This window comes from Phyllobates terribilis, unplaced genomic scaffold (assembly GCF_046119375.1).
Source record: "Phyllobates terribilis strain yellow unplaced genomic scaffold, ASM4611937v1 Scaffold_1__5_contigs__length_1240528914, whole genome shotgun sequence".
NCBI classification, from domain to species: Eukaryota; Metazoa; Chordata; class Amphibia; order Anura; family Dendrobatidae; genus Phyllobates; species Phyllobates terribilis.
This window is the reverse complement of record NW_027362761.1, coordinates 865358160-865425009: the sequence shown is the minus strand read 5'-3', so window position 1 is coordinate 865425009 and position 66850 is coordinate 865358160. Positions and strand designations below refer to the sequence as shown.

Sequence of the window (66850 nt, the reverse complement as noted above, 5' to 3'; positions counted from 1 at the left end):
TACAGTTTGCTCGGGCCATGGAACCCGGTGGCACCCAAGCTCCCTCGCTCTCGGACCTGTGTCATGAACTGTCCCGTCAAAGGTCCCAACAGGAGTCCATCCTGGGTCACCTGCGGAATGTCAATACTCGCCTGGACACTCTGACTGCTCCACCAGCAACCTCCGCCAGTGCCATGTCTCGCAATCCGGCAGCTCCGCTGCCCACTAATACCATGGTATCGTACCCCGGACCCCGGCTTTCTGCACCTCCTCGCTTCGGAGGCGACTCCGCCCAGGCTCGGGGCTTCATAAATCATTGCACCCTGCACTTTGAACTATTGTCCCACCAGTTTAACTCCGACCGGGCCAAAATTGCATTTATCATGTCCCATCTCACCGGAGAGGCCCTGGCCTGGCTAAATCCTCTATGGGAGAGAGGAGACCCCCTGGTGTCCAACTTGCCTGCTTTTCTCACGGCCTTCCGGAAAGTCTTCGACGAACCCGGACGGAAGACCTCATCCGCATCATCACTGCTACGCCTCCGACAGGGAAGTCTCACCGTGGGCCAATATGCCATACGGTTCCGTACCCTTGCCTCGGAGCTGGCCTGGGATAACGACGCTCTGGTATCCGTCTTCTGGGAGGGTCTGTCCGGCCGTATTAAAGATGAACTTGCCGGTCGGGACATTCCTACCACTCTCGATGACCTAATAACTCTTGCCACCCGGATTGACCTACGGTTCCAGGAGCGTGCCAAAGAGGTCACCCGTGAGAGGAGGTTACCACGTCTAGCTCCTACTTTTCAGAAACCCGTCACTCCCTCCGTCTCTACCCAGGTACACTCTCCTGAGTCTATGCAGGTCGACCAGACCAAGATGCTCAAAACCCGTCAGGACTTACGCCGTGCCGAGGGGAGCTGCTTCTACTGTGGCAGTAAGGAGCACCGGATCCGTGCCTGCCCGGAGAGGTCGTGAAACGCCTGTGTCTAGGTTCGCTCAGAGAGGTCGACCTAGACAAGAATAAATCCTCTCCATCTCTGCTGTTGGCAGTCTCAATCGTCTGCGGGGAGAACCGTTATTTTGAACTAGCCCAACTTGACTCTGGAGCAGCCGGGAATCTTATCTCACAGTCCCTGGTAGAGAAATACCGCATCCCCACCAAACCTCTGGCTGTACCCTTGCCTGTTGCTGCCGTGGATGGGGGTCTCTTACCACGCCCCATCCAACTCATCACCGAATCCATTACTCTGCAGGTGGGAATGCTGCATTCTGAGAGTATCTCCTTTCATGTTCTGCCTGGACTCTCTCACGCCCTCCTGCTAGGCCTACCTTGGCTCCAGAGACATGCACCCGTGCTTGACTGGCAGACCGGAGAAGTCCTTCGCTGGGGACAGGACTGCCATAAGACCTGTCTGGTTCCCGTCCATCCCGTCCGTCCTTCTCCTACCCCAGCTAATCTACCTGGACTTCCGATTCCTTATTGGTCTTATGCTGATGTCTTTAATAAAAAGGAGGCAGAGACACTACCCCCTCATAGACCATACGACTGCCCTATCGACCTGTTACCTGGTACTACTCCTCCCCGTGGGCGTATTTATCCATTATCCGCTGCTGAAACCCGGTCGATGTCCGAATATATTGAGGAGAATCTGGCCAGAGGATTCATCCGGAAATCTACCTCCCCGGCGGGAGCAGGCTTCTTTTTCGTCAAAAAGAAGGACGGCTCTCTCCGTCCCTGTATAGACTATAGAGGCCTTAACCAGATCACGGTGAAGAATAAGTACCCCCTTCCGCTCATTCCGGAGTTATTTGATCGTCTGAGGGGGGCTAGAATCTTCACCAAACTGGACCTCCGTGGGGCGTACAACCTGGTTCGTATCCGTCAGGGGGATGAATGGAAGACGGCATTTAACACCCGGGACGGCCACTATGAATATCTGGTAATGCCCTTTGGCCTCTGTAACGCTCCTGCCGTCTTTCAAGAGTTGGTCAATGACATCTTCCGGGACCTTCTCTACTCCTGCGTAGTGGTGTACCTGGACGACATCTTGGTCTTCTCTCCGGATCTCCAGACTCACCGGAGGGACGTTCGCCAGGTCCTGCTCAGGCTCAGGCAGAATCACCTCTTCGCTAAATACGAGAAGTGCCTCTTTGAGCAGACCTCGCTTCCGTTTTTAGGCTACATTATTTCTCAGACCGGCCTACGAATGGATCCAGAGAAACTGTCTGCCATCGAGAAATGGCCTCGACCGGAGGGGTTGAAGGCCATTCAGCGATTCCTGGGCTTCGCCAACTACTACCGTCTCTTCATACCACACTTCTCTTCCCGGACCGCCCCAATTTCCGCGCTCACCCGTAAAGGTACTAATCCCAAAGAGTGGCCACCCGAAGCAGAGGAGGCCTTTCTTTCCCTAAAACAGGCCTTCTCTTCCGCCCCGGTGCTGCATCGCCCAGATGGCAACAAGCAGTTCTTCCTGGAAGTTGACGCCTCCTCCTCTGGAGCCAGAGCGGTACTTACTCAAAAATCATCTTCCGGGAGAATGGTAACTTGTGGTTTCTTCTCTAAACTCTTCTCCTCCTCAAAGCGCAATTATTCCATAGGAGACCGAGAGTTATTGGCCATCAAACTGGCATTGGAGGAGTGGCATTACCTGCTCGAGGGGGCTCTTCACCCGGTAATAATTTACACTGACCACAAGAACTTGGCTTACCTCCAGCATGCCCAGAGACTTAACCCGCGCCAAGCTCGGTGGTCCTTGTTTTTTGCTCGTTTTGATTTTATTCTTCATTTTCGCCCGGCTGACAAAAACATCAAGGCAGACGCCTTGTCCCGATCCTTTCTGGTGTCCGATCTCGAGGAAGAACCTAAACATATCATCAATCCCGCCAGAGTAATGCAGGTGGCTCCCGTGAGTCTAAATCGTCTCCCTCCCGGTAAGACGTTTGTTTCAGTACCTGATCGGGAGAAGATCCTACACTGGGGCCATTCGTCTAAACTAGCTGGCCACGCCGGTCAGAAAAAGACCCTCCAGCTTATTGCCCGGCACTACTGGTGGCCTACCCTGCACAAGGACGTAATAGACTTTGTTTCTACCTGTATGTCCTGCGCCCGCAACAAAGTCCCGAGACACCTGCCAGCCGGTCGCCTCCTTCCGCTTCCTGTGCCTGCTGCCCCCTGGCAGCATATTGCTATGGACTTCATAACTGATCTCCCCGTCTCTGCCGGTTGTACGGTCATTTGGGTGGTCGCTGACCGCTTTTCCAAGATGGCTCACTTTATTCCCTTGCCAGGCCTCCCGTCTGCACCCGAGCTGGCTAAAGACTTTATCCGCCACATCTTCCATCTTCATGGCCTGCCCCTCCACATCGTGTCGGATCGTGGGGTACAGTTCACCTCACGTTTCTGGAGAGCCACTTGTAAACTGCTAGACGTCACCCTGGACTTCTCTTCCGCTTACCACCCACAGTCCAATGGTCAAGTAGAGCGGATCAATCAGAACCTGACCAGTTACCTCCGGCACTTCGTTAATGCCCATCATTCAGACTGGGTGGATCTCCTACCATGGGCCGAGTTCTCTTATAATAATCACCAGAGCGAATCCTCCTCCAAATCCCCGTTTTTTGTTGTCTTCGGTCAGCATCCTCGGATTCCTTTTCCTGTCTCCACCTCTGTGGACAACCCGGCTGCGGAATCTCTCGTTAGCAAATTTTCCTCCATTTGGGAGAGTACCCGATCCGCACTCCTTCAGTCGTCCGAACGGATGAAAAGACACGCTGACAAAAAACGCCTGGATCCTCCACAATTTCGTCCTGGAGATAAAGTCTGTCTCTCATCTAAATATATCCGACTCAAGATACCTTCTTACAAGTTAGGGCCTCGGTTCATCGGTCCTCTGGAGGTCATCAGTCAGATCAACCCGGTGGCCTATAAATTGAAACTCCCGGCCAACTTACGGATCCCTAACTCCTTCCATGTATCTCTCCTCAAACCTGTGGTACTTAACTCTTTTTCCAAGTCTACAGGTACGCCTCCTGCTCCGGTTTCTGCTGAGGACGAGTTTGAGGTAGAGAACATTCTTGCCACCAAAAGGGTAAGAGGAAAGACCTTTTTTCTAGTAGATTGGAAGGGGTTTGGTCCTGAGGAGAGAACGTGGGAGCCCCGGGAGAACATCCATGCCCCTCTCATCCTAGCTAAATTTCTGTCTGGCCTAAAAAAGGGGGGGCCTAAAGGGGGGGTACTGTAGCACCGGCGTCCCTGCCCTCTGCTAGGCAGGGACGCTGTTCCCCTCACCTCTCTGCTCCGTGCCCGGCGTCCTCCTCCCGCTCTGCTGGCAGCGCGCGCTCCTTCCCGGCCACTGTGCTTAGGGCGCGCGCGCGCGCTCTCCCTCCCTCTTAAAGGGGCCACGCGCGCCGTCCTAAGGAGTCCCCGGCCAATGGCCGGAGGACTTCACCATATATAAGGCACCTCCTCCAAAATGGAGGTGCCCGAGCAATGTTGTTGCACTGTTCACTACTCTGCTTCAGCCCTCAGGTCCCGTTGCCAGTTACCTGCCAGTTACCTGCCAGATTCCTGCCTGATTACTTGCTACCTGCCTGCTAGTCTGAGGTCCGACGGTCTGCCTTACTACTCCTGTCAGTCTGTCTAAGGACCAGCCTGCCCGCTCACCTGGAAGCGCACATCAGCTACCTGCCTGCTTGCCTGAGGTCCGACGGTCTGCCTTCCAACTCCTGTCAGTCTGTCTATGGACCAGCTTGCCCGCTCACCTGGGAGCGCACATCTGCTACCTGCCTGCTAGCCTACCTGGAGGCTCCGCCGTCACGTGCTGTGACCATCTGCCTGTCCAGTGACTTCTGCCCGCTCACCTGGGAGCGCTCATCTGCTACCTGTCCGCTAGCCTACCCGGAGGCTCTGCCGTCACGTGCTGTGACCACCCGCCTGTCCAGAGACTTCTGCCCGCTCACCTGGGAGCGCTCATCTGCCGCCTGTCTGTTGGTCTTCCTGGAGGCTCCGCCGTCACATGCTGTGACCACCCGTTCATCCAGAGACTCTCGCCTGCTCACCTGGGAGCTCACGTCTATCATCAGCCGCCACAGGTCGTACCAACCCTTTACCTAGAGACTGCCCCGGTCACTTGCCGTGACCATCTGCCCGTTCATTCAGAGACTGCCCCGGTCACTTGCCGTGACCACCAGCCCGTTCATCCAGAGACTGCCTCGGTCACTTGCCGTGACCTCCAGCCCGTTCACTCAGAGACTGTCCCGGTCACTTGCCGTGACCACCAGCCCGTTCATCCAGAGACTGCCTCGGTCACTTGCCGTGACCTCCAGCCCGTTCACTCAGAGACTGTCCCGGTCACCTGCTGAGACTTCCAGCCCGTCTTCCCTGGTCGCCACCCGCTCCCTTACAAGGACCGCCCCCTTGTATAGTAGCTCAGAGGTTCCGCCTCCCAGACCCGTTACACACAGGAATTCTCGGCCCCCTTGCCTGTGATCACAATGAAAGATCCCCTGACAGAATTACCATTTAGTAGCTAATCTCCAGGGAGAACAAAAGAATCAATCAGATTCTTCTCTTAATCATCTGACGGGAGAGAGTTGGGAGGCCCCCCATACAGTGGCACTTCAGCTTTGAGGCGAGGTGAGCATCTCACCTCAGATGGAGGCCTGAGCTGTCTCCCAGAGGTGGCATTTTGCTGCCCCCTCAGGAATGGAACTCGGTTGGTTTTCTAAGCCGGATGTCACATTGACAGCCAGCTCAGAGAACAGGGACACGCTGTTTCCTGCTGACTAAAATACACACAAACCTCAATTGTACACGAGTGGCACTACAGAAGGGCAGATATTTTTATCCACTGTGACACTGTTAGTTTTAAGGGCACCGTATCAGGATGTGCTGCAAAGGACTGGAGAAGAGGAAGTTCTTCAGAGAAGGGCTGTGAATGTGAAAAGTCATCATGGTGTCTGGACAAGATGGAGCAGAAAAGAAAGAGAAGGACTCCAGTCAGAGAAGATGTACCTGGATGTAAATATTTATTTGTCATAGTAACTATGTCTCATCAGTCCTGTATGATCCGTAGTCTGATAATGACTGATAGATAACAACTCCCCGTATCTCTTTACCATTGTTGGAGACATACTGGGAGTTGTAGGTTCATGAGATACAAACGTATATTTTGGGTGCAGATCTGACATTGCAATTAATTGCTGTATTAAATGGGTTACTCCCTTTCAGAAAATTCTGTTACCCAAGTGCAGATTTTATAATATATATACAGTACAGACCAAAAGTTTGGACACACCTCATTTAAAGATTTCTCTGTATTTTTATGACTTTGAAAATTGTACATTCACACTGAAGGCATCAAAACTATGAATTAACACATGTGGAATTATATACTTAACAAAAAAGTGTGAAACAACTGAAAATATGTTTTATATTCTAGGTTCTTCAAAGTAGCCACCTTTTGCTTTGATGACTGCTTTGCACACTCTTGGCATTCTCTTGATGAGCTTCAAGAGGTAGTCACCGGAAATAGTTTTCACTTCACAGGTGTGCCCTGTCAGGTTTAATAAGTGGGATTTCTTGCCTTATAAATGGGCTTGGGACCATCAGTTGTGTTGTGCAGAAGTCTGGTGGATACACAGCTGATAGTCCTACTGAATAGACTGTTAGAATTTGTATTATGGCAAGAAAAAAGCAGCTAAGTAAAGAAAAACGAGTGGCCATCATTACTTTAAGAAATGAAGGTCAGTCAGTCCAAAAATTGGGCAAACTTTGAATGTGTCCCCAAGTGCAGTTGCAAAAACCATCAAGCGCTACAAAGAAACTGGCTCACATGAGGACCGCCCAAGGAAAGAAAGACCAAGAGTCACCACTGCTTCTGAGGATAAGTTTATCCGAGTCACCAGCCTCAGAAATCGCAGGTTAACAGCAGCTCAGATTAGAGACCAGGTCAATGCCACACAGAGTTCTAGCAGCAGACACATCTCTACAACAACTGTTAAGAGGAGACTTTGTGCAGCAGGCCTTCATTGTAAAATAGCTGCTAGGAAACCACTGCTAAGGACAGGCAACAAGCAGAAGAGACTTGTTTGGGCTAAAGAACACAAGGAATGGACATTAGACCAGTGGAAATCTGTGCTTTGATCTGATGAGTCCAAATTTGAGATCTTTGGTTCCAACCACCGTGTCTTTGTGCGACGCAGAAAAGGTGAAAGGATGGACTCTACATGCCCGGTTCCCACCGTGAAGCATGGAGGAGGAGGTGTGATGGTATGGGGGTGCTTTGCTGGTGACACTGTTGGGGATTTATTTAAAATTGAAGGCATACTGAACCAGCATGGCTACCACAGCATTTTGCAGCGGCATGCTATTCCATCCGGTTTGCGTTTAGTTGGACCATCATTTATTTTTCAAAAGGACAATGACCCCAAACACACCTCCAGGCTGTGTAAGGGCTATTTCACCAAGAAGGAGAGTGATGGCGTGCTACGCCAGGTGACCTGGCCTCATGGAGTCGGTTTCTAACCGTTTGTGCAGACGCATGCTCATTTGGGGCCTTCTGGAGGTCATTTTGCAGGGCTCTGGCAGTGCTCCTCCTGTTCCTCCTTGCACAAAGGTGGAGGTAGCGGTCCTGCTGCTGGGTTATTGCCCTCACAGCAAACCTTCTTGCCCCAACTCTCATTGATGTGCCATCCTGGATGAGCGGCACTATTGAGCTACTTCTGTGGGTTGTAGAGTCCATCTCATGCTACCACGAGTGTGAAAGCACAACCAACATTCAAAAGTGACCAAAACGTCGTCCAGAAAGCATTGGTACTGAGATGTGGTCTGTGGTCCCCACCTGCAGAACCACTCCTTTATTGAGTGTGTCTTGATAATTGCCAATAATTTCCATCTATTGTCTATTCCATTTGCACAACAGCATGTGAAATTGATTGCCAATCAGTGTTGCTTCCTAAGTGGACAGTTTGATTTACTTGGAGTTATATTCTGTTGTTTAAGTGTTCATTTATTTTTTTGAGCAGTGTATATATTATCTCTCTATCTCTATATAGTTTACACACCATCCCCAGGTCCAGTCTGAGTCTCCGGCAGCGGTGTCTGCAATTGGCTGCAGCGATGACGTCACGTCAACAGTGTGGCAGCCAATCTCTGAGCTCTGTAGCTCTGAATGGAGCATTCTGTCTATTCTGGCAGAGCTGCTGCACTGTCGAAATGACATCAGCATTGCAGCCAATTCCAGACACCGGTGCAGTAGCTGAAACTCATCAGTGGACCTAGGGACAATGAGTACAGCATGGTTTGTTTTTTAATACAGTAGTGTTCAAAATAATAGCAGTCCAATATGACTAACCAGATTAATCACAGTTTTTGGTATAAATTATATTACCACATGTCAAACAATTTACCAGTTGGCGCAGTAGATTCTAAGAAAACCAACAGACTCAGCATTCATGATCTGCATGTTTTGGAGTCTGTGTATTTGAATAATTAATTGAAAGGGGGTGTGTTCAAAATAATAGCAGTGTGGAGTTCAGTTAGTGAGGTCAATCATTGTGTGAAGAAACAGGTGTGAATCAGGGGACCCTTATTTGAAAGGTGAAGCCAGCACATGTTGTACATGCATTTCTCCTTGAAAGCCTGAGAAATATGGGCCATTCGAGACATTGTTCAGAAGAACAGTGTACTGTGATTAAAAAGTTGATTGGAGAGAGTAAAACTTATGAAGAAGTGCAGACAATGATAGGCAGTTCAGCTAAAATGATCTCCAATGCTTTAAAATGGAAAGCAAATCAGAGAGACGTGGAAGAAACTGGAATACTATTATTTGAATGGATCAAAGCATAGCCAGAATGGCAAAGGCTCAGCCAATGATCAGCTCCAGGAAGATCAAAGACAGTCTCAAGTTACCTGTTAGTACTGTGACAGTTAGAAGACGCCAGTCTGAAGCTAATCTCACAAAGTCCTATTGTTAAAAAAACACATGTACTGAAGCGGATACAATTTGCAAAAGAACACATCAACTGGCCTAAAGAGAAATGGAGAAACATTTTGTGGACTGATGAAAGTAAAATTCGTCAGACGACCCCCAAATTCTTTATTCAAGCCACAGTACACTCTGAAGACAGTGAAGCATGGTGGTGCAAGCATCAAGATATGGGCATGTTTCTCTTACTATGGCGCCGGACCTATTTACCGCATATCAGGGATCATGGATCAGTTTGCATATATTAAAATGCTTGAAGAGGTCATGTTACCTTACGCTGAAGAGGATATGCCCTTGAAATGGATGTTTCAAAAAGACAACGACCCTAAACACACCAGTAAACGAGCTAAATCTTGGTTCCAGTCCAACAAAACTGAGGTTCTGGAGTAGCCAGCCCAATTCCCAGACCTTAATCCGATAGAAAACTTGTGGGGTGACATCAAAAGTGCCGTTTCTGAGGCAAAGCCAACAAATGCCAAAAAATTGTGGGATGTAGTCAAAGCATCCTGGGCTGGAATAAAAGTTGACAGGTGTCAGAAGTTGGTTGACTCTATGCAACATAGATGTGAAACAGTTCTAAAAAACTGTGGGTATACAACTAAATATTAGGTTAGTGATTCACAGGAATGCTAAATCCTAAAAAAAAAAAAAGAGTACATATTGAGAGTTTGTAAAGACAATTGCAGACACTGCTATTTTTTTAGAACAGCCCAATGTTCATTTTTTGTTATTTTCTGTAAACTAGTTAAAAATTATAGAAATGTCTCCATGTTTTGAATTAGAAAACAGTGTGCAATGTTCCCAATGCATGGAAATAAAAACTAGTATAAAGATTTTGTGCTTAACTCACGTTTTTGAACACACTGCTATTATTTTGAACACTACTGTAACAAACTGCGTGCAGGGATCTGAATTTTTATAGCTTAAAGAGACAACCCCTTTAAAGGGAGGTGCCTCGATTTTTATTTTGTATGAATAATTATTGATTATATAATAAATTATATTTCATACAAAATTAAATGCACTGGTTAAATATTTCTTTATTTATTAATTTAATCATCAGCCACTGAGGGCTGCCATTTGCATTTGCTGGTGTGTTAAGTGTCGTGCTCAGACACTAAACTCCTCAAATACCACGGCCCCTGTACAGTGTCTGACTGCATCTCTTACATTGTGGCTGCCTCCAGCTGTGACCTTGGCACACCCCCAGGGCTGTCTAGATCATAGCTGTGGGAGAAAATTGGCGTCATTTTGTTGTGGCCCGCAGCTGTGCTGCGAGCTCCAGTTTCCCCCTGTCACCACCCCCAGTGCTCAGTGTGAACGAACATTGACAGGAGGTGCCGGGATGCAGAGGTTCGGGATGAGATGAGTATCTGTGGCGGTGAGCAGACAGCCGCTGCTAGTCACCACTTCCCGCTGCGGCTGCATTCAGAGACCTGAAGTGTTATAGTCACACTGCTGTGCTCTGAACACTGACAAAACACTGCTATGTCACAGTAAGTCTCTGAAGGAACCATACACTGACGTAACAAACCATGTATCTAATCTCAGCCTGCGTGATACCCCACAGAGCCATGTATCTCATTCCAGCCTGCGCGATACCCCACAAAACCTCGTATCTCATCCAAGCCTGCGCAATATTCCACAAAGCCGTGTATCTCATCCCAGCCTGTGCAATACCCTACAGAGCCTTGTATCTCATCCCAGCCTGTGAGATATCCCACAGATCCGTGTATCTCATCCCAGCCTGTGCCATACCCTATAGAGCCGTGTATCTCATCCCAGCCTGCGAGATATCCTATAGAGCCGTGTATCTCATCCCAGCCTGTGTCATACCCTACAGAGCTGTGTATCTCATCCCAGCCTGCGAGATATCCCACAGAGCCGTGTATCTCATCCCATCCTGTGTCAAACCTTACAGAGCCTTATATCTCATCCCAGCCAGTGAGATATCCCACAGAGCCGTGTATCTCATCCCAGCCTGTGCCATACCCTACAGAGCCTTGTATCTCATCCCAGCCTGCGAGATATCCCACAAAACCTCGTATCTTATCCAATCCTACGCGATATTCCACAGAGCCGTGTATCTCATCCCAGCCTGTGCAATAGCCTAGAGAGCCTTGTATCTCATCCCAGCCTGCAAGATATCCCACAGAGCCGTGTATCTCATCGCAGCCTGTGCCAATGTGGCACCCTGCTGCGCACAGGTGCCACAGAACCCAAAAGGGTGCATGGACGACATCTCCACAAGAGGCCCTCATTACATACAAACACCTCCACCCTTCCACCTCACACCACCAGAGGGAGCCCCTTAGGGATATATATATGGAGGGTGGAGCCAGGCAGCTCAGTCAGAGCAGATCAGTCAGACTGAGAGAGTCTGAGAGCGTGCTGACGCTGAGAGCAGCGAAGACGCAGCATGCTGGCTGTTGTGCTTAGGCGAGCCAAGGCCTACAGCACGAGTTGAGTTCTGAGGGCCCCGAGTGTGGCCCAAGGCAAGAGGAGAGGGGAGTTGAGGGGGCAGAGGAGCATCATAGGCTCACCCCGTTGTACAAACCGGACACTGGGTCCGTGCCTACAGGGTCCTTTATACCCAGTAGGGATCACCGGCATTCCAGGAGGACTACAAGTTCCTGGCCAACCTGAAGCTAGACCCATTACAGGACCAGGAACCACGAAGGCCCCGACGTCCAGGAAGAGTGGTTACCAGCAGAAGGTCCTACTACCGAGCGACAGGTGAAGGAACAGCACGACACAGAAGCTAGGCCCAGTTGCAGGCTGGCCAGGAGCATACAGAGAGGCAGATGTAGCACCCTGAGGATTCGGCTGCTACAGGGGTATTGCACCTCAACCCAGAGGTGTGATATTCCACTCCCGGGTAAGGATGGAGTGTGGACCTGAGCTCGGTAGGCTGCATGCACTACACACATCCCATTTCCGGGGAACAGACCAACGGTACTCCCACTTAGAAATGTGCAGGTACGACCGAGTCTGTTCCTGGCTGGAGTGGGAGGGGGGTGGAACATCCCAAGTAGTGTAGGGGCAGATAGGGGGAGCAGCCTGGGTAAAGTTAGGAGCTCATTGGGTGCTGGTCACCTGAGCTCACACATAGAGGGAGTATATAAGGTGGGCACCATCTTAGATCAGGGTCAGTCTGTCAGAGCCAGTAAGAAGCAGAGGTCCAGATGAGCCTGCAGAGAGAGAGTGGAGCAGAGAAGGAAAGACCCAGAGAGGGAAGATGAAAGGACTCTGAGAACCCAAATTCAATCCCCGGGTGAAGAGTCGGCAATAGGGTACCGGATCCCAAACTGGTGGGGGCAAAAGCACACCCTAGCCAGAGACCGGAGGCCGTGGGCAGCGTCTGCCACGGCCACCCACCACATCCACCCCGAAGGCAGACCACGTGGAGGGTCAGGGAACCCAAGGCCAAGGGTCTCCCAACAGAAGGCCCGAGGGAGCTGGACCTAGGTGGATCACTAGTGGGGACGGCCAGAGGAAAGGACAGAAGGAGAGCTCAGGGTCACGCTCCGGACTTGCTTGGGGGTTGGCTGAATCCAGGACCTGGTGGACGCAGCACGGCTCGGGTGGTCACTTGAAGCTGGAGTGACCGGAACATCAGCAGTGAGTAAATACCCTAAACTGCACAACCCGACTCTGTCTTCACTTAACATCTACGCTGCACCACCACAACCCCCATCCTCTGCACCTGACCCCCTGAGGCTATACCCCACCCGTTGGGGGTTATACTATCAAAAGCTGCACCAACACCATCAGCCTCAGCGGACCCTGCTGCAGCGGCGGCCGTAGTGACCGCAATACAACGGGTGGCGTAGTCGACATAAAGAACTTTATAACATCTGTAGGACTGCCACACACACTGAGCTTGACACCCTGGGCACGGACCGGGTCACAGCCACTCGGAAGACTACAACCCCCATCTGATCCGGCTCCGGGTATTCCCCTAAAGAATATGGCCCAGGGGGTGCGTCAACTTTGGCGTAGTCGGCAGGATACCGTGCCCGCAACACCCGGGTACTGCGTGCCTGAAGAAAAGAACGAGTTTACCTCAAAAAGAAGTCTCCCGCCAGTTCCGGAGGGTCCCCGCCATCGGACTCCATCACAGATCGATTCCCGCCGGTTGTCCGCCATTAACAGCTTTTTCCCGCCATCTGCAGAGTTTCCCGCCACTGGGAAGCGATTCCCGCCATTTCCAAAGGTTTCCCGCCTTGGAAGAGCGGACGCCATTATGGGCGTGCCAGAGGGTGGTGAGAGGCCGCCTCCCATCGTGGGCCAGGACCGAAAATGGCGCCAAAAGTGGAAACCGCCCCCACCAACAGAGACTGTGATGCTAGAGGTGTCTGTCAGCGTGAAAGAACTGCCCCTGGAGCTGACAATCACCAAGTGGCCCCGGGACCGCCTTCGAAGTGGGAGGACTGAGAAGAAGAGAACAAAGATGGGTGTCGCTTGGAGGAGTCTGGAGAGAGCGCACCCGGAGGCAAGAAGCCTGGAGAAGAGTATCGGAGGAGCTTACCCGGAGATGGCGAGAAAGCAGAGCAGCACCGGCCTGTTGGCCAGGAGCCTGCTAGAAACAGAGGAGGAAGAGCAGAGCAGCACCGGCCCGCTGGCCAGGAGCCTGCTGGAGACAACAGAAGGAGAGCAGAGCAGCACCGACCCGTTGGTCAGGAGCCTGCTAGAAGCAACGACCCCACTAGGCCTAGTGGAGGTCTTGGCACAGCTCCCCCGAGATTGGGAGTGTGCGCAGACTGCGCTGGAGGGCCTCGCACGGAGGATGGCCCGGGTGCAACGAGAGACGTTGGCGGAGTGGAGCCGCGAGATGGCCCAGCAGACAAGAACCCGTCCGCGGAGCACGCCACCCGAGACGAGGAGACAGACCGCCTCTGAGGATGGCGCAGGAGGACTGAAGGCCGGAGACGGCGCCGAGAAGGGAGCCGAACGAGAGGAGGCAGGTAAAGGGGACGTCTCTACCCCAAACCGGGAAACCGCGTACCTGCCCCAGCTCCCCGTCGCAGAGCCCGAAGTACCCCCTGCCGTGCCCGTAACCGCAACGTCACCGCCACAGACTAGGCCTCAACCGGAAGCCGCAGCCGCGACCCCTGTGACGTCACACGCCTCGACCCCGAGCGTGACCAAGCAGGAAGTACCACCAGCCTGGTCGCAAGGTCTAGTACCCCCGGGCGCCGCAATACCAACAGCGCCCCCTACCTCCGCGGAGCCCCCGGCCTGGTCGCAGGGCCAAGTAGCCCAGGGCGCCGCCGTCCTTACGGTGCCCTTCACTTTCCAGGTGCCCCAGGCCTGGCCGCAAGGCTTGGGCAACCCGGGCGCCACTTCCACCGCGCCCATAAGACCAAGAGTGCCGCACCTGGGTGAGGACCTGTTCGCCCAACATACGTGCCCGGATGGGCAGCCCTTCATATGGCCACCGGAGTTTCACCATCCCCGACTCCGGAAAGAGAGACCCCTAGATGAACCCCTGATCCCGGCTCCAAAGCCCGTAAAGAGGATCTCGCCCCCGCTAGAAGAGGCACAATTTGAGTGGGACCCCACCGGAGAAGATCTCATGGGGTTCACTCAGGAGACTCGGGCAGCTGCAGCGGAGCGTGCTGAGTGCTGCCGCCAACAACTCGAGGTCTTCGAGAGGGAGCGGAGAGAGAGGCGGGTCCGGGAACAGCAAGCTCAAATAAGGAGCGCGGAGCAGAAGAGCCGGGCCAGGAGAGACCCCCGTGCAGCGCATAGTCCCCGCACCACCGGGACTGTGATCAAGTTTAACATGCAGCATGGGTGGGGCTTCATCCGAGACCACCGCACCCCAGGCGACGTCTTTGTAACCAGGAGAGACGTTGAATCCCACCTACCGGAGGGACACAGAGGTCGTGACCTTTACATCGGGGACGAGGTCACCTTCACCCGGCACAAGTGTGCCAAAGGACCCTACGCCCTCCATGTGCATCGCCTGACGGAGGAAGAGCTGCGGTGTGAGGAGGAAGAACAAGAGGACCCGGACGGGTCTGAATCTGAAGTTAAAGGAAACCATAAAGAAAGAGCAGGAGGACGTCGTCGTTAAGTACAGCGAAGCAGAAGCTGTATATAGTTGCCCGTCGGGGCACAGTGAACTGTTACTGCTGCTATCATAGTCCCCGTTGGGACCAGCAAGTGTGAACTGTTTACCCGTTTAACCCTTAAATCCCACTGACCGAGGACTGAGAGCGGTCATTCCTCCCTTATACCTGGCCGAGGACTGAGAGCGGCCATATCCCCTGTATATAGTTGCGCGTCCTAAAGCGCCCCCTACCGGTTTTATAGGAAAACCATTTTTTTTTCAAGAAAAGACTGTCGCACTTTACCCGGTCACGCGTTGCACAGTGACCGGAGGAGGAACAGAAGCGAGGAAAAGTCTACAAGAATGTTTTATATGAAAAGTTTTATTGATATATATATATATATAATGTTTTGTATGATGTTTTATATGTTTATGCAAAAATTTGTATGTTTTGTGGTGTTTTGTTCTTACAGCCCGAAGACGTGCTGTGATTTACCAGGGGGGAATGTAGCACCCTGAGGATTCGGCTGCTACAGGGGTATTGCACCTCAACCCAGAGGTGTGATATTCCACTCCCGGGTAAGGATGGAGTGTGGACCTGAGCTCGGTAGGCTGCATGCACTACACACATCCCATTTCCGGGGAACAGACCAACGGTACTCCCACTTAGAAATGTGCAGGTACGACCGAGTCTGTTCCTGGCTGGAGTGGGAGGGGGGTGGAACATCCCAAGTAGTGTAGGGGCAGATAGGGGGAGCAGCCTGGGTAAAGTTAGGAGCTCATTGGGTGCTGGTCACCTGAGCTCACACATAGAGGGAGTATATAAGGTGGGCACCATCTTAGATCAGGGTCAGTCTGTCAGAGCCAGTAAGAAGCAGAGGTCCAGATGAGCCTGCAGAGAGAGAGTGGAGCAGAGAAGGAAAGACCCAGAGAGGGAAGAAGAAAGGACTCTGAGAACCCAAATTCAATCCCCGGGTGAAGAGTCGGCAATAGGGTACCGGATCCCAAACTGGTGGGGGCAAAAGCACACCCTAGCCAGAGACCGGAGGCCGTGGGCAGCGTCTGCCACGGCCACCCACCACATCCACCCCGAAGGCAGACCACGTGGAGGGTCAGGGAACCCAAGGCCAAGGGTCTCCCAACAGAAGGCCCGAGGGAGCTGGACCTAGGTGGATCACTAGTGGGGACGGCCAGAGGAAAGGACAGAAGGAGAGCTCAGGGTCACGCTCCGGACTTGCTTGGGGGTTGGCTGAATCCAGGACCTGGTGGACGCAGCACGGCTCGGGTGGTCACTTGAAGCTGGAGTGACCGGAACATCAGCAGTGAGTAAATACCCTAAACTGCACAACCCGACTCTGTCTTCACTTAACATCTACGCTGCACCACCACAACCCCCATCCTCTGCACCTGACCCCCTGAGGCTATACCCCACCCGTTGGGGGTTATACTATCAAAAGCTGCACCAACACCATCAGCCTCAGCGGACCCTGCTGCAGCGGCGGCCGTAGTGACCGCAATACAACGGGTGGCGTAGTCGACATAAAGAACTTTATAACATCTGTAGGACTGCCACACACACTGAGCTTGACACCCTGGGCACGGACCGGGTCACAGCCACTCGGAAGACTACAACCCCCATCTGATCCGGCTCCGGGTATTCCCCTAAAGAATATGGCCCAGGGGGTGCGTCACAGACACGGACCAAGAAGCCTTATACTCGCTCACTGGGGAGAAGTCCTGAAGTGCACCAATCCTACTGAGTACCCTGGACCGTACCTGACATCCGCACCAGTAAAGGTATTGAAGCGAATCCCCTGTCTCTGTCAATGACTCCTGCTGCGCCATCCCGCCTACACTAGAAGTCCCAGCATCACCACCCACCAAACTCCACACTGCCCCGGGGGCCTGCTTCACCTGTGGGGAGCAGAAACACCTCAGCAGCCATCCCATCACCCCTGGAGGTCTGCAGCAGCGCTGGTAAACCTTACCAGGTACCACAGGTGGCGTCACGAACTATTTACTTTATTTTTATTTTTCTATCCAAGTTATAATCCCCTTTTTGGTTGACCGCCCTGGGCCACAGACCGGGCCAGCCACTGTGACATATCCCCAACCAGCATCCATAGGCCCGGCTGCCGAGTACCCCATTGCCCCGGGGGCGCGTCACCATACCCTACAGAGCAGTGTATCTCATCCCAGCCTGCGAGATATCCCACAGAGCCGTGTATCTCACCCCAGCCTGCGAGATATCCCACAGAGCTGTGTATCTCATCCCATCCTGTGTCATACCCTACAGAGCCGTGTATCTCATCCCAGCCTGCGAGATGTCCCACAGAGCCCTGTATCTCATCCCAGCCTGCGAGATATCCCACAGAGCCGTGTATCTCATCCCAGCCTGCGAGATATCCCACAGAGCCGTGTATCTCATCCCAGCCTGCAAGACATCCCACAGAGCCGTGTATCTCATCCCAGCCTGCGAGACATCCCACAGAGCCGTGTATCTCATCCCAGCCTGCGAGATATCCCACAGAGCCGTGTATCTCATCCCAGCCTGCGAGATATCCCACAGAGCCGTGTATCTCATCCCAGCCTGCGAGATATCCCACAGAGCCGTATATCTCATCCCAGCCTGCGAGATATCCCACAGAGCCGTGTATCTCATCCCAGCCTGCCAGATATCCCACAGAGCCGTGTATCTCATCTCAGCCTGCCAGATATCCCACAGAGCCGTGTATCACGTAGGATTGGATTAGATACACGGCTCTGTGGCAGATTATGCTCAGAAGTAGCAGGAATGTTGTGACATGCTGATTCCACTGCAGTGGGTGCCCATAGTGTTACATGGGACTGAAGCTATCATCTAATACATGATCTGCACTCAGGTATCACTGTGTTAGCTGTGATGTTACATAGGACTGTGGGTGACATCTACATTATCTGTACTTCGTTATTAGGCTAAGTGACCACGATGCAGAAATGCTGCATATTGTTTACGCTTCTCCCTGGCAGGAAAAACGCATGTGGATTTTAAATGCGGTTTTCCCGCCAGGTAGAAGCGTTTGTCAAGCATTTTTGCATGCATTTCTGCATGCGGGTTATCAAGCGCTTTTCCAAGCGATTTTAGCATCACTTGGAAAAGTGCTTGACAACTTGTTCACGCTATATAAATCCATGCATCCGGGGGTGTTAAGGACCTGCAGTGACGTCATTGAGCCATGTGATGGGTCACATGACTCAGTGACGTCATGGCCGGTCCTTCACATCAATGCGAACATTGCAAGACACCGGACGGAGCAGACAAAACACCGGCAAGACATCGGAAGGTGAGTATAAACTTTATTTTTTATTTTAAATTCTTTTTTTTACAGTTTCTATGGTACCCAGGTCTGGATGAGAGTCTTGGGTACCATCCGCACATTGAACCGTGTGATATCCGCATGTGCAAATGCAGTGATGCGGAGGTCACGCGGTCGAATGCAAGTCAATGGCGGCGATTACGCTGCGTGTCCGCAAAATTAATGGACATGCTGCGGATTTTTGAGCGCAGCATAAACGCTGTGGAAAAATCCGCAACATGGGCATTGAAAGTGCGGCTTGTCATTGGGGACCATGGGGGGCGGATTACCAAGCGTTTCCCAAGCGTTTATGCTGCGGAAATTCCGCAGCATAAACGCTTGTAAAACGCTACGTTACTGTGTCATCTGTGAGGTTATACTTTTTTTTTTGGGCAGGGGGTGGCAGGGAGGGGGTTATGTGTTGGGGGCTTGGCCCCCTGATCTTTTCTGACCCTAGCAGCGCATATAGCATATACAATATGTAGCATCGGCGTCTCTGCCCCTTGCTAGGCAGAGACGCCGTCCCTCTCACCTTCCCGCTCCTGGCGCTGCGTCCTCCAGCGCTTCTCCCCCCGCTGCTGCCAGCGCGCGCTCCTTCCCCGGCAATGTGCTTAGTGCGCGCGCGCTCCCCTTCTCTTAAAGGGACCGCGTACGACGTCCTAAGGAGTACCCGGCCAATTGCCGGAGGACCTCCCATATATAAGGCACCTCCTCCAAAATGGAGGTGCCCGAGCAAAGTTGTTGCACAGTGTCTGATCTCTGCTTCAGCCCTCAGGTCCCGCTGCTTGCCTGACTCCTCGTCCTGCCTGCCAGCCTGTTATCTGCCCGTTACCTGCCGAGCCTGCCAGCCTGCTCACCTGGAGCGCTCACCTGTTACCTGCCTGTTACCTGCCCAGTCTGCCAGTCCGCTCACCTGGGAGCATCCGCCTGTTACCTGCCCTGTCTGCCAGTCTGCTCACCTGGGAGCATCCGCCTGTTACCTGCCCTGTCTGCCACTCCGCTCACCTGGGAGCATCCGTCTATTACCTGCAGAGTCCGTCAGCCCGCTCACCTGGGAGCGCTCACCTGTTACCAGCCTGTTTCCTGCCTAGTCGGTCTGCCCGCTCACCTGGGAGCGCCCGCCTGTTTCCTGCCAGCCTGCCTGGAGGCTCTGCCATCACTTGCTGTGCCCACCTGCCTGGTAAAACCAGAGACTACTACCTGCTCTGCCGTCACATACCGTGACCACCTGTCTGCCACCAGAGACTTCTGCCTGCTTGCCGTGTCCATCCGCCATACCGGTCAGTCCCAGCCATCTGACCCGTGGGAGCCACCTGCTCTCTTACAAGGTCGTCCCCAGAGTAGCACCTGGTCCCTCAGTCCGGATCCTCCCTGGTCACGGTGTCGTTAGCCGCCGTACGACCAGGGTCGGTTCGGGTTGATACTTAGTCACGCCCCTCTGGGTCCCTCCTTGCACCTCGGCACAGAGGTTCCACCACCCGGACCCGTAACACAATATATATATATTATACCTATACAAGTTTAGTATCATTGTAATATTGCCGTGTTTCTTTTTTTTTTTTTACTGTACTCAAAAAAATGGCAGAATTTTTTCTTTTCACCAATCTTGGAAATTTTTAAATTTTCAGCACAATATATGGAAACATGGTGTCACTCAAAGTAACAAATATGTGATATGGTGATTATTAGTGTTGAGCATTCCGATAATGAAATATCGGGTATCAGCCGATATTCGCGGTATCGGAATTCCGATACTTAATTCCGATACTTTTAGAATATCGTATACCGGAATCGGAAGTTCCCATAATGCAATGAGCCAGTTTCATTTTATTCAGCCAATGAGGATCCTAAGAAGTGTGGGCACATCCTGTTAGGCATGTAGGCATGTTAACTAATGGCATGGCTGTGATTGGCTGCTGAAATGATGTCATGATGCACTATAAGAGCCGCCGCCGCCATTTTGAGCTCACTCTGCTATGAATTCAGTTAGGGATAGGACGCTGCTGTTCTGAGGGACAGTTTTAGCTACCTATTTGCTCTATTCTGCTTTACCCAAGCTACTTTATAAATCGCTGTGCCTTGCAGTTCTCTGTGCTGTTCACCGCTGTCTGCAAGGTCTGTGTGTGTGAGTGCAGCTCACCCTGTAGTGTGTGCTTCAGCCAAGTCTGGTTGTAGTGCGCTCAGCGTGCGTTACTGCCTCATACATTGTCCTTTTTTGCTAATTGATAATTTTTCCTGATTTCTCCTATTAGTGTGGTGGTTCCATCCGTATTCAGTTAAATTGGTTCCAAACACACTATATAGGAGTAGATAGAGAATTTTTTTTTGTCTTGCAGCGCTAGTGCACAGTGCTCTGCATCTGCACTGTTCACGGCTGTCTGCAAGGTCTGTGTGTGTGAGTGCAGCTCACGCTGTAGTGTGTGCTTCAGCCACGTTTGGTTGTAGTGCGCTCAGCGTGCGTCACTGCCTCATACATTGTCCTTTTTTGCTAATTGATCATTTTTCCTGATTTCTCCTATTAGTGTGGTGGTTCCATCCGTATTCAGCTACATTGGTTCCAAACACACTATATAGGAGTAGATAGAGGAGCCTTTCTGCAGCATTGTGCCCTGCAGCCCCAGCCAGATTATTAGTAGCCTATTTTGTGTAGCCTCATCTATTGCATTGTAGGTTACCTGCCTGCATTGTAATAGCTACAAAAAGTTTGTGATACTATCGGTATTACATCTTTGGGCACATCCAGTGTCTTTTTGTGACAAAAAAAAACGAAATAAAGTTCACCAAACACTCCACTTTACAGTTGTGTAGGCCACATTAGCTCATATTAAAGTTTAGTCCACACTTTATAAAATTAGTGTTTCTTATACCTGTTGGCAGCTGTTCAGGAATAAGCACACTAAGCCCTTAGTACTTTTCTGCCTATCTTTATCAGTCTACCAAGATGAAGAAGGCAGGGAGTAAGGCATGTGGTCGTGGGCGTGGAGTTTCTGCAGGGAGAGGACGTGAGGATTCTGTGCCTGCAGGGAGAGGACGTGGGGATTCTGTGCCTGCTGCGGGCACCAGTGACTCAGCATCCCCTAGTTTTACCAGGGAACAGTCCTTTATGCGCAGCTTTGTAGGAGCTAGCCGTACCCCACTGCTGCGGGAGGACCAAATTGAAGCCGTTGTCGGATGGATGGCAGCTAACGCATCGACTTCAATAAGTTCCAGATCCTCTCAGGTCCTGAGCACTGAAGAGCACCCATCTGTCTCTTCACCACCTGCCAAATTGCCCAGGCAGTCAGAAAGCCCTGGACAGGAGCCATCTCTACTTCTGTTCTCTGAATCTCTTGGCTTGGAAAGAGGGGGCCAGCCAAGCAGAATTCGAGAATTTGAAGAAGAGGTCGCATGCAGTGATGCGCAACCGTTTTGTCTCTCTGAATATGAAGAGGCGGGTGGGCCAGTGCCTATGGTCAGCAGCACACCTCAGTACGCATCTGATGATGAGACTCAGGTGCCACTTTCTGGTGCGAACTGTGCTGTCGAGACTACCCAGGAGAAGCAGTTGTTTGAAGAGGGTGGTGTAGATGATGAGGTCCTTGACTCATCATGGCGTGAGGGACAGGAAGGTGGTAGGAGCAGCTCTGAGGAAGAGATTCCCCGAACGGCCCAAAAAGGAGGGAGAGGGAGGGGGCAGACTTGGTTGCCTGTAGCCTCCACTTCGACACCCATTAGGAGCATGGCTCTTCCAAAATCCAAAGCGGGCGCTCCCAAGACTTGCAGTGCCTGGTCCTTTTTTGACACAGTTGCAGATGACATTTGCTTTGTCAAATGCAAGCTGTGTAATCAGAAGGTGAAAAGAGGGAAAAGTGTCAGCAACCTCAATACCACAAATATGTGGAAACATGTGCGGACCAAGCACATGGTGGAGTTACAAAAACACACTGAAGACCTAGGCCAACCTACAGCGCCACCTACCACCTCTTCAGCTCGTGTTGTAGCCTCTTCCTCCAGCTCACACACAGCTGGATCGGCTTCCTCACAGGATCGCGATGGAAGAACCTCTGGCACTGCTGTACAGAGACACACTGTAATTCCACCCACAGCACCACGTTCCCTGTCATCCTCACACTCCCAGGCCAGTGTACAGCCATCGTTAGCACAGGCATGGCAGAAAAGGCGCCCATACTCGGCAAACCACCCCCGAGCACAGGCTCTGAATGCTGGCATTGCAAAACTACTGGCCCTTGAAATGCTATCATTCAGGCTGGTGGAGACTGACACCTTCCGTAACTTTATGGCATTGGCAGTCCCACAATACAACGTGCCCAGCCGCTTTTATTTCAGCAGGCAAGCCGTCCCTGCCCTTCAACAGCATGTGGAGGGAAAAATTAAACATGCGCTACAAAACGCCATCAGTAGCAAGGTACACCAGACCACCGATGCGTGGACCAGTAAGCATGGACAGGGACGATACCTTTCCCTCATTACCCATTGGGTAAATGTTGTGGAGCCGGGTACAGATCTTGAGAGTGGCGCTGTACGTGTTCTGCCAACTCCAAGGATTGCAGGAATCCAGTCTGTACACATTGACTCCTCCTCATACTCCAGTTCCTCTGAATCAGCGCTGCAGGAGCCGTCACGATCTACCTCGACCCGTGAACGGTTACCTGTTATGATGACCGATATGAGCACAGCCGTGGCCAAACGTCAACAGGCCGTATTAAAATTCATTTCTTTGGGGAATCGAAGCCACACAGCGCAGGAGCTCTGGAATGCCATCAAGCAGCAGAGCGACGTGTGGTTTGTGCCAGCGAATATCCAGCCAGGCATGGTAGTGTGTGACAATGGCCGAAATCTGGTGGCAGCTCTGGGCCTAGGCAACCTCACTCACATCCCATGTCTGACACATGTGCTCAACTTGGTCGTGCAGAGTTTTTTGAGAGACTATCCGGATCTTGATGCACTGCTTCACAAGGTCCGCATAGAGTGCGCTCACTTGCGGCGTTCCAGCAACGCAAGATCACGCATTGCAGCTCTGCAGCGCCGATTACTTCTTCCGGAACATCGCATCATATGTGACCTACCCACCAGGTGGAATTCAACGTTACATATGTTGGAGAGGTTGTGTGAGCAGCAGGCAGCAGTAATGGAGTACCAGCTGCAGCAGGCACAAACAAGTCGCAGTGCGCTCCGTTCACACTTCACCACCACTGAGTGGGCCTCTATGAAGGACATTTGCCACGTTTTGCGTGCCTTCGATTATTCCACGCGGATGGCGAGTGCAGATGATGCACTAGTCAGCATGACTATCCCCCTTATCTGCCTGCTTGAAAAAACACTGCAAGCAGTAAGGGAGGAGGTTTTGGAAGAGGTGGAGGATGAGGAGTCACAAATGCCATCTGCTTCTGTACAGTCTGCGCAATGTGGTTCCTCACAAAGGCCTAGGCAGGGGACACTTTGTGAGGAGGATAAGGAGGAGTCAATGGAGGAGGAAGACATCTGTCCAGAGGAGAGAGGTACACAATGCTCTAGTAGTCAGTATTTAGAGCGAGGGTGGGGTGATGCAGAGCAGGCAGAGATCACGCCTCAAGCAGGGGACAGCGTTTCTTGGCCAGTTGGCAGTCTACAGCACATGGTTGATTTCATGCTGCAGTGCCTGAGAAACGACCGCCGCATCGCCCACATTCTCAACACGGCTGATTATTGGGTGTCCACCCTCCTAGATCCTCGCTACCGGGACAACTTACAAAGCCTCATAACACCGTTTAACCGGGAGCGTAAACTGCAGGAGTACCAAGACTCACTGGTGCATTCCAACCAAGAGCAGTGCTGCTAGTGCTTTACAAAGCAGCTCAGTGCGTCGAGGCAGTGGAGGAAGCTCTGCACAAAGAGGGAGCAGAAGCAGCGCCTCAGCACAAGGCAAGACCAGTATGGCCCAAATGTGGCAAAGTTTTGTGTCCCTGCCGCCACAAATGTCTACACCATCACAGACGGCTCCAGTCAGCAGGAGGCAACGTTTCCGTCAGATGGTGACAGACTACATGTCTTGCCCTCTCAGTGTACTCCCAGACGGCTCTTCCCCCTTCAAGTTTTGGGTCTCTAAGCTGGATACATGGCCAGAGCTTAGCCAGTATGCATTGGAGGTACTAGCTTGCCCTGCTGCTAGTGTATTATCGGAACGCGTCTTTAGTGTCGCAGGTGGTGTACTAACAGACCGTCGCATGCGACTATCCTCCGATAACGTTGACCGGCTTACTTTTCTGAAAATGAACAAGGCCTGGATCTCGCATGAATTTGCCAGTCCTCTTCCAGAATAAATAATTGGTTGGCAACAGTATCCAGGTCTCCTGTAGTGTTCATGTTTCTACCACCTGAACTGTAATCCCTGAGCCCCAACACCGCAAGTTGCTGCTCAGAAGTGCCGTCTGCACAGTCAATGCTTGCTGCCGTGTTATTGGGGTTCAGTCACGTCAGCTGATCCCCATCTGTGTGTCCGGCAAATTCTACTGCTCTGTCCACATCCACTGTACTACAGATTTAAAACTTGCTCCAATTACACCTCTTCCTCCTCTGTTTTTAGTATTTACCCTGGGCTCCAACACCGCTAGTTGCTGTTCAGAAGTGCCGTCTGCACAGTCAACGCTTGCTCCAGTGTTATTGGGGTTCAGTAACGTCAGCTGATCCCCAGCTGTGTGTCCGGCAAATTCTCCTGCTCTGTCCACATCCACTGTACTACAGATTTAAAACTTGCTCCAATTACACCTCTGGCTCCTCTGTTTTTAGTATTTACCCTGGGCTCCAACACCGCTAGTTGCTGCTCAGAAGTGCCGTCTGCACAGTCAACGCTTGCTCCAGCGTTATTGGGGTTCAGTAACATCAGCTGGTCCCCTGCTGTGTGTACGGCAATTTCTCCTGCTCTGTCCACATTCACACTACTACAGATTTTAAAGTTGCTCCAATTACACCTCTGGCTCCTCTGTTTTCAGTATTATCCCTGAGCTCCAACACCGCCATTTGGCGCTCAGAAGTGCCGTCTGCACAGTCAACACTTGCTGCCGTGTTATTGGGGTTCAGTAACGTCAGCTGTTCCCCTGCTGTGTGTACGTCAATTTCTCCTGCTCTGTCTACATTCACACTACTACAGATTTTAAAGTTGCTCCAATTACACCTCTGGCTCCTCTGTTTTCAGTATTATCCCTGAGCTCCAACACCGCCAGTTGGCGCTAGGAAGTGCCGTCTGCACAGTCAACACTTGCTGCCGTGTTATTGGGGTTCAGTAACGTCAGCTGTTCCCCTGCTGTGTGTACGGCAATTTCTCCTGCTCTGTCCACATTCACACTACTACAGATTTTAAAGTTGCTCCAATTACACCTCTGGCTCCTCTGTTTTCAGTATTATCCGTGAGCTCCAACAGCGCCAGTTGGCGCTCAGAAGTGCCGTCTGCACAGTCAACACTTGCTGCCGTGTTATTGGGGTTCAGTAACGTCAGCTGTTCCCCTGCTATGTGTACGGCAATTTCTCCTGCTCTGTCCACATTCACATTACTAGTCTACTACTGATTTTAAAGTTGCTCCAATTAGGCCTCTGGCTCCACTCTGTTTTTAATATTTACCCTGGGTTCCAGCACCGCCAGCTGTTTCCCAGCAGTGTCTTTGGCACGGGTACTCCCTCCTGCCCAGCCTGGTTCCAGCACGCCAGCTGTTTCCGGGTAGTGTCAACGTCACTTTGCCTCTAATGCGTTGTCCTGTCGTGTTGCGGTCGGGTTAGCCGACTCTATGGTGCCTGCTGTTTAGGTGACTCCTATGTGGGCTTCGGGATCTGGCAATGAAGGCTGGTTCCATAGTGCCAATAGGACAAGCACCCCCTGTAGGACTGTGGGTTTCGGTAACTGCGGCCGGCTTGCGGCCTTGCAACATTTTTTTTCATGGGTACCTTCTGGTACCCATCCGAGTTCCAGTACCGTCAGCTGGTTCTCGGCAGTGCCTTTGGCTTAGGTGGCTCCTTCTTGGTATCCAAGTTCCACCAACGTCTGCTGGTCCTTGGTAGTGCTTTCTGGCACAGGTACCTCCTGCTTAGTAACCGGGTTCCAGTACCGTCAGCTGGTCCTCGGTAGTTCCATTGGCTCTTGTACCTTCTGCTACCCATCCGAGTTCCAGTACCGTCAGCTGGTTCTCGGCAGTGTCTTTGGCACGGGTACTCCCCCCTACCCAGCCTGGTTCCAGCACGCCAGCTGTTTCTGGGTAGTGTCAACGTCACTTTGCCTCCAATGCGTTGTCCTGTCGTGTTGCGGTCGGGTTAGCCGACCCTATGGTGCCTGCAGTTTAGGTGACTCCTATGTGGGCTGCGGGATCTGGCAATGAAGGCTGGTTCCATAGTGCCAATAGGACAAGCACCCCTGTAGGACTGTGGGTTTCGGTAACTGCGGCCAGCTCGCAGCCTTGCAACTTTTTTTTTCATGGGTACCTTCTGCTACCCATCCGAGTTCCAGTACCGTCAGCTGGTTCTCGGCAGTGCCTTTGGCTTAGGTGCCTCCTTCTCGGTATCCAACTTCCACTAACGTCTGGTGGTCCTTGGTAGTGCTTTCTGGCACAGGTACCTCCTGCTTAGTAACCGGGTTCCAGTACCGTCAGCTGGTCCTCGGTAGTTCCATTGGCTCTTGTACCTTCTGCTACCCATCCGAGTTCCAGTACCGTCAGCTGGTTCTCAGCAGTGTCTTTGGCATGGGTACTCCCTCCTGCCCAGCCTGCTTCCAGCACGCCAGCTGTTTCTGGGTAGTGTCAACGTCACTTTGCCTCCAATGCGTTGTCCTGTCGTGTTGCGGTCGGGTTAGCCGACTCTATGGTGCCTGCAGTTTAGGTGACTCCTATGTGGGCTGCGGGATCTGGCAATGAAGGCTGGTTCCATAGTGCCAATAGGACAAGCACCCCCTGTAGGACTGTGGATTTCGGTAACTGCTCGCAGCCTTGCAACTTTTTTTTTCATGGGTAACTTCTGCTACCCATCCGAGTTCCAGTACCGTCAGCTGGTCCTCGGTAGTTCCTCAGCCTTCTTGTACCTTCTGCTACATTTCCAAGTTCAAGCTTTTTGAAATTGTTCCTGATAATCACTCTGGATCTCCCTGACGAGGACCCTGAAGACGAGGACCCTGAAGAACACCCCGAAGAAGACGAGGACCCCGAAGACGACGACCCTGAAGACGACGACCCTGAAGACCACCCTGAAGAAGACGAGGACCCCGAAGACGATGACCCTGAAGACGACGACCCTGAAGACCACCCCGAAGAAGACCAAGAAGATGACCCTGAAGAAGATGAGCAAGAGGACAAAGAAGAAGACAACCACCAAGATACAGAAGAACAAGAGACAGAAAACAATGAAGCAGAAGTACAAGAAGCTGCAGAACAAAAAGCGGAAGAACATTAAGCATAAGACTAAAAATCAGAGCAAAAGATATTATCTAAATTATAAGCAGAAGAAGACTAAGCAGTGTATGGGGGTGAGTCCGTTCCTCCTCGTGGTGCCCCTGGAAAAGACCTGCTGCTGCAGGCCAAACTGAACGCGGACAAATCCTGTTGTAAATCTTTTGTGACGGGCAGAACGAAAGGTGTAATGTTCAACCTTTTATAGATAACAACTACAGGAATGCCTGCCACAAATAAGAATATGATGAAGAAGTAGAATATGAAGAATGTAAAAAAAAAGAATAATACGAAGAAGGTGAAGAAGAAGAAGATGAAGAAGGTGAAGAAGAAGTTGATGAAAAAGATGCTGATGCTGAGGATGATGAAGGAGAAAGTGTGGGAGAAGTAAAAAAGAAGGTGAAGAGCATGGAAGTAGTGAAACATAAATATCTGACAAAATATAAAAATACTTAACATAGTCAATATTTCCGTAACTCAGAACGTCTTAAAAAAAATATTAATTCCTGCTATTCCATTTGGGCTAAACCTCTATGCCTTTATTGTCTCCCCCACCTCCCCCAATACATTCTACATTATTCTTAGCTGTTTTCCTTCATGTAGAATTAACCTACAAGGAAAGAAAGGGTTTATTTTCATTCCGATATTTCTGTCCCATTGACTTGCATTGGGTTCCGGTATCGGAATCGGCGATATCCGATATTTTTTGAGTATCGGTCCGATACAATCCGATCCGATATTTCCCGATATTGTAAGGTATCGCTCAACACTAGTGATTATATATATTTTTTATTTATTTGTTTTAAGTTATGACTCCTAGTGGAAAAAAAGGAGGGAAAAAAAACAAATGTGCGAAAATGATCCTGTCCTGATCCTTAAAGGGTTAAATATAAAACTGGCGCCTCATTCCTGCCGTGTAGACTGTTGTTAGCAGACGACATGCACCGTCAATTAGTTTTGGGCTTTTTTGCAGTTACACACATTCAACACTAGATGGCGGCCGACACTGAGCGGATGTAAGCAACGCTCTAGCCGTGCTGATTCAGCTTGGACTGGTTGCTTCGTGTCACGTGACTGCAGGTTAAAGGTCGGCTGCGTGGTGTGGGGTCGTGTACACAGGTCTGTGCTTCTATCTATATCGCTGCTCTATACCGCTGCTCGCCTGCTTTGTCCGGGAGACTCTGACTCATGGAAACCAATAATCACTTAGGAGTAAAAGCATAGTCTGAACTGTTCCTATAAGCAGTCCTAGAGCTGAATCCCAGACTACATGCATCTTCTTAGGTCCTGGGGGGCTGTACATAAGACCCATTATTACTGACCCCTCTAGTCACTTGTCTGCATCATATTTGTAAAAGCACAGAACTGATCTACCGGTAGATGTGCCACGATCTGCCGATAAACAAGCGCTCCCTCCTTTGTGGGCTAATCACTGGGCATGTATATAGTGCTATGATCAGGAACGGTTATCTGTCCATCTAAAAGAGCGTTAAAGGGGGCTGTCCGTAGCCTGGGGGCCTGTCCGTAGCCTGGGGGTCTGTCCGTAGCCCTGGGGGTCTGTCCGTAGCCCGGGGGGGTCTGTCCGTAGCCCGGGGGGGTCTGTCCGTAGCCCGGGGGGGTCTGTCCGTAGTGACTTGCACCATATTTATGATGTATTTTAGACACTTTTAAGACTTTTCTGACCTCAGTGATAGGGGCTTAGCTTAGTATAGTATGCAACACAATGCGCCAAAAAATGCACCAAGATTGGGGCACACATTTCTGGCACAAAGTAAGCCAACTAAAGGGTTGGGTAAACTTAGACTGGACAGATTTATCAGACAGCATGAACCACTGTGATAAATCTGGTGCATTTTAAGCTTGTCTAGTGTAAGCTTGCACTGATGAAGAATTAAGGTCCAGTTACACGGACTGACCAGCAGCACCAACCGCCCGCTGATCGGTAAGGGCAGTCGTATTACTAGCCTGTGTACACGGGCAGACCGCGGTAATCAATGTGCACTAAGCAATCTGTAGTAGATGATTGTTCTCGGCAGCTCGAGTCCTGTCTATACAGAATGATGCTCTGTGGAAACCAAAGATCATTTCAGCTGATGAACAAGCGTTTTGCTCGTTCATCGATTGATCGGCAACCGGTTTACACTGCAAGATTACCATGAAACGAGCATCCCTAGGATCACTTGTTTATGATAATCTTGCAGTGTAAATGCATCTTTAGACTATTTTGATAATTATGTCCCATTGTGTGCAACAAGTACTGCACAGTAATACATGGGCTACAGGATGAACTGTGCTTATTTTTCCACTTGCAATATATAGTAGATGTTGACGTGAATGTTTTATGACTACATTCATTTAGGTGCCTTATAAAAGCTATAGTGAACTGTAGCTGACAGCCTCTGTGGTAGAAGGACGTACAGCAGACTTACAAATAACTCCCTGCACATCGCTGTAAGGATGGAGATGCATCTCAGACTGTACATCTGCCCTAAAAGGGGCTTTTCTCTTTGTACAATGCCTTTAGTGGATGAGTGTCTTGATATTGAGCTGATCCCAGGGTGTCCTGCAGCAGGTTCCCAAGTCATCAGCTATAAACCGCAGAGGAGCCCCCACCAAGTGTTCAGTCCTGCCGCTCCACCGCATGGGATATTAAGCATTGCACGTTTCCCACTGAAGCTGTCAGTAATGCTTTCATGTCCTAGGGCCTCCAGAAGGTGAAATATTTTTTCCAGCTGCTCTTGAGCTGGGGACTCCATATGTAACTGAATATTACTTAATAGGAGACAGCACTTTAAAGAAGCACTCCTCCTCCCATCAAAGTTTTTATTCTCTTAATGTAATGCAATCATCATATTATATAGCACTGTGTACTTACAATTGATCATTTTGCCTTTCTACCCCGCTAATTCTTCTGTTTCCCATTAGGGCTATGACATCACGTGATTAAAGACTGATTAGCTGAATCCTTCTAAGTTCTATGTAGAAACAGGAGGACAATTTTCTCTGCGCAAGTCATGAGTCACTGCAAAAGTCCCTGGCAGGGCGGAGCAGCTTGGTCAGAAGTTAGAGAGGAACCATTTATGCAGGGAAAAGAGACTTCCTGTTTCTCCATAGAGTGTACAAACGAGAAGAATTAGCTGGGTAGAAGGGCAAAATGAGCAATTGTAAGTACACAGTGCTATATAATATGATTGCAATATATTTAGGCTATGTTCCCACACGTTGTGTTTTTCAGCTTATTTTGCTGCAGATTTTTATGTAAATTTTCAGCTCCGTTTTGCAGTATCGGCAAAGTCTATGAGAAACCAGAATTCTCAGCTCTCACATCTTGTTTTTTGTTTTGCTGCGTATTTTGTGCTTGGTTGTGTTTTTGGAGTATGGAGCATGTCGCTTCTTTCAGTGTTTTTTCACCCATAGGAAGTAATGGGTGCTGAAAAAACGCACCAAAAAACGCAGGTAAATTTTTTTTTTTTTCAGCGTTTTTGATGGCAAAATAGAATGGGGTTCTTTTTTTTTTCACAGAACTTTATGTACATGCATAAATAGAGACAGAAGGACAGTGAAAAAATCCGCTGAAAAAATGCAGCAAAACCTGCAGATTTCCTGCCAGAGATCAGTTTTGCTGCAGATTTCTGAGTGAAAAAAACACAACATGTGGGAACACAGCCTTATAGGATAACAACTTTGATGGGGGTGCTTCTTTAAGGATACACTGCAAGTCTTATCTTTCTCACTCTTCAACCACTGAGCCCAGACAGTTATCAAAATGAGTAAAATGTAGAGATTAGCAAATTGATTAAATACAAATTGAAGTTTTGTGAAATGTTTCGGAATTCGTTGAAGTTGACGAATTTTAACAAAAATAGCTGGCACAATTTTACACATTGCTGTAGGTTCCATCAGCCAGACGAGGTCGCATGGCTGGGCGGCTTCACCCATACTGCCTTAAAGCTATCACATCACATGTTATGGCACCGCCAAACCAGAGGGACTATCACAGACTGTATAAAAGCAGAAGCAGAAAATACAGCAGCCGTAGGGATAGGTCGACATAAAACTGGACAAATTTGACAGATGGTGTGTGTTCTAGAATAGCAGTGAAGAAGATTAGTGTATAGTCTGAAAAATAGATCATATGGAGATTCAATTGATAAATGATACTGAGAGAGTGTTTGCTTGTTTCTTTTTTTTTTGCAGAATTAAGGAACCAATATTATTGAAGGAAAAAAAAATGTAAAAATGTAACTCTTGTGACAGCCTCCCAATGTTTGCATGTAACAAACTACCAACTTTTTTGTTTCTACTAAATGTGTTAATTCTAACATAGTAAAAATATCTGATAAAAAGAAAAGTTGAATTAGATGGGCAAATGTGAATAAAAAAAAAACAAACATACCTCGGCATCTGACAATAAGAATATGGGAACCATAGGCAGCATCATCACCACCACCGCTAGCATTCACCGTCCTCACAGTAGTACTACCAATACACAGGTCAAGATTGGTTTCCTTTTTCTCCAACAAGCTTATTAATGGATAGCAAGCAGAAGACATTATGGATTATATGGCGCATCACTCACAGCAGGATGAGATTACCTCTGACAGTGACAAAATCAGTTTGAGTAAGTGTAAGAGTTAATCTATTTGATTGCAGACGTTTAAGTTTTGTCAGTGACCTCTGTCTTTTCTGACCCCTATTTCCCCAAGCCAAATAATACCTGATTCTAAGGAAGATATATCACAAGTTCTTCCAGTTAATGGGTGAACAGTCAGCGTTTGGACTTGAACAATACGAAGGCCAAAGTAGGTAGAGGACGAGTCAAACTTGTAGCTGTGTTTGTGGTGGTGATAGTGGCACAATTAGGAGTCGTAGGGAAAGGAGCTCTGGATGTTTCCCACCTGGAGACCACTTTCAGCTGAGAGGAGGAGAATTAGAAGGCGGAAGAATTTATTATGTGGTGGACAAAATCTGGGAACCATATTGGGTTGACATGAAAGTGATGTCATCAGACGAGGAGGGTGCTGGAGTCGGTAATACAGAACAGAATCTATGTCTGGCCAAAAGGTCACATGTGTCTTCTGCGGTCAGCTCGGGAGTAAGTGGTGCCGCAACTGCTGTTTGTAGATGAGGCTTAACAGTGCCTGAGAGCTCTGGTTATAGTCAGCAAACAATACACTCAGTCACCCCCTTTTGTGCCAACTCAACTCCTACCCGGTCAAGTTGCTGGTGGGCAAGTTACTGCTGTACAACTTAGTGGCATTTACTTTCTTCTTGAGAAAGGATGGTGTGTGCCCATTCCCGCTGGAAGATATCCAGTCTCCATTATTTCTCACATGTGTACTTTGGCCCACACTCTTTTGTACGAGAGCACTTTCTAGACACGGCAATGAGCTTGACCATGCACCACATCGTTAAAACGGTTGTCTGTTCTTAAACTACAAGTCTGCTGTCACTCTTCAGATTCTCTGGTGCTGGCACCTGGAGAGGAAAGGGCGTGACCGCAAGTATGCTATTGGCATATATGCGGTCACGTGCCAACTAGACTGTATTTGGCCTCGCTCAATGTAAGTGTATTGAACGAGGACGGATACAGTCTAGTCAGAATGTTCCTGGAAGTATGCTAATCGCATACTTGCGGTCAAATAACCTCTCAGTGCCGGCATCGGAGAATCCACAGTGTGCAGTGCGCACTCTGAGGATTTCCAAGTCTGCAGTCACTATGTTTAAGAGCAGACAACCCCTCTAACCCATGGAGCAGCAATTATGTACAAAGATAGTAAATGTCTTTCACGGCCCACTGGGTCAATGTTTTAAGTTTCAGTGATGCACCACCACAACCAGTTTGGTTCAAATGCCAACCGGCACTTATCAATTTCATCCTACACCTCTTCCACTCCACATCATCCTCAATATATATGGCCCCATCCCCCAAGAACAACAGGGCAGATCATTGCATCCACTTTCCCTTTTTATTTTTTTTCTTTCTTGTAAGCTTACAGTAAATGCTGCCAAGCTGTTTTTACAGTTTAGGAGCAAGGGGAAAATAGCCATGCAGCGGACGAGTTGCTCCTCTGCAACAAGAAGCAAAACTCGCCCTCGATGGCTCCCCGTCAATTATAATTGCGCATTGTTGTAAGTGACAATGATGGAATTCAACACTGCATATACTGGAGCATATGTATGAACAACGTAAAGCTGTGACTGATTGTATCATGCAGAAGGCAAACTAGAGCATAAATTACTTTGAAATCTGCCATTGGAAGCTGATGAGGGACTCTTGTCACCTACTGAGGCTCTTCAAAGAGACAACTAAGTATGTCAGTAGAGAGAACTGTATAGACAAAAATATCTAAAGAGGCACATCAAAGAACAGCTATGCACAAACCCAAATACATAAAATAATCAGATTTCTTGTACTTTTTATCTAAGGAAAAAGATTACAAACACTTACAAGCTGCTAAACAACACCATTAGTGCAAATAAATAATGCAGTCCTGTATCCACGCTTCTCAAAGATATGGGGTATATTGATGTCCGTCCATGTTCCTGATTATTCGGTAGGGAGTATAGCTTTGACTATGCCATAACACTCATATTTATATTGGAAAAAAACACTCACAAGGATGTAAAAAGGATTATGAAAATACAGCAACTTCTACTTTTTCACTGCTGTCCTGGGGCTGTTGTGGACCCTCGGGGACAATGTTATATGCAGCAGTATGAGGAAGAGCAGCATCAGTTGATTGGGGAGATAGATATACAGTACAGACCAAAAGTTTGGACACACCTCATTTAAAAAAATTTCTGTATTTTCATAACTATGAAAATTGTACATTCACACTGAAGGCATCAGAACTATGAATTAACACATGTGGAATTATATACTTAACAAAAAAGTGTGAAACAACTGAAAATATGTCTTATATTCTAGGTTCTTCAGAGTAGCCACCTTTTGCTTTGATGACTGCTTTGCACACTCTTGGCACTCTCTTGATGAGCTTCAAGAGGTAGTAACCGGAAATGGTTTTCACTTCACAAGTGTGCTCTGTCAGGTTTAATAAGTGGGATTTCTTGCCTTATAAATGGGGTTGGGACCATCAGTTGTGTTGTGCAGAAGTCTGGTGGATACACAGCTGATAGTCCTACTGAATAGACTGTTAGCTGCTTTTTTCTTGCCATAATACAAATTTTAAGTAAAGAAAAACGAGTGGCCATCATTACTTTAAGAAATGAAGGTCAGTCAGTCCGAAAAATTGGGCAAACTTTGAAAGTGTCCCCAAGTGCAGTTGCAAAAACCATCAAGCGCTACAAAGAAACTGGCTCACATGAGGACCGCCCCAGGAAAGGAAGACCAAGAGTCACCTCTGCTTCTAAGGATAAGTTTATCTGAGTCACCAGCCTCAGAAATCGCAGGTTAACAGCAGCTCAGATTAGAGACCAGAGTTCTTGCAGCAGACACATCTCTTCAACAACTGTTAAGAGGAGACTTTGTGCAGCAGGCCTTCATGGTAACATAGCTGCTAGGAAATCACTGCTAAGGACAGGCAACAAGCAGAAAAGACTTGTTTGGGCTAAAGAACACAAGGAATGGACATTAGACCAGTGGAAATCTGTGCTTTGGTCTGATGAGTCCAAATTTGAGATCTTTGGTTTCAACCACCGTGTCTTTGTGCGACCCAGAAAAGGTGAACGGATGGACTCTACATGCCTGGTTCCCACTGTGAAGCATGGAGGAGGAGGTGTGATGGTGTGGGGGTGATTTTCTGGTGACACTGTTGGGGATTTATTCAAAATTGAAGGCATACTGAACCAGCATGGCTACCACAGCATCTTGCAGCGGCATGCTATTCCATCCGGTTTGCGTTTAGTTGGACCATCATTTATTTTTCTACAAGACAATGACCCCCCAAACACACCTCCATGCTGTGTAAGGGCTATTTGACCAAGAAGGAGAGTCAAGGACAGTCACCAGACCTGAACCCAATCGAGATGGTTTGGGGTGAGCTGGACCGCAGAGTGAAGGCAAAAGGGCCTACAAGTGCTAAGCATCTCTGGGAACTCCTTCAAGATTGTTGGAAGACCATTTCCGGTGACTACGTCTTGAAGCTCATCAAGTGAATGCCAAGAGTGTGCAAAGCAGTCATCAAAGCAAAAGATGGCTACTTTGAAGAACCTAGAATATAAGACATATTTTCAGTTGTTTCACATTCTTTTGTTAAGTATATAATTCCACATGTGTTAATTCATAGTTTTGATGCCTTCAGTGTGAATGTACAATTTTCATAGTCATGAAAATACAGAAATTTCTTTAAATGAGAAGGTGTGTCCAAACTTTTGGTCTGTACTGTATATCAGGCAGAAGACGAGGCTCACAGCCAGTGTGAAATTAAAAATGATGACACTGACTATGATGACCAGTTTTCACAGCGGGGTGAAAAGTGATCTCGGGGACCTCAGCCGTGCTGGCGAGCATGGCAAGCTGCATATTCAACTGCATGTGGGATGACAAGTAAAGCATTGACAATAGGATAGCCATGCTTTTAGACTCTCTGTAAAAGCAAAAAGGGGTAATTTTTTTTCTCCAGCTTCTTGAAAAAAGAAAAAAAAAAGTCAAAATTGACATATTACCCGGATAAGCTGTGTTATAAACCACACAAGCATACTATCATCGTAATCGTTCTGACCTGGAGAATCATGTTGCTAGGTGATTATTACATTATAATAAACGCTGTAAAAACTTAACTGCAAAAACACAGTTGCGGAATTGCATTTTTTTCACCATTTCGTCCAACTTGGAATTTTTTTCCTCCTTTTTTTTTTTTTATTTTTTTTATTTTTTATTACATTGTGTAATAAAATGAATGATGTTATTCAAAAATACAACTCCTGCAAAAAATCAAGCCAACATACGGCTAGATCGATGGAAAAATAAAAAAGGTAAATGCAAGAACAGAAATTGATGTGTCGCAAAGGAGTTATTGATGTCCGATGACTGTTGTGGCCAACCATTGCCTTTTAATTGTCATATTTCATGGAAAACTTCTTTTAAGTTATGGCCAACAAATCTGTAATTGGTAATCTAGAATAATTCTGTGCTGATAACATTATTATATGGGTTGTCAAGGTTGTACTGAAAAGTTTGCAGTGTTTCTGTGACCTCGGATTGCCAAACTGAGACCTTGTGCGATTCACACTGTCACCCCTGTATTTCCCGTGCGGGTGGGCGGTCACTTGACCACATAGATGCAGTTTGCATATTTATGGTCCCATACCGACACGATTCATCTGGCTTCTCTCAATAGAAGAGAATTGAAAGAAGCTGGCTGAGTCTAGTCTGCATGTGACTGCCAGTGTGCAAATCTTATATGTGGTCATGTGACTGCCCAATCACACATGCAATACAGGAGAATCATGACACTGTTACGATTTAGCAGTCTGCAGTCACATAATATGACTGTTGACTTTTCATTTTAGCCTGGACAGCCCCTTTAAGAATTTGTGTTTTTACAATTAATTTTTTTTTGTCTATTCAGCAGAAAACTTAGAAATAAGTAGCTACACTTTAGAAATGGGATGACTAAATAGGATTTGTATACAATTTACCTCCAGGTATTCAGACAAGAGTGTTAGATGTCACCAAGAAGGAGAAGATTGAAAAACTGTGCCTGGAAATTGATAGAATTGATGTTCTTTTCAATGTAGCTGGGTAGGTAAATTGGCCCATCTATATGTCTGACATCCTTTATCTCCTCATGTACTGTATATGTCCTGTAAAGCATAGCCCTGAATTGCCCCATACATAAGCCAGTCACAATGTAGGCCTTCATGTGTGATGTTGCCAATATATTCCAAATATTCAAAAAGTCACACATGAGTTTTAAAGCGATAGATCTGCCAAAAATCATGAGTCCACTGTATAGGTGGAAATAATTACATCACCCCTATATACTCCATCTGGCCTGGAGTAGCTAACTCAAACACTCGGCTATCTTTGAAGTGACTGGGCAAGTACTCAACTGGGTCTTCATACAACTTCCCCTGACCACATTCTGGCAGCTCAGGATCTAGCATTTATCATTTATCCAGTGGATAAGTAAAAATTTGTTGTAGGCAGAATATGCCTTTTAAAAGGTATGCACCAGATGTGCACCCGTCCCCTGCCTCGTGAATTCCAAGTTGTGCTCCTCAGTGACGTGAGGTTGTTGTGTGATGTGACCACTGCAGCTGATGTCCTCTCTGGAGGAACATTGAGGAGTTGTAGCCAATTAGTGGGAGTTTTCCAGTGGTGACTAACCCATTTATCCTACTGTCTCCTTCCTGACTATGTTGTAAGCCCTGGAGGACATGGTCCTCTCTCTCTGTACCAGTTCTGTCCTGTTACTTTATGTTTATTGTACTTGCTTGTATTTTGGCATACGCATTAGATATATGTACTGCATAAAAGAAATATGTCCTTAAAGGGACACTTCATGTGAAACTCCTACCCATATTGACCTATAATCCACCAACATAGTCCTATAATAATGCTAACAAACTTAATAACCTGCATAACCTACAAATCAGCCCCAATGGAATTAACAACATTGGAAAAAAACAAATCTACGCTTTAATTAATTAATGTATTTTGAAAAATATTTAGATTTGAGTCCTCAGTGGTTGATACCTTTTCAGTTAGCCATTAAAAAGTTAAGCCATTAAAAGGTATCAACCACTGAGGACTCTCAAATCGAAATATTTTTCGGTACAAAGATAGATATTTTCCCTGTATACAATTAGCCAAAACCCCACAAGAGTACGTACAAAAAAACCCTCTAAAAACAACACGGGAATCCTCGAGCACAATCCTAATTATGCATATACACCACAATAGGTTTCACAGGTTCACCAAAGGTATAAAGAATTACAGAAAGAGGTGCAACAGAAACCAATGACACCATATCCAAAGTATCCACCAGAAGGTTAAAGGGAACCTGACAATAGGTTTTTTTGACCCAAAAATAATTTAATCTTTGTAAAGCATCTGAAATGTTGATGACATGCATAATTTGTATTATAGGTCTGTTTTCTAGAAATTAATTGGCAAATGAGCATGCAAAATGCAGGGGGCGTGGCCTGCACTTCTGTTCTCTGGCTTCTCCTGCCCCTTTCACCTCCCGCCGCTGGCCTCTTGTCTGTGACTGACCGGTCATTCTTCTGTGACCTGCTCCCCTGCGCTAGATCTCACTCAGGTGCCATAATTTCCAGAGGTGGCTCATGCAGAAATTGATAATTGGACTCTCACAACACCATCAGGACCTTATTGCGCATGCACCACCCCTGGGAATGATAGCACCTTGACGAGATCTTGGGTGGGGGAGCAGGTCACAGACAGGAATCTGGCAGCGGAAGAAGAAAGAGAGGCCAAAGAGCTGTAAGTACAAGCCAAGCCTCCTGCACTTACAAACTCATATGCATAAACATTCACCAATTACTTTCTAGAAAGCAGACTTTTAATAAAAATGTATGGACGTCCTCAACATTTCAGATACTTTACATAGATGATTAGTTTAGGGTCTAAAAACCTGCTAACAGGTTCCCTAATAGAATGCTTCATAAGTTGCAGGGCAAATCACACAAGCACCTCTGCGCACGTTTCGCTTCTTTGTCAGGAGACATGTTTATGAATTTGGGATTTCTTGTATATGTATTAATTAAGTATTTAGTTTTTTACATTGTGGTTAATTCTGTTGAAACTTCTTCCCAATTTTATATGTAGTGCAGAGTCTAAGGGGGTAGTGTATGGCACAGGGATTTACTCTTTAGTATTTGGGAATAACTGTGTCATACACTCTCCCCCGGGCCCTGAATGTGGCATAACACAGTGTTATATATATTACAGCTGGAGTGTTTCTTTACTAGATGTGTCTATTATGTGATACTGCTTTACTTGATTTTGTTGTTGTTTCAAAGTGGTGTACTCTTATTAATCCTAAATCTTTTTTTTCTTTACATTATAATCTGTGGTATATGTGTTAGATTTGTTCACCATGGATCCATATTGGATTGTGAGGAGGCAGATTGGGATTTCACTATGAATCTCAACGTGCGAAGCATGTATCTCATGATCAAAACATTCCTGCCAAAAGTAAGGGCACAATGTTCTCATTCATCAATGCCGTATGTATTGTTTAACGCTTAGATCTGTAGTAGCTACTATATGTAATATGTCCTGTGCATTGTTAAAAAAATATACAAAAAATTAATTTTTCAGCTTTGTAAAAAAAAACAATGCAGTGAATGAAAGGCTTTGTGCACTGTTGCAACCATTTTTTCACGTGTCCTCTGTTTTAATATTCTCTTACAATTCAGATCCCAGAGCGCATCATGGCCTTAATTATAATGGTGATATCCGTCTGGTTTGCACTTTCAGAGAAGTTTGTCCTATTGCTAATCTATGTTAAAAGGAACCTGACAGCTGATTCATGCTGCTCGATCTACAGGTAGCTTGTATCAGACATTGGCTGTACGATATCAGCCAGGTATGTTTGACTCTTTCTCTTGACACTGCATCGTTTCAGAGAAAAACTTTACTTTAAAAGACGACGCCAGAGATCAAACCACATGGGAGACTAGTCAGACAGGCAGTTCCCTGGCAGATTCTCCCCACCAGCTTCTAGTGACTGACCGGTCTCTCCCTATGTGTGTTAATAGAGAGAGACCTGTCAATCAATGGCAACCGGTGAGGAGAAGCCACTGTGGACCCACCTGTCTGACTAGTCTCCCGTGCAGCTCGGTCCCTGGCGGCATTTAGAGTGTGTTTTTCTCTGAAACACCACAACCTTTCAGAGTCAGACATACCTGTCTGAAATCATACAACCAGTGCCTGATGCATGCTGACCGATCCACAGGCGATGTGTATCAGCTGTCAGATTCCCTTTAGTTTGGTCTTATTGTATTCTTGACCTTCTGGTCTTTTTTTTTTTTTAGAAAATTGTCTACAGCTCCTACATAAACCTATGTGTTTCCATAATAACAGACTACAAATAATTCTTCTGTTGTCTGATTTAGTAGTCATACTCCCCTGTGTCTGTCTCCACTTCTGGTACCCTACCGGATATACAGGGTGGGCCATTTATATGAATACATCTAAATTAAATGGGAATGGTTGGTGATATCAACTTCCTGTTTGTGGCACATTAGTAAATGGGAGGGGGAAAACTTTTCCAGATGGATGGTGACCATGGTGGCCATTTTGAAGTCGGCCATTTTGGATCCATCTTTATTTTTTTCAATGGGAAGAGGGTCATGTGACACATCATACTTATTGAGAATTTCATAAGAAAAACAATGGTGTGCTTGGTTTTAGCATAACTTTATTATTTCATGAGTTATTTACAAGTTTATGACCACTTATAAAATGTGTTCAAAGTGCTGCCCATTGTGTTGAATTGTCAATGCAACCCTCTTCTCCCACTCTTGACACACTGATAGCAGCATCGCAGAAGAAATGCTAGCACTGGCTTCCAGTATTCGTTGTTTCAGATGCTGCACATCTCTTATCTTCACAGCATAAACAATTGCCTTCAGATGACCCCAAAGATAAAAGTCTAAGGGGGTCAGATCGGGAGACCTTGGTGGCCATTCAACTGGCCCACGACGACCAATCCACTTTCCAGGAAACTGTTCATGTTGGAATGCTCGGACCTGACACCCATAATGTGGTGGTGCACCATCTTGTTGGAAAAACTCAGGAAACGTGCCATCTTCAGTGCATAAAGAGGGCAACACATCATCATGTAGCAATTTCAGATATCCAGTGGCATTGAGGTTTCCATTGATGAAGAATGGCCCCACTATTTTTGTACCCCATATACCACACCAAACCATCAAGATACGAGATGTGCAGCATCTGAAACAACGGATACTGGAAGCCTGTGCTAGCATTTCTTCTGCGGTGCTGCTATCAGTGTGTCAAGAGAGGGAGAAGAGGGTTGCATTGACAATCCAACACAATGGGCAGCACTTTGAACACATTTTATAAGTGGTCATAAACTTGTAAATAACTCATGAAATAATAAAGTTATGTTAAAAACAAGCACACCACTGGTTTTCTTATGAAATTCTCAATAAGTATGATGTGTCACATGACCCTCTTCCCAATGAAAAAAATAAAGTTGGATCCAAAATGGCTAACTTCAAAATGGCCGCCATGGTCACCACCAATCTGGAAAAGTTTTCCCCCTCCCATTTACTAATGTGCCGCAAACAGGAAGTTGATATCACCAACCATTCCCATTTAATTTAGGTGTATCCATGTAAATGGCCCACGCTGTATTTGAGCAAGTAGCAGGGAACATAAAGAAATTAGGTTGATTACAAGATCATGCCACAAATGGTTTGTTTGTAGTCTGTTACTATGGAGACACAGATTCGTAGGGGAGCTGTACAGTCAGAATGGTAGGAAATCTTGTAGAACTGTTTTTTTTAAAAAACAAAAGAAACCATATTTATAAATCAAAGTAGATGGCTGCTTTCTTCCAGACGTAGTGTAACATCTGTCTATAGATGCGTGATATGACAGCTCTGCTAGAGGGAAGCTGTTTTACTAAACCTGTATAATCCCTATTCATAAGGCAATGTAGTGATCAATAACACATTTATGTGTAAATAAGAGTATTGGACTTTAGTGTCACTTTAATTCCTAATGTTTTTCAGATGCTTGCTCAAAAATCAGGCAACATTATCAACATGTCTTCAGTAGCTTCCAGTATTAAAGGTAGGTATTACTAATAGACCTTTAAAGGAGTTATTACCTTTCAGATAATGTTTTTCCCTTGCTGCATTTTGTTAATCAACAAATTAACCGCGCTGTACTCGCCTACCCCGGGTCCACTGATGAGTCTCTACCGCTGCTCCTGATGTATGGCATTGGATGTGGCGCTGACGTCACATCACGGTACGGCAGCCAATCGGCTCAGCGACTGTGAATGCCGCTAAGCTCACTGATTGGGTGCCACACTGCTGACGTGACGTCAGCGCTTCAGCCAATGCCCGACACCGAGAGCAGCAGTAGAGACTTATCGGTGGACCCAGGGCAGGTAAGCCCAGCGTGGTGTATGTTTTAACTACCTGCACCCGGGCCGAACATTATCTGAAAGGTAATAACCCCTTTAATTACATAAATGTTTTAGTGTTTTAAATTTCTGTTGCCTGATCTTGAGTGTATTTTAATTACTTTGTTCATTCTGTCATGGTTGGTTAGGAAGGAGTAGAAATCACAACTGGGCTGCCCACTATTAGCAAACCTGTCACTAAATTCATGTTGTCCACAGGGCTGGGGAGTCGGAGTCTGTATAAAACGGACCAACTCCGACTCCTAAAATATATAATAAATTGGGTACAGTAATTCAGTGCAGTTTGTGGGGAATATTTTTTTCATAAGAATTTGGGAAAGTTATGAAATGTCCTATTCTTGATCTAAGGGTCCAGACTTTTAGCGAAGATTAATCTGTGCTACAGTATATTTATCACTTAAACATGAGCCAGGTATGAGGAGGTCGGAGTCGGTGTCATGGAAATTGAGGAGTCGGAGATTTGGCTTACCGACTCCACAGCCCTGGTTGTCCACACCACGGGCAGCATGGATCGGAGCCTGACTGCATGTTTGCGGCGAGGTATGATTTTTTTTCTGAACACTCTGGTGTTTCATAGAAAACATAGTTTGAATAACTGTCCAGGGATTATAGGATGAAGCCTGATGTCCAGCTCCGTTCCCCAGCTGGCTTCTCACCACCCCACTCCAGTTGATTGACAGGTCTCTCCCTATTTACACAAATGGGAGAAACCTGTCACTGAACTGGAGTGGTGCAGGGATAAGCCACTGCGGGCCACACCAGACTAGTGAAGCTTCCCCCTATATTCCCCATATGGCTCTTCAAACTGTTTTCTTGGATCATCGGAGCATTCAAAGAAAATCATACTTGTCTCGTGGACATCATGAATTGAGTGACAGGTTCCCTTCAATGTATATTCTATATAGATACAGTGGCATGTGAAGTCCATTGCTTAAAGGGTTTGTCCACTACTTGTACAACCCCTTCTCATTCCTCATGTTTGGCCTGTTAAAATATTTATACTTTCCTCCGGTGCTGGCGCCATTCCAGTGGTGTCAGCACTTGCTTTCCCGGGGCTCATGTGAGGTTGTTACGTCACATGAGCCCTGTGCCCAATCAGCGCCGGCGTCAGTGTTCCCGTCTTCGAACGTATTGGCATCAACAGGAAGTCAGGGCTGCGGCTGCTCTCGGACTTCCTCTTGATGTTCGATTTGTCCGATATTTTTACAGACTGAGACCATTGACGTCTTAAAAAATATATATATATGTATGTTAAATGTATTTGACTGAATATACACTGCTAGGAATATCCATTTGCAGACACTTTGACACAGTCTTGCCATGTGATGTAGCTGAGTTATTTTAGTATCCAGTTCAGTACCAGGTGACATCTGTCTGGTGCAGTAAATTGTTACAATGACCAGAATGCCACAAAACTACCTTTGCATCCAGCCTTTCAACAGTACGAACCAGCATAGACACGTACGAGCCATCCTGCAAACTGCTCGCACAAGCTCCGCACATCTTATAGCAACTGGTCGGAGAGGATGGCCATACTCTTGACTCTCGCTGATCTATTATTCATGGCTTATCTTGTGAAAAAGCCATCAGTTTTCAGAAACTGGATGTTCCCTTCAGCAGATAGTGTAGTGTCATTTTATGACCAATGCAATGATGAGGTGCAATAACACAATATACCATGTCTCGTACTTGTGACTAATCTGATTCTTCTCTCTTCTTGTGTTCCATTGACTCATGTCAGTGTCTTCCTGATGTTCACGAGGTTCATTAGTCTCTGTATATCTGGCACTAACCTGATAATCCCCTTTTTCCCCACTGATGGCGTAGTTATATGATTCTACCCATGTTGTAATAGAAATCATCTTAATTAACCCCTTTACCCCCGAAGATGTTTTGCACGTTAATGACCAGGCCACTGTCACTTTATGAGGTAATAACTCTAGAACGCTTCAGCGGATCCCAATGATTCTGAGATTATTTCGTGACATATTGTACTTCATGATAGTGGTAAAATTTCTTCGATATCCCTTGCGTTTATTTGTGAAAACAATCGAAAATTTGGTAAAAATGTAGAAATTTTTGCAATTTTCAAAATTTGAATTTTCATGCCCTTAAATCAGAGAGATAGTGTGTCACACAAAATAGTTAATAAATAACATTTCCCACATGTCTACTTTACATCAGCACAATTTTGGAACAAAAATTTTTGTTCTGTTAGGAAGTTATAAGGCTTAAAAGTTGACCAGTGATTTCTCATTTTTCCAACAAAATTTACAAAACCATTTTTTTAGGGACCACATCACATTTGAAGTGACTTCGAGGGGCCTTTATGACAGAAAATACCCAAAAGTGACACCATTCTAAAAACTGCACCACTCAAGGTGCCCAAAACCACATTCAAGAAGTTTATTAACCCTTCAGGTGCTTCACAGGAATTTTTGGAATGTGGAAGAAAAAAATGAACATTTAACTTTTTTCACAAAAATGTTACTTTAGACCCAATTTTTTTTATTTTTGCAGGGGTAACAGGAAGAAATGGACCCCAAAACTTGTTGTGCAATTTCTACTGAGCACGCAGATAACCCATATGTGGGGAAAAACCACTGTTTGGGCACATGGCAGGGCTTGGAAGGGAAGGAGCGCCATTTGACTTTTTGAATGTAAAATTTGCTTGAATAATTAGCGGACGCCATATCGCGTTTGAAGAGCCCCTGATGTGCCTAAACAGTGGCAACCCCCCACAACTGACCCCATTTTGGAAACTAGACCCCTCAGGAAACTTATCTAGATGTGTGGTGAACACCTAGACCCCCAGGTGCTTCACAGAATTTTATAACATTGAGCCGTAAAAATAAAAAAAATCTAACTTTTTCCACAAAAATGATCTTTTAGCCCCAAATTTTTGATTTTCACAAGGGTAAGAGGAGAAAATGGACCCCAAAAACTGTTGTGCAATTTCTCCTGAGTACGCCGATACCCCATATGTTGGGAAAATGCAGTTTGGGCATTCGGGAAGGTTTAGAAGGGTAGGAGCACTGTGTGACTTTTTGAATGCAAAATTGGATGGAATCGAGAGCAGATGCCATGTCGCGTTTGGAGAGCCCCTGATGCACCTAAACAGTGGAAACCCCCCACAAGTGACCCCATTTTGGAAACTAGACCCATTAAGGATTTTATCAAGGGGTATAGTGAACATTTTGAACCCAGAGGTACAACACAGAATTTGATAACATTAGGTCATGATATTGAATAAGTTGTCATTAGTCTTGAGCGCAAGTGCTCACTACTTGAGTTTGCATCGGGTACTCTGGTATGCACCATGTATCGCGGATGCTTGAGTCCCCACCCTGCATGTTTCACTTTTATTAGACACCCCCAAAAAAAACATGCAGTGATCACTCGTGCATGGCAGGCAATCCCAGTGAGGTTTTTTTGGCTGTATAACAGCTGTGAAACATATATGGGGCGGAGACTCGAGCATGTCACTTGAGCACCTGCAATACTCGGTGCATACCCGAGCACCCGATGCAAACTCAAGTAGTGAGCACTTGCGCTCAACACTAGTTGCCATATCGTCATCCTCTTTTTTTTTTTTTTTTCTTTACCTTTGAAAATATCCTAACCCCAACACAACTCTAACCCTAGCACAACCCTAACCCTAGAGTTTAATTTTTATGCTGTTCCTCGTGCGGTATAAGTGATTAGACAACTTTATTCTTTGGGTCGGTGCGATTACAGCGATACCAGATTCATAGCGGGTTTTTATGATTGACAGCTGTCGCACACTAAAAAAAACTTTTTTTTTTTGCAGCGCCATATTTTGAGAGATCTAATTTTTCCATATTTCGGCTGACAGTCATGTGATGGCTTGATTTTTTGCGAGACAAGTTGATTTTTTTTATTGGTACCGTTTTCAGGCACGTGACATTATTTATTTATTTTTTTAAACTTGATTTGTTTATTAAACAATTTTATAAACCATTATACATTGTATTTGGTATCGGAAAACATCCAAACATACACTGCTCAAAAAAATAAAGGGAATACTCAAACAACAGAATATAACTCCAAATAGATCAAACTTCTGTGAAATCAAACTGTCCACTTAGGAAGCAACACTGATTGACAATCAATTTCACATGCTGTTGTGCAAATGGAATAGACAATAGATGGAAATTATTGGCAATTATCAAGACACCCTCAATAAAGGAGTGGTTGTGCAGGTGGGGACCACAGACCACATCTCAGTACCAATGCTTTCTGGATGATGTTTTGGTCACTTTTGAATGTTGGTTGTGCTTTCACACTCGTGGTAGCATGAGACAGACTCTACAACCCACAGAAGCTGCTCAGGATGAGTGCAGCCCATCCAGGATGGCACATCAATGCGAGCTGTGGCAAGAAGGTTTGCTGTGTCTGTCAGCGTAGTGTCCAGAGGCTGGAGGCACTACCAGGAGACGTGGAGGGGGCTGTAAGTGGGCAACAACCCAGCAGCAGGACCGCTACCTCCGCCTTTGTGCAAGGAGGAACAGTAGGAGCACTGCCAGAGCCCTGCAAAATGACCTCCAGCAGGCCACAAATGTGCATGTGTCTGCACAAACGGTTAGAAAACGACTGCATGAGAATGGTATGAGGGCCCAACGTCCACAGATGGGGGTTGTGCTCACAGCCCAACACCGTGCAGGACGCTTGGCATTTGCCACAGAACACCATGATTGGCAAAGTCGCCACTGGCGCCCTGTGCTCTTCACAGATGAAAGCAGGTTCACACTGAGCACGTGTGACAGACGTGACAGAGTCTGGAGACGCCATGGAGAGCGATCTGCTGACTGCAACATCCTTCAGCATGAACGGTTTGGCAGTGGGTCAGTAATGGTGTGGGGTGGCATTTCTTTGGAGGGCCACACAGCCCTCCATGTGCTCGCCAGAGGTAGCCTGACTGCCATTAGGTACCGAGATGAGATCCTCAGACCCCTTGTGAGACCATTTGCTGGTGCGGTTGGCCCTGGGTTCCTTCTAATGCAGGACAATGCCAGACCTCATGTGGCTGGAGTGTGTCAGCAGTTCCTGCAAGATGAAGGCATTGAAGCTATGGACTGGCCCGCCCGTTCCCCAGACCTGAATCCGATTGAGCACATCTGGGACATCATGTCTCGCTCCATCCACCAACGTCACGTTGCACCACAGACTGTCCAGGAGTTGGCGGATGCTTTAGTCCAGGTCTGGGAGGAGATCCCACAGGAGACCATCCGCAACCTTATCAGGAGCATGCCCAGGCGTTGTAGGAAGGTCATACAGGCACGTGGAAGCCACACACAATACCGAGCCTCATTTTGACTTGTTTTAAGGACATTACATAAAAGTTGGATAAGCCTGTAGTGTGTTTTTCCACTTTAATTTTGGGGGTGACTCAAAATCCAGGCCTCCATTGGTTAATAAATTTGATTTCCATTGATGATTTTTATGTGATTTTGTTGTCCGCACATTCAACTTTGTACAGAACAAAGTATTCAATGAGAATATTTCATTCATTCAGATCTAGGATGTGTTATTTGAGTGTTCCCTTTATTTTTTTGAGCAGTGTAGCATATAGACATAGATATACATTAAGAAAAACCTATCCAAGTAAACATGTCAAATGTGTTACCACATACATATATATAGTTTCCTTGTCTTAGGAATGTCACAGCTTCTGAAATTATATGCAGAGAAGAATATGAAAAAAAATAAAATAAAAAATATAGGATATTTTCCTGATCAGGATACAACCCAAACGCTTAACCACAACTTATCAAACTTACACTGTCATTTCCGTGCTTAAAATATCTCACAACATAATATATAAGGATCTAGATGTCTGCTTCCATAAGTAACATTTGTCCACGTGACATATTTTGATCGCTTTCTATTCCAATTTTTGGGAGGCAGAATAAACAAAAACCAACAATTCAGGAATTGTTTTTTTGTTTTATGCTGTTCCTCGTGTGGTGAAATTAATATGGCAGCTTTATTCTTCGGGTCAGTACATTTACAGTGATATCACATTTTTGGGCTATGTGCCCACGATGCAGAAATGCTCAGGATTTTTTCCTGAACGTTTCTGCATCTCCCTGACAGAAAAAAACGCATGCGGATTGTACATGCGGATTGTACATGTGTTTTCCTGCCAGGGACATGCGGATGTGAAGCGTTCTTCACTTGCATTTCCGCATGCGGGTTGTCAAGCGCTTTCCAAGCGATTTTAGCATCACTTGGAAAGTGCTTGTCAACTTGGTCACACTATATAAATCCATGGAAACAGCATGGATATATATATATATATAGTGTGACCGAAAGAATGTCAAAAAGTAAAAAAACAAAAATATACTTACCCTCCGATGGCCCACTTGCTTCACTCGGTCCCGGCTGCCAGCTGCGGTAGACTGAAGGATCTGCCGACGTCAGCGTCGCGTGACCCGTCACATGACTCTGACGTTAGCGCAGGTCCTTCATTCCATCGCGAAGTGCCGGGAAGCAAGGAGGAGCGCATCGGGGGCCGCTAGAAGGTAAGTATATATTTATTTTTTATTTTATTCTTTTTTTACAGCTTTTTTAATGGTACCTGGGTGTGGAGGAGACTCTCCTCTCCTCTACACCCGGGTACCATCCGCACATTAGAACGCGCCAATTGTGCAATTACAGATGCAGTCTTGCGGAATTGGCGCGTTCTAATGCAAGTTAATGGCGGTGAAAACGCAGCGCTTCCGCAAAATTAACCCCTTCAGGACCCAGCCTATTTTGACCCTAAAGACCTTGGCATTTTTGTCAATTCTGACCAGTGTCCCTTTACGAAGTAAAAACTCTGGAACACTTCAACGGATCCTAGCGATTCTGAGATTGTTTTTTCGTGACATATTGGGCTTCATGTTAGTATTAAATTTAGGTCAATAATATTTGCGTTTATTTGTGAAAAAATCAAAAATATGGGAAAAATTTTGAAAATTTTGCAATTTTCAAATTTTGAATTTTTATTCTGCTAAACTAGAGAGTGATGTGACACAAAATAGTTAATAAATAACATTTCCCACATGTCTACTTTACATCAGCACAATTTTTGAAAAAAAAAAAATTTTTGGTAGGAAGTTAGAAGGGTTCAAAGTTCATCAGCAAATTTTCTTTTTTCCAGCAAAATTTGCAAAGCCATTTTTTTTAGTGACCACATCACATTTGAAGTCCCTTTGAGGGGTGTACATGACAGAAAACACCCAAAAGTGACACCATTCCAAAAACTGCACCCCTCAAGCTACTCAAAACTACATTCAAGAAGATTATTAACCCTTCAGGTGCATCACAGGAACTAAAGCCACATGGAAGAAAAAAATGAACATTTTTATTTTTCTAACAAAAATTTTCTTTTAGCCTAAATTTTTTAATTTTCACATGGGTAACAGGATAAAATGCATCCTAAAATTTGTTGGTCAATTTCTCCTTAGTACACTGATACCTCATATGTGGTCATAAACCACTGTTTGGGCACACGGCAGGGCTCAGAAGGGAAGGAGCGCCATTTTACTTTTTGAATGGAAAATTAGCTCCAAAAGTCAAATTGCGCTCCTTCTCTTCTGAGCCCTGTCATGTGCCCAAACAGTGGTTTACGACCACATATGAGGTATCAGTGTACTCAGGAGAAATTGACCAATACATTTTAGGATGCATTTTATCCTGTTACCCATGTGAAAATTAAAAAATTTAGGCTAAAAGAAAATTTTTGTGAAAAAAAAAGTACTTTTTTGTTTTCACAGATCATTTTGTGAAGCACCTGGGGGTTCCAAGTGCTCACTATGCATCTAGATAGGTGCCTTGGGGGGTCTAGTTTCCAAAGTGGGGTCACTTGTGGGGGAGCTCCACTGTTTAGGCACATTAGGGGCTCTCCAAACGCAACATGGTGTCCGCTAACAATTTGAGCCGATTTTCCATTCAATTTGTTAGCGGACACCATGTCGCGTTTGGAGAGCCGCTGTGTGGCCAAACATTGGAGCTCCCCCACAAGTGACCCCATTTTGGAAACTAGACCCCCCAAGGCACCTATCTAGATGCACAGTGAGCACTTGGAACCCCCAGGTCATTCACAAATTAATCCGTAAAAATAAAAAAGTGTTTTTTTTTCCACTTTTTCATTTTTATGAATCAATTTGTGAAGCACCTGGGGGTTCCAAGTGCTCACTATGCATCTAGATAGGTGCCTTGGGGGGTCTAGTTTCCAAAATGGGGTCACTTGTGGGGGAGCTCCAATGTTTGGGCACACAGCGGCTCTCCAAAAGCAACATGGTGTCCGCTAACAAATTGTCGGCTCAAATTGTTAGAAGACACCATGTTGCGTTTGGAGAGCCGCTGTGTGGCCAAACATTGGAGCTCCCCCACAAGTGACCCCATTTTGGAAACTAGACCCCCCAAGGCACCTATCTAGATGCATAGTGAGCACTTGGAACCCCCAGGTCCTTCACAAATTAATCCGTAAAAATAAAAAAGTGTTTTTTTTTCCACTTTTTCATTTTTATGAATCAATTTGTGAAGCACCTGGGGGTTCCAAGTGCTCACTATGCATCTAGATAGGTGCCTTGGGGGGTCTAGTTTCCAAAATGGGGTCACTTGTTGGGGAGCTCCAATGTTTGGGCACACAGCGGCTCTCCAAAAGCAACATGGTGTCCGCTAACAAATTGTTGGCTCAAATTGTTAGAAGACACCATGTTGCGTTTGGAGAGCCGCTGTGTGGCCAAACATTGGAGCTCCCCCACAAGTGACCCCATTTTGGAAACTAGACCCCCCAAGGCACCTATCTAGATGCATAGTGAGCACTTGGAACCCCCAGGTCCTTCACAAATTAATCCGTAAAAATAAAAAAGTGTTTTTTTTTCCACTTTTTCATTTTTATGAATCAATTTGTGAAGCACCTGGGGGTTTCAAGTGCTCACTATGCATCTAGATAGGTGCCTTGGGGGGTCTAGTTTCCAAAATGGGGTCACTTGTTGGGGAGCTCCAATGTTTGGGCACACAGGGACTCTCCAAACGCAACATGGTTCCAATTTGTTAGTGGACACCATTGTGTAGTGTATGTCAGGTTGGTGTGCGGTGTGGTATATTGTAGTGTATACACCACACACACACACACACACACTACAACACACACACCAACCTGACATAGCCTACTAAGCTGAGTACGCCCTAGACTGGGATGAGTGGGACGGGCGGGACATTTTGTGTGCTGTGTGCGTGTGTAAAAAAAAAAAAAAAAAAAAAAATCGAAACTTTATTATAGTGTGAGTGTACGTGTGTGTGTGCTTGGTGTAACCTTCTGCAGTCACGTGTGGGGGCTGTCAGGCGTAGGGGGCTGTCAGGCGTAGGGGGGCTGTCAGGCGTAGGGGGGCTGTCAGGCGTAGGGGGGCTGTCAGGCGTAGGGGGGGGGCTGAAGAGATGGAGGAGCCAGCAGCTGCAGCAAGGGGGGTGATCACTGGGGCAGGAGCCGGCAGTAGCAAGGGGGGTGATCACTGGGGCAGGAGCCGGCAGCAGCAAGGGGGGTGATCACTGGGGCAGGAGCCGGCAGCAGCAAGGGGGGTGATCACTGGGTTTGCGGGGGGGGGGGATGATCACTGGGATGGGGAGTGAACACTGGAGACAGGGGGGGTGAACACTGGGGACTGGGGGGGTGAACACTGGGGTCAGGGGGGGTGAACACTGGGGTCAGGGGGGGTGAACACTGGGGACAGGGGGGGTGAACACTGGGGGAGGGGTGATTATTGGGAGGTGGGGGGTGATATCACTGGGACTGGGGGATGGTGGGTTTGATCACAGGAGCAGGGCATTTACACTGAGCCTGCTGCTGCTGTGATCACAGTCCACCGGCTGTCAGAAGGAGAGCAGCAGCCGGTGGATGAAGACGTGGGAGAGGGAGCAGAGGGAGCGGAGGTCGGGGTGCAGGTATGAAAGTGGAGGGGGGGTCGGGGGTGGAGGGGGGGGCAGGGTGGAGTGGAGGGGGGGTCGGGGGGGAGCGGGGGCAATACTACCTGATGCAGATCAGCGGCGGCAGCAGGCGATCAGCGGCGGCAGCAGGCGATCCACGGGGGGGCAGCTGCAGAGGGTCCACGGGGGGGCAGCAGCAGAGGGTCCACAGGAGGCAGCAGCAGAGGGTCCACAACGGCCGGCACCCGATCCATGGACGGGCAGTTGCGGCCATCATTAAAAACTCCCTCCACATCTGATTGGGGCTAGTATCCATGTGACGCTAGCCCCCCAATCAGATCTGGGGGGAGGGGGGGACAGAGGTGACACTCCCCCCAGCCAATGGCTGATGCTGTAAGCATCAGGCCATGCCCAGATTTAAATATTACACCAATTTTCATTGGTGAAATATTTAATTCATACCGATTGGCAGTTTCATTAAAAGTGAAAATGAAACAGCCAATCGGAGGGGTCCCAGGCACGGGGGGGTTAATCCACCCCCCGGGGGGTCGACTTCAGGATGTCCAGTTGCAGTAGCAACTGTGACACCTGAGCGACCCCGCTCGCAGGCGCTGCAGGGGGTCTTTCCCTCCATGTCACAGACGCTGTGACATGGGTCGGGAACGAACTGTTTTCCATGTCACAAACGGTGTGACACGGGTCGGGAAGGGGTTAATGGACATGCTGCGGATTTTTGAGCGCAGCATAAACGCTGCGGAAAAATCCGCAGCATGGGCATTGAAAGTGCGGAATTCCATTGGAGACCATGGGGGAAGGTTTACCCACCGTTTCCCAATCGTTTACGCTGCGGAAATTCCGCAGAATAAATGGTTGAAAAACGCATCGTGGGCACCCAGCCTTATCATTATTTTTTTTTTTACTGTTTTGGCGCTTTTACACAATAAAAACTACTTTTATAGAAAAAATAATTTTGTTTGTATCGCTTTATTCTGAGAGCTATAACTTTATTTTTCGACTGATGGAGCTGTATGGCGGCTTGTTTCTTGCGGGACGAGATGACGTTTTCAGTGGTACCATTTTTATTTATATTTGTCTTTTTGATCGCGTGTTATTCCATTTTTTGTTTGGCGGTATGGTGATAAAGCATTGTTTTTTGCTTCTTTTTTTTTTTTTTTTTTTTTTTTTACCGTGTTCACTGAAGGGGTTAACTAGTGGGACAGTTTTATAGGTCAGGTTGTTTTTTTGCAGGACAAGATGATGTTATCAGCGGTACCATTTTTTTATTTACATTCATCTTTTTTTATCACATTTTATTCCATTTTTTGTTTTTCAGTAAGATGATTTAATTTTTTTTACAGTGTTCACTAAAGGGGTTAACTAGTAGGAGATTTTTATAGGTCAGGTTGTTTGGGACGCGGCGATACCAAATATGTTTACTTTTATTTGGTTTTTTTTGGTTATTTTTTTAGAATTAATTATGGGTACAGTATATTTTTTATTTTTTGGGGATTTTTTTTTTCATTTTTTTTTTCTTCCCACTTATTGACACTTTTTTTTACTTTTACACTTGGACCCATTATGGGACTTTCACTTTTTGCAGGCTGATCACTTGTATAACAGAGATGCTGCAGCATCTCTATGCTGTACAGGCTCTCAGCCTGCATGCAGTAGTTACTTTGATCATGCACTGCGCATGATCAAAGTAAGTTCCTGGTGACCCGGATGTCGTCATGACGACATCGGGTCACCATGGCAACTACTGGGACCCGGCACAGACTGCGCGGGACGCCGGAGAGGAGGTAACTAAGCGGCACTTACCTCCCCTTGCACCCGGAATGCTGCGATCGACTGCTAGTTCAGCCAACATTGGTCTAATGTAAAATTATTGTATCCTTTGTTTTGTGAAATATCTGAATGTTTGGCTGCAATTATTGATCACTTCCTTTTATCTTTCTGCTGTGGATTAATACAATGCTGAACATTATGTGCAGCCTGACATTAGGAATACTCATCTGCTGGATAATTGATAGACAGGAGCTCATTCACTAGCATTGTACTCTCTATATACTGGAGGTTACACTGTGCTTTAGGTAGTTATATTTCTGCTATTTTTCCTTCCAGGAGTTGTAAACAGATGTGTATATAGCACATCAAAGGCCGCAGTCATAGGGCTAACCAAGTCTGTCGCCGCAGATTTTATTGAGCAAGGGATCCGGTGCAACTGCATATGTCCAGGTAAGTGAATTTCTGTGAAATGTAAAGGGTTAACAATAGCATCTCTTTCAGTTCATCCGTCCGTTTTATTTCCATTTCATATATGGTATACTGAAGCCTCAGTTGTAGGATCAGCCGTGATGTCATGCATCCAGAACACATGGTAATGTATGGGCAGCACGGTGGCTCAGTGGTTAGCACTGCAGCCTTGCAGCGCTGGAGTCCTGGGTTCAAAGCCCCCCCAAGGACAACATCTAGAAAGAGTTTGTTCTCCCTGTGTTTGCGTGGGTGTTCTCGGGTTTCCTCCCACACTCCAAAGACATACTGATAGGGAATTTAGATTGTAAGCCCCAATAGGGACAGTGCCAATAAGGTCTTGCTGCTGTAAGTGTAAATCTTGAAGCTCGATTTATTAATCCAATCTAATATTTGTACAGTATAAACTTAAACTAGATAGTCTTAAAATGTGCAAAATTGTTCACAGTGGCTCCTACCGGGTGATTGTCCTGGCACATCAATAGACACTGTTAACACCACCAATTGGTTGACTTGGCTTGTGTCAAAATTTGGAATCCGATTGATACAACTGTTGTAAGCCCTAACATTGAACACTGACATTTCTATTCACTACCTGCAAGCAGAGGTATTCCAGAGAGAGAGAAATCAGTATATTTAAAAAAAAAAAAATTAAAAATCTATTTTAAGGGGTTGTCTCAGGAAAGATATTTATGCCACCCACACCTGCCTCCAATGCTGGGGCACCCCAATCGCCCATTTTATGACGTCTGACCACTAGTGAGTGGAGAGGTGGAGGTACAAGCGCCAACTCTCTCCATTCATTGCTATAGTAGTTCACATTACAGCTGAGCAAATACTTTGAAAGACTAGTGGCAGCATGTTGTCTCTCAATGGTTAGCACTATTGCTTTGCAGCGCTGGGGTCCTGGGTTCAAATCCCACCAAACACAACATCTGCAAGGAGTTTGTATGTTCTTCCCATGTTTGTGTGGGTTTTCTCTGGGTTCTCCGGTTTCCTCCTACACTCCAAATACATACTGATAGGGAATGTAGATTGTGAGCCCCAATGGGGACCGTGCCGACAATGTCTGTAAAGCGCTGTGGAATTAATGGCGCTATACAACCCCTGGCAAAAACTATCACCGGGCTCGGAGGATGTTTATTCAGTTGTTTAATGTTGTTGAAAAAAAACAGATCACAGACATGGCACAAAACTAAAGTAATTTCAAATGGCAACTTTATGGCTTTAAAAAACACTAAAAGAAATCAAGATTAAAAATATGGTACTCAGTAAGGGTAATTTTTTTCAGACCAAGCAGAGGGAAAAAATTATGGAATCACTCAATTCTGAGGAAAAAATTATGGAGTTACCCTGTAAATTTTCATTTCCAAAACTAACACCTGCATCAAATTAGATCTGCTCGTTAGTCTGCATCTAAAAAGGAGTGATCACACCTTGGAGAGCTGTTGCACCAAGTGGACTGACATGAATCATGGCTCCAACACGAGAGATGTCAATTGAAACAAAGGAGAGGATTATCAAACTATTAAAAGAAGGTAAATCATCAGGCAATGTTGCAAAAGATGTTGGTTATTCAGTCAGCTGTGTCTAAAATCTGGACCAGATACAAACAACATGGGAAGGTTGTTAAAGGCAAACATACTGGTAGACAGAGGAAGACATTAAAGCGTCAAGACCGGAAACTTAAGGCAGTATGTCTTCAAAACAGGAAATGCACAACAAAACGAATGGGAGGAAACTGAAGTCAATCTCTGTGATCGAACTGTAAGAAACCGCCTAAAGGAAATGGGATTTACATACAGAAAAGCTAAACATAAGCCATCATTAACACCTAAACAGAAAAAAAAACAAGGTTACAATGGGCTAAGGAAAAGCAATCGTGGACTGTGGATGACTGGATGAAAGTCATATTCAGTGATGAATCGCGAATCTGCATTGGGCAAGGTGATGATGCTGGAACTTTTGTTTGGCGCCGTTCCAATGAGATTTATAAAGATGACTGCATGAAGATGACTGATGATGTGGGGCTGCATGTCAGGTAAAGGCACTGGGGAGATGGCTGTCATTACATCTTCAATAAATGCCCAAGTTTACATTGATATTTTGGACAGCTTTCTTATCCCATCAATTGAAAGGATGTTTGGGGATGATGACATCATTTTTCAAGATGATAATGCATCCTGCCATAGAGCAAAAACTGTGAAAACATTCCTTGAAAGAAGACACACAAGGTCAATGTCATGGCCTGCAAATAGTCCGGATCTCAATCCAATTGAAAATCTTTGGTGGAAGTTGAAGAAAATGGTCTATGACAAGGCTCCAACCTGCAAAGCTGATCTGGCAACAGCAATCAGAGAAAGTTGGAGCCAGATTGATGACGAGTACTATTTGTCACTCATTAAGTCCATGCCTCAGAGACTGCAAGCTGTTATTAAAGACAGAGGTGGTGCAACAAAATACTAGTGATTTATTGGAGTGTTCTTTTGTGTGTTTGTTATTCATGATTCCATATTTTTTTCCTTCAGCTTGGTCTGAAAAAAAATTACCCTTACTGAATACCACATTTTTTTTTCTTGATTTTCTTTTAGTGTTTCTTAAAGCCCTAAAGTTGCCATTTGAAATTAGTTTAGTTTTGTGCCATGTCTGTGATCTGCTTTTTTTCAACAACATTAAACGACTAAATGAACATCCTCTGAGCCCCGTGATTCCATAATTTTTGCCAGGGGTTGTATAAGCAAGTAAAATAAATAATTATTTGGAATGCCCATAGCAGTTAATGGAAAGAGACGGAGCATCCGACATCTCTCCCCTCACTGGTGATCGGATATGTACCTATCAGACATTAATGGCATACTCTACAGCTAGGCCATAAATACCTTGCTTGACACAACCCATGTAAAAATTATGTTTTATATATATAACACTGATGGATGTCTATAAATGGCATTTAGTGGGTACAAATTGGACATCCCCAATACTTCCTGTTTTGAAATGAAATGCTCTGTTTTCACTTCTTATTTATGGGGGCAAATATAATTTATAGGGGCGGATATGAGAAGTGTACATCAACTGAAGCGTCTATAAAAAAAACAATCCACCAATCACTTTAACAGCTAGTACTTATTGTTTAGTTTCCATAAATCCTTTTTCTTTACATTACCTTACAGTAATCTGTAATTTCTATAAACTAATAGTGGCTAATACGGCAGTTTTCTTTTTATTTCTCTTGCCGGCATTACACTAACATGGTTCGAACATGTTGTAAAATATAAGTTATCTTTAGGAACTGTGGATACACCATCATTGAGAGAAAGGATCCAAGCCAGGCCGAACCCTGAACAGGTACGAATGTGGAATATGCAATTATTTCTCACTGAATTGATTGTATTTACGGGTATTTTATTATTTTCCTGTGATTTGTCTAGGCTTTAAAGGACTTCCTTGCAAGACAAAAGACTGGCAGAATGGCCACAGCAGAAGAAGTTGCCCATCTGTGTGTGTACCTGGCATCTGATGAAGTAAGTTGTCTAGTGATGTCTCCAGACCTACAGTTTATAGTCATTTTATCATGAAAATCAGTTGAAATCCTGTTATTCGTATGGCCTCATCTCCCCCACCATGTTCAGTAATTATGCTATTTCCAGCTTGTGTCAAGAATGGGCAGTAGGAGAGGTGGTGAATACCAGTCTCTAGCACTGGGAATACTGGGCTACATCTCTGTTACATCTGCGTCCTGTAGGACTTTGCTGGTTTTGAGGGACATAGAGACAGCTGTTTCTTGGGGAAAGCATGGCTCTGCCCTAGTACTGGAGGGGGGAATGGACTATTTCTGGGGGTATTGGAGCTACGTTGTTTTAAAGTAGTATATGGATGCGACACTGGATTGTATGTTATATGCATTTGAGTGTATGCCGATCCCTCATCCTTGACTTCACCAGAATTCTGAAAAATGTGAATGTATTTTTAAGTAGTGCTGTAAAAAATACAAATGTTTCCTATGTTTTGCAGTCACCCATTAGATAATTCTTGGCATCTAATTTTTCCCTTGTCTTTATAGTCTGCTTATGTTACTGGTAACGCACACATCATCGATGGTGGCTGGAGTCTGTAAATCGGGTGACTTACATTTGCTGACAGATGAACCACTTCACCAATAATCAATGGAAATCAAGCACAACAGATGGTTTTGCACAGGGTCACTTTTCACGATGCCCAAATAGTTTTGATGTCGCTGCTTATGTTTCGCAAATGATGATTTTTTTTATTTTTTTTTTACTTGGATTAGCTTTTACAGTATTGGTGAAAAGCTCCAATCACAGTATAAATCTGAATATGGGCCAGGAGGTGACATTTTTTTGCAGGTGTATAAAGGATCTAAATCCTTGGACTAAAGCTGTGTTCACATAGCGTTTACTGCTTCGTTCAGTGACTGATTGTTCATTGCAATTAAAACAAAAGTAGACAAATTACTGGAAGTTTAATAATATTATTTTACAGAAATAATGTAACAAGACCAAATAATGTAATGTCATTACAGACAAAATAAAACAATTTTGCGTTTGATTTATTTCCTTCTCCTTAAAGAGAGTCTGTCAGCCCTAACAGACCGTGTAAGCAAAACACATAACCTTGCACGGGGTGTAGCTCCTACAAAAATCACATATTAAGGCCACTGCCTCACTATCGGTATTCGGTCAGTATTTTTTCTCAGGAGTGGGAGCCAAAACCAGGAGTGGGTAATAAATGCAGAATTGGTGACTTGTTTCTATTATACCTTTTTTCTGATTGTTCCTCACCTGGTTTTGGCTCCCACTCCTGAGAAAAAATACTGATCGAACACTGACCAATTACTGATAGTAGGGCTGTGGCCTTAGTGATCTAATCGCTGACTGTTTGTATGTTGGTCAGAATCTGAGGTTTAATCAAATGTGTTGATTAGGGGGCTTGCAGCACTCTTGCGGGGGCCAAGAGGCTCAGTGCACCATTTTCCCACTTGTTTTACATGTTCCTGCCTCCTTCTCTTGTCAGTTTGGACAGACTCCCCAATTAAAGAGCAATTATTGTTTTACAATTTTTTCCCATGAATTAATAGTATACTGAAGAAACTTTTGTAATATCTTATTAGACAAATACCATTTTTTCCCTTCACCCATGACCGCACACCTAGAGAGAGGGATCCACCACATCAAGGACAGGAAACCGTCTGAAATAAAAGGGCATTACCTCTCCCTCTCTTCAGTTGGTTTCCTGTCCTTGATGGGAACCTGTCTGTTTTTTGGAAAGGAAAAAAGAAAGAAGAAAAGAAGTTGTCCCTCTTACCTGGCCCTGTCCTGATTGCAGAAGAGCAGGCTCTGGCCTGTGCGCCGGCCTTCAGGGACCGGAGACGCCGTCCGCAACCTCTGGATGCTGCTTCCATGTTTGGGCTCAGGCGGTGAGGAGAGCTCCCCGCAGACCGCTGCGCCGCCCTCTCCCTGCCGTCCATCAGGAGCTCCACGCTGGCTGCATGCTTGGAGCGGCATCTTCTGGGAATAACGCGGCCCCTGACGCATTGTCGCGGGGCACGCTGGGAGGGGCGTGCTGCATGACGCCGAGGGGGGTCCCGGAAACAAGATGGCGGCACCTTGTGAACGCTCGCTGGCCGGTTAATGAAGCCTCGGCCTGCGGTTGTAAGGAGGGGGGAGGGCCCATAACTCGGTGGAGGGACCCGATGGCACCAGACCCTATATAAAGTTGGGTCAGGAGGGTCAGCGCTGCTCCCGCCCCTTAGTCTTGGAAAGCAATGGCAGACCAGGACAGCCAGGAGCAGAAGCAGCTGACACCCCCATCTCAGCAGCAACAGCAAAGACAACAGGCAGCGTCAGCGGAAAAAGCAGACTGACGCCCCACAGACAGTCGCTCGAGCAACCGCAGCAGTAGCCGCAGAAGCAAGGTCTTTTGACGTCTCGGTGCCATCCCGAAGGGATTCTTCTCATGTCCCGCCACAACCTCCAAATCCGGTACCCTTCAGTAACTTCAGGGGTGAGTGATCTTCGTGTATGTCACCTGGTTTTAATAGAGGTTTTTTTTCTTATGTGCTTAACCCCTAGGAGCCTGTGAAAAGTAGCTCCAAAAAGAAGCACAGAATGTGTGCCTTGTGCCAGATACCCCTACCTGTAGAGTGGCAAAAGGATCTATGTTCAGCTTGTATTGAAAGAACTGTTGCTGAAAGTGCGCCGGATTTTGCCAGTAATCTCAAGTCTATGGTCCGCTCTGAGATTCAGGGTTCCCTAAAGGAGTTGCTTAGGAAGAAGAGAAGATCCCGTAAGGAAATCTCGTCTAGTTATGATTCTTCTCAGTCAGAGCCTCAGGCACTTAGTGATTCCTCGGCCTCTTCCTCTTCAGATAGTGACTGTGGTAGGGCCTGCTTTTCTATTGAGGACACCCACAAGCTGGTTAAAGCTATCCGGTTCACTATGGGGTTGAATGAGGAAAGGGTAACTAAATCCTTAGAGGATATAATGTTTGCCGGGTTGGAGGAGAAAAAGAGGCGCACATTCCCGGTTAACCCTAAGATCCAGGCCCTTATCGATTGGGAATGGAAGAAGCCTGAAAGATCAGGGGCGTTACCTTCATCCTGTAAAAGGAAATACCCCTTTGAAGATAAGGATTCGGAGTCCTGGGACAAAATTCCCAAAGTGGGCGGCGCGGTGGCACGATCCTCTGGGAAAATCTTCCTTGCCTTTAGAGGACTCGGGCGTCCTTAGAAATGCTCTAGATAAGAAAGCAGACTCCTTCCTGCGTCATGTGTGGGAAGCATCAGCGGGGGGCCTTAAGCCAGCTGTAGCATGCACCTGTGTAGCCAGGTCATTAATGCTCTGGTTATAACATTTGGAAGATTAGATTAGAGACTGAAAAATTCCTAGGGATAAAATCCTGACTAATTTTCTCCTAATGCAGGCAGCTTCGGCCTTCTTGGCGGATTCTTCGGCAGACTCGGTCAGACTATCGGCCAGATCGGCAAACCTGTCTAATGCAGCTAGGCGAGCCTTGTGGCTCAAGGGCTGCCTGGGGGACTTGCAATTGAACCATAAGTTATGCTCTCTCCCATGCGATGGCAAATTCCTTTTTGGCCAAAAATTGGACGATGTGCTCGAAAAAGTAGGCGACAGGAAAAGAGACTTTCCAGGTTTCTTGGGTGATACAAGAAAAAATCTTATTTTCGGAGAAGAAAATTTTAACCGGGGTCGGCCGCCGGCTGATAAGAAGAGATGGGACTCCAAGGCTATATGTTTAGGGGGCCTCCCTCCGCCACAGCTAGAAAGTCCTCCCAATGACGTCAGACTGAGGGTAGGGGGAAGGCTGTCCCATTTTGTTCCAGCTTGGGAGGCCATCACCTCGAGTCCGTGGGTTCTAAACATAGTAAAGGAGGGCCTAAAGCTACGCTTCCATCAGATCCCTCACCGTACCTTCACAATCACCCCCTGGAGGAAGTCAGTAGAGGAGCAATTGGCTTTGGAGGCAGAAAATTTAGACTTAATAGAAAAACCAAGTCCTTCTCGAGGTTCCGGAGGCGCAAAAGGGAAGGGGATTTTATTCCTCCTCCCTTTTTCTGATTAAAAAAAACAAATGGGTCCTTAAGGACCATTATCAACCTCAGGAGCCTAAACCAGCTAGTGGAGAACCAGACATTCAAGATGGAATCAGTGAACTCTAGTAAAGCTCCTCTACCTCAATTTCTTTATGGCGGTAGTCGATTTGAAGGACGTTTGAGGGTGGCCTTGTTTATACGAGGGGAACTGAGACCTTTCCAATTCACGGCCATGCCATTCAGACTCTCGGTAGCTCCGAGGATATTCACGAAGCTCATTGCAGAAGTGACAGCCTTTCTGCGGATCAGAAACGTGGTGATCGTCCCCAACCTAGAAGATTTTCTTGTGGTAGGGAAATAGGAGAGCCACTGTTCCGCTCAAGTGTTAGAGATCACGACACTTTTACAGCAAGTAGGTTGGCTGATAAATTTTCAGAAGTCAAGGTTATCCCCCTCAAGGGCTCGGGTTTTTCTGGGTCTAACCCTGGATTCTCAACTCCAGGCCTGATTTCTCATGGAGGAGAAAATATGCTAAATAATCATTTTGGCCACAAGGGCCATCAGGATTCCGGTAATGTCCTTGAGGGAAGCGGTGTCACTCCTGGGATCCATGACATCCTGCCTCTCAGCAGTCGCATGGGCCCAAGGTCATATGAGACTTCTGCAATGGGAGGTCCTGTCAGCAAAGAGATACTTCAACGGACATTTAGAAAGAAAATTAGTTCTTTCCCGAGAGACTTTAGCCTCCCTATTAGTGTTGAGCGAGTATGTTCTGTTAACCCTTTCGCCGAGTATGCTCGGGCGAGCACCGAGTAGTTACAGCTGCTCGGTGTTATGTTTAAATCACTCCCGCGTGCATGATTTGCAACTGTTTGACAGCTTTAATACATGTGAGGAATGATTGCTTCTTTTGCATTCCTCACATGTAATAAAGCTGTCAAACAGTTGCAAATCATGCACACGGGAGTGATTTAAACATAACACTGAGCAGCTGTAACTACTCGGTGCTCGCCTGAGCATACTCGGCGAAAGGGTTAACAGAACATACGCTCTCAACACTACTCCCTATCTTGGTGGACAGACAGAAAAAGAGTATCCTCGAGCATGTAATGGTCCAGACCGGTCGACTTTATTACAACCGATGCAAGCGGTTCCGGCTGGGGGGGGTCACACCTGGCGGATCACTCAGTTCAGGGACTCTGGGCAGATCATGGGAAGGGAGTATCATCCAACCTAAAGGAGCTTTGGGCAGTAAAGAGATCCCTGTTAGGCCTTCTCCCCCATGTTCAGGGTCACCACGTACAAGTCAGGTCAGACAACTGGACAACCGTGACATATATAAATCACCAGGAGGGCCGAGGTCTCGCTCCCTTATGGTAGTGGCAAATAATATCCTAAAGCTAGCAGAACAGAATCTCCCATCTCTGTGTGCTACATATAAAGGGGGTGGAGAATACAAAAGCAGACTTTCTGAGCCGCCATACGTTAAGCCAGGGGGAATGGGCCCTGAGCCCAGTAGTTTTTCAGCACATTGGGGTTTACCAGACATAGATCTGTTCGCCCGCAAGGCCAACAGAAAGGTGGAGAGATTCTGCTCCCTAGACCTGTCAGAAGATCCTTATGCGGAAAACGCCCTCCATATTCCGTGGAGGTTCAGGACGGCTTATGCGTTTCCCCCAATAGTGATGATTCCTGCAGTGGTGAGGAAAGTACGGGAAGATCAGGCAAGAATAATTCTGATAGCCCCCCTTCTGGCCAAAGAGACCTTGGTTTCCCTGCTCCCACTGATGTCTATATCAGATCCCTGGATCCTGCCGGACAGGCCGGACTTTTTCACTCAGGGGCCAGTTTTCCACACGCAGACCGGGGGATAACACCTTGTGGCATTGGAATTGGAGAGGTATTTATTAAGTAGTAAGGGGTTTTCCCCTGCCGTAGTTTCCACTCTCTTACGTAGTAGATAGCCCATAACAACAAAGATTTATGGTAGGATTTGGGTGAAGTTCCTGGATTTTCTTAAAACCCCTTTGTCAGATAAACCTCCTGTTAGGGAGATCCTGGAGTTCCTACAAAGAGGATACGATTTGGGGTTAGCTACAGGAACACTTAAGGTTCAGGTATCTGCATTGGGTGCACTGTATAATTGTAACTTAGCCAAAAACAGATGGGTTTCTAGGTTTATTAGATCCTGTGCTAGGTCCAGACCAGTCCGAACCCCTAGAATTCCTCCCTAGGACCTGAATTTAGTCCTGAACGCCCTCTCTGGCGACCCGTTTGAACCCCTGCAGGTTATCTCTCCAAAATTACTCACCCTTAAAACTATTCTTTTGGTGGCCTTGAAATCAGCCCGCAGAGTTAGTGACCTGCAGGCTCTTTCGGTTAATCCTCCTTACACCCAGATTTATGATGACAGAATTGTCCAACGCCCGGACCCGGCGTACCTCCCTAAAGTGGTATCCAGATTTGACTGTAATCAAGAGATTGTGTTACCTTCTTTTTGTAGTAATCCTAGAAACCCGGGAGAGTCTAAGTTTCATAATTTAGAAGTTAGGAAGTCCTTATTACAGTACATAGACGTAAATAAGCAATGGAGAAAGGATCGTTCCCTGTTTATATCCTTCCAGGGGAATAGGAAAGGTCACGGGGTGTCAAAGGGTTCTATTGCCAGGTGGCTTAGGGAGGCCATCAGTTTAGCCTACATTTCTGCAGGAGTTCCAGCCCCGGTCGGTATCAAAGCCCACTCCACCAGGGTCGTGGCAACCTCCTGGGCAGAAAGAGCGGAGGTGTCCATCGATCAGATATGTAAAGCCGCTACTTGGTCTGCATCTTCCACCTTTTATAGGCACTATAGATTGGATCTGTCCTCCTCTGCTGACCTCACCTTTGGGAGAAGGGTACTTCAGGCGGTGGTCCCTCCCTAGGGTGATTTCATTCTCCTAAATTCTCTCAAGGTGTGCTGTCATGGGTGAAAGGAAAACACCAAGGTTACTTACCGGTAGCCGTTTTTTCCAGAACCCATGACAGCACCCGTATTCCCCCCCCCATTTTCTCACGCCTTAGGTGTTAACTAGTTGGGTGCTTTGTGTGTGATGTAGGTGTTTGGTTATGTGCCTAACATTTGTCTGGAGGTCCTCTCAATGCTCTGTAATCAACTGAAGCGAGGGAGAGGTACCGCCCTTTTATTTCAGACGGTTTCCTGAGTGTTGTATGTCATCCCAAAGCTTACAAAAGTTTTCAACAGTACCAGCAGTAGTATATACTGATGCAATGTTCAAAAGGTCTAGGTTCCCCTCCAGATGTGAATCACAGGAGTAAAATGAAGCGTGCCAGCTTTTTCGAGTTTCTCTGTGTATACAATTTTTGAAGACGCTGACTAATTCATTTTTCTTCCCATAGCCATATTCACAGTTACACTTGCTGTTACATAATGTCCTCCATGATATGAGTGTGTGATACAGAGAGATAGAGCTGAAAACAAACCTTTACGAACACTATGTATAGGTGCATACGTGTCAGTGTACTGTTGGGGATCTGTACATATTTCTGAGCTGGTAAGATTCTCTGCTGCATCCAAAATAGACTCTTCCTTAGTATGCAAATATTTATTAGGGGATTGATCGGTGCGCACGTTGAGGCCAGTATTTGAAGCGTTTCCTCCACCACCTAAGACAGATTCCTCCTTAACATGAGAAGGTGAGTAATATGTGTATTGGGCAAATTTATACATTTTAGTCTTGGTGATAGATGGTTCCTTACATACAGCTGGTGTCTCCATAGTGTTCTGTGGACTGTCAACAATATCTGGGACATCAGATGCGTACTTTCCAGTTCCTATGGTAATATGGTTGTCAATCATATCATCCAGAGATGAAATAGGGGAAGGAGACCCTCCTGATATTTCTGTATCAGTGAAATCAGGTGATGTGCAGCCTTGGCCAGTTTCCATCTTGACGTCCATGTTACGATTCTTGCATCTTTCTAAATCTTCCCAATCCTCCATTGAAGAATCGTCTTCATCTTGAAAATTGTCTGGGGCCACTCTGCTCAGCAGCTCAATGATCTTGTTGGCGAGTTCCAGAATCTTCTGATCATTGCTGTTTTCATGCAACAGTAAGTGAGACTGAGGTTGTGAGATCAGACGCTGGGTCCTGCTCCAACCTCCTGACATGTTGGTGTGAATGCTAGAGGTCAAATGCTTCCTGGACTTCTTTGTTGTACC

General features: G+C 46.7%; 2 protein-coding genes across 2 annotated transcripts in view; one reads left to right on the top strand and one right to left on the bottom strand.

The window, feature by feature from the left end:
* Nucleotides 1-28753: 28753 nt before the first annotated feature.
* On the top strand, nucleotides 28754-59631 carry LOC141171762 (dehydrogenase/reductase SDR family member 6). Its single transcript, XM_073655408.1, has 8 exons — nucleotides 28754-28881; nucleotides 37372-37468; nucleotides 39778-39886; nucleotides 42457-42517; nucleotides 54933-55046; nucleotides 58348-58406; nucleotides 58490-58582; nucleotides 59122-59631. The coding sequence occupies exons 3-8, from the start codon at nucleotides 39833-39835 to the stop codon at nucleotides 59173-59175; spliced, it is 435 nt and encodes a 144-aa protein (XP_073511509.1). The 5' UTR covers nucleotides 28754-28881; nucleotides 37372-37468; nucleotides 39778-39832; the 3' UTR covers nucleotides 59176-59631.
* Nucleotides 59632-66004: 6373 nt separating this feature from the next.
* Nucleotides 66005-66850, bottom strand: part of LOC141159822 (uncharacterized) — a 1044-nt gene continuing 198 nt past the window's right edge. Inside the window, exon 1 of the mRNA XM_073645494.1 lies at nucleotides 66005-66850. This exon is cut by the window's right edge and continues 198 nt beyond it. Within this exon, the coding sequence (XP_073501595.1) occupies nucleotides 66005-66850 (846 nt within the window).

Bases quoted from the DNA above. Each gene is read 5' to 3' on its own strand.
- LOC141171762 (XM_073655408.1), top strand. From the start codon at position 39,833: ATGAATCTCAACGTGCGAAGCATGTATCTCATGATCAAAACATTCCTG. The intron at 39,887-42,456 runs GTAAGGGCACAA...AATGTTTTTCAG, and splicing joins TCAAAACATTCCTGCCAAAA to ATGCTTGCTCAAAAATCAGG. The intron at 58,407-58,489 runs GTACGAATGTGG...TGATTTGTCTAG, and splicing joins CCAGGCCGAACCCTGAACAG to GCTTTAAAGGACTTCCTTGC.